Source organism: Hemitrygon akajei, chromosome 7, assembly GCF_048418815.1.
Source record: "Hemitrygon akajei chromosome 7, sHemAka1.3, whole genome shotgun sequence".
In the NCBI taxonomy this organism is placed as follows: domain Eukaryota; kingdom Metazoa; phylum Chordata; class Chondrichthyes; order Myliobatiformes; family Dasyatidae; genus Hemitrygon; species Hemitrygon akajei.
This window is the reverse complement of record NC_133130.1, coordinates 143,149,787-143,221,875: the sequence shown is the minus strand read 5'-3', so window position 1 is coordinate 143,221,875 and position 72,089 is coordinate 143,149,787. Positions and strand designations below refer to the sequence as shown.

Sequence of the window (72,089 nt, the reverse complement as noted above, 5' to 3'; positions counted from 1 at the left end):
AACTGCACCCTAGGATTCTGAAAGAGATAGCAGTAGAGATTGTGCAGGCATTAGAAATGAATCATTAGAGTCTGGCATAGTTCTGGAGGACTGGAAAATTGCAAATATCACTCCACTCTTTAAGAAAGGAGGGAGGTAGTAGAAAGGAGGTTATAGACCAGTTAGCCTGACCTCAGTGTTTGGCAAGATGTTGGTCAATTGTTAAGAATGATGTTATGGAGTACTGGTGATACAGGACAAGATAGGACAAAGCCAACTCAGTTTTCTTAAGGAAAAGTCTTGCCTGACAAACCTGTTGGAATTCTTTGAGGAGATTACAAGTAGGATGGATAAAGGGGATGCAGTGGATGTTGTATATTTGGATTTTCAGGCGGCCTTTGACCAGGTGCCACACCAAGGTGAGAGCCCATGGTATTACAGGAAAGTTTCAAGCGTGGTTAGAGCATTGGCTGATTGATAGGAGGCAGCGACTGGGAATAAAAGGATCCTTTTCTGGTTGGCTGCCAGTGACTAGTGGTGTTCCGCAGGAGTTAGTGTTGGGGGCTGCTTCTTTTTATGCTGTATATCAATGATTTAGATGATGGAATAAATGGCTTAATTGCCAAGTTTGCAGATGATATGAAGATTATTGGAGGGGCAGATAGTGTTAAAGAAATAGGAAGGCTGCAGAAGTACTTAGATTAGGAGAATGGACAGGAAAGAATCAAATGGAACACAATATTGGAAAATCCATGGTCATGCACTTTGGTAGAAGAAATAAATGTGCAAATTATTTTCTAAGTGGAAGGAAAACCCAAAAATCTGAAATGCAAAGAGACTTGGGAGTCCTTGTGCAAAACACCCTAAAGGTTAACTTGCAGTTACAGTCGATGGTGAGGAAGGCAAATGCAATGTTAGCATTCATTTCAAGAGTTCTAGAATACAAGAGCAGGGACGTGATTGGCACTGGTGAGGCCTCACCTTGAGTATTGTGAACAGTTTTGGGCTCCTCATCAAAGAAGAGATGTCCTAACATTGGAGAGGATTTCAGATGAGGTTCACAAGGATGATTCCAGGAATAAAAGGGTTATCATATGAGGAGCATTTAATGACTCTGGGCCTGTACTCACTGGAATTTAGAAGGATGAGGGGGATCTCATTGAAACCTTTTGAATGTTGAAAGGCTTAGACAGAGTAGATGTGGAAAGGATGTTTCCCATGGTGGATGAGTCTAAGACATGAGGGCACAGCCTCAGGATTGAGGGATATTCATTTAAAACAGAGATGTGGAGAATTTTCTTTGGCCAGGGGGTGGTGTCTTGGTGCAATTTGTTACCACAGGCAGCTGTGGAGGCCAGATCGTTGGGTGTACTTAAGGTGGAGATTGATAGGTTCTTTGACAGCATCAAAGGTTATTGGGAGAAGGCCGGGGAGTGAGACTGAGGAGGAGAAAAAAAAATCAGCCATGATTGAATGGTGGAGTAGACTTGATGGGCCACATTGCTCCTATGTCTTATGGTCTTATGGTACAATCTTCTAAAACATTGGTTAGACCACACCTGGAGCACTGTTAGCAGTTACAGTTGCCAATTTATAAGAAGAATGTGATTTCACAGGAGAGTGTACAAGAAATTCCCTAGGACATTGGATGATTTGTTTTCCTTGAAGCAAAGAATGGATGGACCCTAAAAGGGGAATGGATAATAGTAGTTAGCAGGAAACTCTTCCCCCACAACAGAGATGTCTAAAACTAAAGGGCAGAGGTTTACGATAATTGTAGTGGTTTAAAACGCTCTGAGAGACTTTATTTACTCAAAGGTTATTTGGAATTTGGAATATAGATGGTGTCAAAGGGAGGAACTATCACAATATTTAAGAAGTATCAACATGAGTATTTCAGTTGCCAAGGACAAAAGGTTACACTTCAAGTGCTGGTAAATGGGTCTAGTGTAAAGCTCAGCATAGACACGTGGGCTAAAAAGCCTATTTCTCGAATGATTCTTGATTCTGTGACGTTCATTCATTATTAACCCACCGTATTCCATCAGTATCTCAATTACACCTTCACCCACTCCACTTCCTGTAAGAACATTCCATTCTCTCATTTTCTCCATCTCCATTTAACTGTTTTGATGATGCTTTCCAAACCAATGTCCTAAAGCAGTTTTTCTTTTCTGTGACCATGCTTTTCCCTCTGCCATAACAGAACAGGGGGCTATCAATTGCACACTAGTAATCTTCCAATCTACTATATTGCTCTGATGCTTATGCAGTTTCCTTTACATTGATTCCTATCTATTTCTGTCTTCGCATTCTCAGTCTAGCTATTTATCCATCTTCTATTACCCCCTCTATTTTCTTAACCTCTCATTGTATCAGTCCCCATCTCTTAACATAGAATCTGTCACTCTCTATCCCTCTGAGCTCCCAGACCTACATTGGTGGACTTTTAGTTGATGAGCCTTGGGCTGTTGTATTTTGAAACTATGGTGTTTGAGTTGTTCGTTCTGGGCTAGTGGGCTCTCAGTTGAGTGAGATCCAGCTGGAGCGCCCAATACTCATGAAGCTGATGTTGAATGACACTGGGCAAGTGGGTTTTTGTAAATGAGGGATCAAAGCCATTGTGAAATTCCTCAAAACTTTTCTAGTATTATCAGATCTGGAAAATGAATTATACCCCAAGATCCCTCTCCCAATCACTGTATCCAGGGGTAGGCTACCACATTGCACAATGGTATCATACTCTTTTGCTGAGAGTTTCAGAGATCAGTTAACTATTATGAGTGAAAGCCAGGCTGGCATGGTGTGATGAGGAAGTTACCAATCTCCCTGTAGCTCACTGACTCAGTATGAGGATTATTGTGTCTCCACAATGTAGAATGTCTGATATCTGCACTCACAGTGCACATCAGACAAAGGCCCATGGATATATGGAAATCTCTCTTCCCAAAACAGGCTTGTGATATTGGAGTTGAGTATTTAAAGCCTGAGTGTCACATATTTTGTCGAAATGTTGAGGGATGTATAACTATTCAGGATAATTGTAACTATAGTTCTGATCAGCATTGATCTAATTAAATGATGTTCTGGGCTTGAAGAACTATTTGACCTTTCTGCAACACTAACTTCCAGCAGAAGGATTTCTCATAAACGTTCCAACCCTGTAACCATGGTGGAGCTCAGTGAATGAATGCAAAAGTGGAGATCTGTCTTGAAACTATCATCTAAATCCCAATTTTTGGCCTTTTGAGGAAGAGCATTTTGGATTTCTACTGCACATTGTGTGAAACATTACTTCCTGATTTGGCACTTGAAAGGTCCACATCTTCTCAGAAGGTAATACCCCCATGTTCTTAATTCCACCATCAAAGAAATAGATCCTTTATGTCGACTTTCCTTTAATATAAATAATGCTTCTGGAGCTCTGGAAAAAAATAGTGTAAATTCAAACAATCTGCACTCATAATTTGATAACTTAATCTCCAACTCAAAATTTAAGTCTGATATGTGGAGACATTTCTTCATTTCCAGAATAAGCAACATTTCAACCAGAGTCAAGGGGAAGGGAGATCAAAATAATCCTATAGGTATTGATAATGTTCTGGGATCTCAAAGAGCCAGCCATTTTCTTGTATAATTGTTTTTACTCCTCAGCCACCAGGCTCTTGAACGAGAGGGGATAATTTCTTTCAACTTCACTTACCCCAACACTGAATTGTTGTCACAATGTATGGACTCACTTTCAAGGACTCTCCATCTCATACTCTTGATATTTTTAGCTTATTTATTTATTATTATTATTATTTTTATTTTCACTTTTTTCTCAACTCAAGCGGAGAAAAAGCAAGATTTTGGTGAATGATGTTTGTCACTAGATTGTGCCTGTGTAAGTAATCAGATTGAGTTAAACTGCTGCAGGATCAGTAATGTGTTGGATTTTTTCTGGTTTCTCTTGGCACTTTATGCGTTTATTGTCTTGAATTTGTTGGTCTTTTATTATGTATTTTTGATCATTTGTTGTGTTAACCACCCGGTCCTGTATTGCCACAGGGAACCCAGCTGTGTTTGCAAAGAGGTCTCCAACTCTGAGCCATGTGTTTGATGCTTCCTTGTCGACATCTGGTTTGCTCAGATCATGGGAATATCTCCCATGGAGGGTCATGCTCTACCACTGTTTTCTTCTTCTGTAGTGATAATTTCTTAACTTTTCTGGGTTGTGTTTTTATTTAAGTTTAATGGTGTGTACTTCTTATGAGAATTGCAGAAACTCATGAGGAGTGCTGAATATTGTTTCCATTGATGAAACTGTATCCTTGGAAGTTTTATCTGAATGTTGTGTAAATTTTTTGTCTGTTATTCTTCCTCCTCCTATCCTACGTAATGTTAATCTAAGTGCGTTCAAGTATGCATAGTGTTTTCTAAAATTTATCATTTCAGTTCTTATTTTTCTTTGTAAAGTTTCAAGATTGGTTTCAGACCAAGATTTTATGCCAAAAGAATATGTTAATATGGGTATAGAAAAAGTGTTTATTGCTTTTGTTATATTTTTACTGTTGAGCTCTGTTTGGCAGATTTTCTTAAGCCTTAAAGTAAATTGTGTCGAAAGTTTTTCCTTGATTGTTATTATTATTTATATCTTCTCAGCTCAACCTGGTAAAACCTAAGGTACAATCAGGGCCAAGCACTCTAATTTCTCATTTGCTAAGAGCTTCCAGACTATTCTACTGGTATTTAGTATTGTAGCTTCCTGAGTAGCCCTAATTGTTTAATGCTATTGTGTAGTGACTTTGGGATAACAACAATTGTATATATTACTTTTGGGACAATGTATACCTTGTTTGTGTTCCAAAGTCTTTCAATTTCCTCTTTTAATTCAGCATATTCCTGGCATTTTTCACATGTTGATTTCTGTAAGTTGTGTGTGTTTGGAATGGCTATTCTATTAAATAAGTTGTTCTTGCTTGTTTATCCTGTATTATTGTATCTAGACGGTTATTATGGATTGTTCTGTAATAGTTGATCGGTCATAATATAATTTGTGGTATTCTGACTCTAAAACTGGATCTAGTTTGTATTTATAGTAGGGTGTGATTTCTTTTATGAGTTTGTAATATAAAGAAAGATTTTGGTAAAGGATATTTGCTGTTTCACTGTGCTAGTATAAGTGATCAAATTGAGTTAAAATGTTGCAGGATGTTGTTATTATAATTGTTATCTATTTTTGTATTTGCACAGTTTGTTGTTCATTGGTTGTTCGTTTGTCTTGTGTGTGAATTTTCATTGATTCTATCCTGTTCTTTTGAAATTTACTGTGAAAGCCTACAAGAAAATGAATCTCAGGTTTGTATATGTACTTTAACAATAATAAATTTACTTTACTAATTCCAGGTGAAATCAGGCCTTCCCTTGGAGGGAGCCAAATAGCAAAGGATAGATGTGCACTAGCTCAGAGACCATTTTCTGCTCCCCACCCCAAAGGCCCCGCACCTGTACTACAGAATCAAAATGTTACATCTGAAAAGAAAGCCATCTGGCCCATCATCCTTACACTGACTCTCTGAAAGGTAGTTGGTTGGATTCACTTTCTTGCTCTTTCTTCATATTTCAGTCATTTCCTTCTTTTCCAAATATGCTTCCAATTTGTTGTAGGCCAGAAAATACAGCTGGTCTGACGTTTTCATTTCACACCTTCACTGATACAGTTGTGTGGCTGGTAAAGCTCTGCCTTACAGTTTCAGCATTGCAGGTTCAATCCTGAGCACTGGGCTGTCTGTGAGGAGTTTGTGTGACTCTGTGGCTTTCCACCCAGATCGCAAAAATAGGTAGGTGAATGGGTTAACTGTAAATTGTCTCTAGAATGTATGGAGGTGAGTGGTAAGATCTGGGAAGGACTTGATGGGAATGTGGAGAGAACAAAGTGGGCTAGGGTAGGATTAGTGTTAAAATTGATAGTTGATGTTAAGTGCAGATTCAGTGGGTCAAAGGGACCATTTCAGTGTTGTATCTTTCTATAACGTTATCACATCTCATTGTGGAACCTCAGAGACAGGGAATCTTGACCTGGTTCTGTGCTCTGGCAAGCCAAGGAGAACAAACTTTGTTAGTATTGAGTTGTGATAAGGATTATGCTGTCCAAAAGGATGGTAAATGCCAATTAATAATCATTTTTCAAAAGGGAATTCATTACTTCATTTTATGAAAAATATTTATAGAGCAATGCAGAACATGATCTTAGAGAGATCATTATCTCCTTGTTTGATGGCATTAGTAAAGTTGCCACTCAGCTGGTCAAATAAAGTAATGCCAGATGATATCGTCAGATACACATATGGTATTAATGTTCTGTTTATTCCGATTGTGCAGGGATTAAAATTCTTTCTCACCACACTCTGATCTAACAAAGATCACATTGTTCCTTTACACAAGTATGATTATCAATGTATACATGAAGAATAAGCAAAGAACTAACTTGCCATAAGTCGCTCCACTGATGAGTATCACTATTGATATTTTAGATAGAGAAATAGAATCTCAGAGACTGAGGCTTCTGTCATCAGTGTATCTGAAACTATTTTCTCAAAAGGTCACAAATTCCCGAGACTTCAGTCATGGTGCTCTGTTTGAAGAAAAAAAAATCATCATCATCATTATGTACTGTGTCATCTCACTTGGGCGATCACGGTCCAGGAGCACAATTGTTCTTGGCAAATTTTTCTATAGAAGTGGTTTGCCATTGCCTTCTTCTGGGTAGTGCCTTTACAAGATTGGTGATCCCAGCCATTATCAGCACTCTCCAGAGGTTGCCTGCTGGCATATGTGGTTGCATAGCCAGGACTTGAGATATGCAACCCACCACCTGCTCCCATGGCTTCACATGACCCTGATCGGAGGGTGGTAAGAAGGTGCTACACCTTGCTCAAGGGTGACCTACAGGCTAATGGAGTGAGGGAGTGCCTTACACTTCCTTGCTAAAGACTAACTCTGCCTCACCACCCAAGAAGAAAAACTATTGCGAAGATTATTGCCTGGTGAGTATTTGTCCCTCAGCCAATATCAGTGAAAACTATTATCTGATTATTCTCCCACTGCTAACTGTGGACTGCCACATTTTCATATCTCAAGCAGACATGAGGAGAGCAGTATCAACTACTATCCTCTTTTTTGGATCTTTTTGAACCCTTTGACCCTGGCAACTGAGAAATGTTGTTGATAATCCTTCTGAAATTTGCTCCTTTGCGGAAGTCCTCAGTATTCTAGCTTTGCTCCACAATGACGCTTAAGCTGTGATCTATCTGCAGATCCAATCCCAGGTAAAACAAGGCTAACTTATTGCCATAAACTTCTGTTCAGTTTTCCTTGCCAAATTTAACTCAGCTCCAACACCAATGGAATCTCAATAACTGACTTGACAAGCAGAAATCTTTCTCACCTCCACTCCAGAACCATAGATATCCAGCCTCAGTCACTGATGTTCTGGACACGGATGATAGTTGTGTATGTTCATACTTGGAGGCCAAGCTCTAATTTACTGACGTTCACTGATGCTCATGAGAGGATTTGCCTTTCCTGAAATGTGTGTAAAATAAAGGTTCTCTTTCTACCTGCTCCCATTGCACAGCACCAACCTACCAATGACCTTGGAATATCTGGATCATGCTCCATATCTCAGGAGCCACCTCTCAGTAATGAAAGATTGATGATGAGATCTATCATTTCCTTTATGGAGTTACACAGCATTGAAACAGCCTTTCAGCCCATCTTGTCCATGCCGAATAAGTTGTCTGTGTGAGCTAGTTTGGTCCATTTTCCACCCAACTCTTCCAATTCATGAACTTGTCCAAATGCCTTTTAATTGTTGTAATTGTACCTGATCTACCACTTCCTCTGACATCTCCGTCCATATGACCACCTCTGTGTGGAAAACTCTGCGTCTTGGGTCCTCTTTAAATCTTTCCCTTCTCACAAATCTTTGCCCCCTAGCTTTAGACTCCCATACCCTTGGAAAAAGGCTGTGGCTTTCGCCTGATCTATGTACATCATGATTTTAAATACTTATATAATGTCACCTCTCAGCTTCCTTCACTCCAGGGGAAAAGAAAAATTCACAAATCCTTTTTTACTCAAGCCCCCTAGTCCCAAAATATCCTTGTAAATCTTTTCTACACCATTTAAATTTTAATGTTACCTTACCTATTACAACGTGACTAAAACTACATATAATACTCCATGTGTGACCTTATTAAAGTAAATTTATTACCTAAGTATGTATATCACATACAACTTCGAGATTCATCTACTTGCAGGCAGCCACAAAAAGAAGAAATGCAATAGAATCCCCAAAATACCCTTCACAACAAAGACCTTAAAACATCCCATGTGTGATAAAAGAACAAACCATGCAAACAATAAAAAAGTAAGAAAATAATACAGAAAACAAGAGTTGCAATGTTCTCGAAAGTGAGTCCACTGCCATAGAGCCACCAACATCCTTTACTGTTGTAATGTGACATTTCAGATCTTGTACTCGATGTCTTGGCTGATGAGGGCATGCTGAATGCCATTTTCACTATCTTGACCGACTGTGTAGTTAGTATCAGGAAATTTTCAGTGCATCATTACAGCCTTTGGCCAGCTGAGGGAAGGGGCTTTCAAATATCAGTACTTAAAACACAACTCATGGTTTACTGGTCTGTAAGAATTTCTGCCCTTCTGTACTCTTCAGAGATATGGAACCTTAACACTGTGCATCAATATCACTGCAAGATCCTTCAAATTCACTAGCAGAATAATTGAACAAAATATTAATGCCCTCTCCTGAGCCATTATCCCCAGAAATGAGGCTCTAATTCCATTCTATTAACTCTGAAAGCTGGAATTCACTGGCCAACACACCAGGCACCAGAAACAGATATTGTGTCCTGAGCTCTGTCACAGCAAGAGATTTTTGAGTGGACAGGGGAGATTCCAGAATTTTCTCAAAGCCTTCTTGAAAAACAATAACCTTTTCTTGGCAATTCCAGGCCCATGACCATTCAAAAAGCAGCAAGAGAACCCAGAAGATACTGAATGCAGATCCCTTGTGGACAGGGAGCACATGGAATCTGAGCACAAATAGCAGAGGAACTGATCCACCTCCCTAACTACTCACTCATTCACCCACTCCATCAGCACCCCCAGCCCCTTTGTTAAACCTTTCAGGAGCCAGAACTGGAGTGGAAGAAAGTGCTCCTCAATCGCTAGAGGCTGTCTAATTACAGTAGTGGCAATGTGCTAAAAATGCTAATTGATTGTGATGTACCAGAAGTCATGATAATGCAAATCGATTTCTTATCATAGATTACCGAGTTTATAGTTTTGTGACTTAATGGCCATTATTCGATTTTAAAACAAATATTTCTGGCTGGAAAAGAATGAAAATTGCCAGACAAGCAAAATGAGGTGGTTCGCTGGCTAGAGGAGTGACAGAGCTGTAGGTCAATATTAACCACAGAAACCATGGACAGTCAGATGGCTATGTCAACAGTGCTTTAGTCATTGCCACTAATCTCAATGGAACAAAATACTGTGCAGATAAATAGGCTTCACTTGTATGCATACTTAATAAATATTATCATCATGCAGTAGCTATGCAAATAAACCACTCAACTTTGCTTTCTGTTGGACTGACCCGGCATGAGTATTGTGGTCACATCAATGGAAACTATTACGGTTACTATCGTTTACATCCACATTATAGTCAAATATCCACTTAACCCCTTCTCTGTTAGTAATATATTAGAGGACACAGCTGTAGCATTTAGCTAACAATAACAGAGGAGTCAGTAAGCAAATGGCGGTGTCGAATTGTGCTGTGTTTTCTTTGGGCTTGCATATTTGCAAGGACAAAGGAAAGAGTAAAGAGCATCGTAGTACACAAATTATTCCTGTTCCATTCACTCACCCGCAAACACGTGTGCAAAACTCAGACATTGCAAACATGCTGCACGGAGGTGTGCGGAGGTTTAGTTGGAAGATGCAAATAATGAGCTCATCATCTTTTAGCATCTGCACAGCTGTAATATGACACTGGAGTTCTAATTTGATCCAGGTAGCTCTTGTACCCAGAGGTAAATGGCCCTGGAATTTGGAGAATGAAGTTTCATTCATGGCAGAACAGTTTTGGAACTAGCTCCCAGATACATTGGAAACAACATTGTATGTGGGAGGAGTAAACGGGAAAGACCAGGGCTTTCTCAGACTTCAAAGTACATAATGTTTTAAAACTGGTGCCACACAAAAAGTCCATCGAGGAACTGATTTTGAAAAAATCAAAATAGAATTAATGCCACATTTTCCAAGTTGTTTCCAGAATTAATCTTTATGGAATTTTTTAGATTGATTAAAAAGAGGAAATTTTGAATGTTAGAGAGTAATAATGTTAAGGAATTATAGCTAAGTATTGAAAATAGTTTTAAATACACAATTGTTTAAAACTGGAATTAATTTTCAGACTTTCCTACACACACACGGGCCATTCAGCCCATCAGGCACGTGCTATCCCCATTAATCACCCTTCATTTCCATGTAGCCCAGCAACTTATTCTCTGTCACGCCTTTTTGGTCATCTCTACACTTGAATGGATATATATGGATGCAAGACACCAGGATTTGTTGTTTTTGACATAGTTGTCCAGTATGTTGTAGCCTATGGTTTCCATTGTGGATTACGGATCCCTCGGTTGTATTACATTTACACAAGCCACATAGAGATCAGCCACAAATATAGCTTCAATCCTCGTGGGTCTCTCCATATTCTTACCAAGTGCTAATACATGCCACATTAATAGTCCCTCTTTCTGGGAGTGCCTGCAGCCATCAATCAATAACCAACATCAAAACTCAAAGCAGTATTTTAACAATGAGGTAGACATGTTTAGATATGACAGGTAGTTGAGTGACTACTTTATTTATTTATTGAGATACAGCGCAGTATAGGCCCTTCCAGCCCTTCAAGCTACCCAGCAATCCCCCGATTTAATTCTAACCTTATCACAGGACAGTTTACAATGGCCAATTAACCTACCAACTGGTGCATCTTTGGAACTTGGGAGCACCCGGTGGAAACCAAAGTGGTCATGGGGAGAATGTACAAACTCATTACAGGCAGCGGCAGGAATTGAACCCAGGTTGCCTGTACTCTAAAGCATTGAGCTAACATGGCGCCCCTGTGAGGATAGAAAGGCATGGGCAGATGATGCAGAGTTTGCCAGTGGCCATTCCCCTCAACGATAGGTATACCCCTTTGTATACTGCTGGTTATTGGGGATGACCTTCCAGGGCAGAGCAGCAGCAACCGGACTGGCGGCCTGGTGACCTGTTCTGAGGTTCAGTGAGGAAAGGAGGAGTCAGGTCAATAATTAGAGAAGATTCTTTAGTTAGGCAGACAAGTAGGAGATTCTGTGAATGCAAAGAGATGCCAGGATGGTGTGTTGCCTCCCAGATGCCAGGGTCAAGGATGCCTCAGACTGGCTACAGAGTATCCTCAAGGAGAGAGAACAGTCAGAAGTTGTGGTACACATTGGCACCAATGACATTGATAGAAAGAGGGATGAGGTCATGTGCAGTGTCCAGAAGGGAGGTGAACTTAGAGCAGGGGTTCAAACTTTCTTTAATGCCAAGGGCCTTTACCATTAACTGAGGGGATCCCAGGTTGGGAACCCTTGAGTATGGATCAATAGTCCAAGATAAATTAAGAAGAAGTGGTAATTGCAGAGGCTTGCCTGAGAGAAGGGCAGGACTGGATGCTCAATATTCCAGGGTTTTGATGTTATAGAGGAGATACAAAGAGAGGTAAAAGTAGTAAAAGAGAATTTTCATGATGAATCAGCAACATTATCACAGATGACTCAGAGGAGACAAAATGGGGGGGCTCATCCACGGAGTCCATATGAGTAGACCTCAAGGACAAGAAAGGTGGAATCACTGATGCGGTATGCTACAGACTCCCCACTGCCACAGCTATAGCCACTGGACAGGGAGGAGCAGGTAACAGATATGCAGGCAGTTTAGGGAAAGATGCAAAAACAATAGGGTTGTTGTAGTGTGTGGCTTCAACCTCCCCAATACAACTTGGGGCCTCCTTACTGTAAGAGAGCTAGATGAGATAGAATTTGTTAGGTACATCCAAGAGAGTTTCTTAAAACAGTATTTAGCAGGCCATGCTAGGCCTTGTAGTCAGAAATGAGTGTGCCCAGTGACTGACCTTTCAGTGGGGCAACATTGTGAGACAAAACAAGACAAGTCAACTTTTATTGTCATTTCGACCATAACTGCTGGTACAGTACATAGTAAAAATGAGACAACATTTTTTCAGGACCATGGTGTTACATGACACAGTACAAAAACTAGACTGAACTACGTAAAAAACAACACAGAAAAAAAAAACTAGACTACAGACCTACCCAGGACTGCATAAAGTGCACAAAACAGTGCAGGCAGTACAATAAATAATAAACAAGACAATAGGATAGTCAGGTGTCAGTCCAGGCTCTGGGTATTGAGGAGTCTGATAGCTTGGGGGAAGAAACTGTTACATAGTCTGGTCATGAGAGCCCAAATGCTTCGGTGCCTTTTCCCAGATGGCAGGAGGGAGAAGAGTTTGTATGAGGGGTGCGTAGGGTCCTTCATAATGCTGTTTGCTTTGCAGATGCAGCGTGTAGTGTAAATATCTGTGATGGTGGGAAGAGAGACCCCGATGATCTTCTCAGCTGACCTCACTATCCGTTGCAGGGTCTTGCGATCTGAGATGGTGCAATTTCTGAACCAGGCAGTGATGCAGCTGCTCAGGATGCTCTCAATACAACTCCTGTAGAATGTGGTGAGGATGAGGGGTGGGAGATGGACTTTCCTCAGCCTTCGCAGAAAGTAGAGACGCTGCTAGGCTTTCTTTGCTATGGAGCTGGTGTTGAGGGACCAGGTGAGATTCTCCGCCAGGTGAACACCAAGAAATGTGGTGCTCATAATGATCTCTACCGAAGAGCCGTCGATGTTCAGCGGGGAGTGGTCGCTCCATGCCTGCCTGAAGTCAACAACTATCTCTTTTGTTTTGTTCACATTAAGAGACAGGTTGTTGGCTCTGCACCAGTCCGTTAGCTGCTGCACCTCCTCTCTGTAAGCTGACTCGTCATTCTTGCTGATGAGACCCACCACGGTCGTGTCATTGGCGAACTTGATGATGTGGTCGAGCTGTGTATTGCAGCACAGTCATGGATCAGTAGAGTGAACAACTGTGGACTGAGCACACAGCTCTGGGGGGCCCCCGTGCTCAGTGTGATGGTGTTGGAGATATTGCTCCCGATCCAGACTGACTGAGGTCTCCCAGTCAGGAAGTCTAGGATCCAGTTGCAGAGGGAGGTGTTCTGGCCCAGTAGGCTCAGCTTTCTGACAAAGGGTCTCGGCCCAAAACGTCGACAGTGCTTCTCCTTATAGATGCTGCCTGGCCTGCTGTGTTCCACCAGTATTTTGTATGTGAGGCTCATCTTTCCAATCAGTTTCTGGGGGATGATTGTGTTGAATGCTAAACTGAAGTCTATGAACAGCATTCGAACATACAAATGATCATAACTCTTAAGTTTTAAGATGGGGAAAGGAATAGGCAATCAGAGAGCACTTGGCTCTTGTGACCAAAATTCTATTAGTTTTAAGAGTGTTGGAAAGGACAGGAGAGATCCTTTACAGGCCAGTCAGCCTGACATCTGTATCGGGGAAGTTATTGGAAAGGATTCTAAGGGATAGGAGACAGTCCTTACTAAAACTGTCAGCAACATTATGATGCCACTGATGCCAACAGGGTCTCAGGTCTAAGTCTCCTGAATCTAAGTACTACCTTCAGCACAATTGACCACAATATTCTCCTAGCTCACCTTGAGAACCAGGTAGGCCTCTTTGGTAATGCCCTTAATTGGTTTTACTCACATAGCTCAGAGGGAAGTTTTGCTAAGAGATATGATGTTCTTTTGGTGTTGTTCAGGGTAGCTGTCTTGGTCGCCTACTCTTCTCCTTATACATGTTCCCCATTAGAGAACATAAACCTGATTCCCACAGTTATGCAGATGACACACAGTTGTATATCCTGGTCAAGCCTGATGATGATAACACCCTATCTTCTCTGACTTCTCATATGGCTGCAATAAACAAATGGATGAGCAATCGTTACAAGTATTAACCCTCAATAATAATGATCAGTTAGGCACAGGGAGAATCTGTATTTCCTGACAAGTACCTTTATTGTCTCAATTAACAAACACATGAATTTACAAAACTAGATACTTGTGTGCACATCCACTAGATTTCCTTGACCCTCTATGAACAGTCAAAGAAGAGAAAAAGTAATACCCAGGAAAAGAAATCTACACTGGCCAGGCATTCTCCTTGATCCCGACATAATCTCCATATTTCTGATGTGGGCTATCCACTTCAGCGATGGTTGGTCCCCAATAGAGTTGTTGTTGCCTGTTCTCCTGTAATTCTCCATTCTTATTCTTTTCCTTATTAGATCAATCTATAATATATCAATTTTGTTTGCTCAAGCTCATTTGACATGTGGCCCAGTGATCCTCTGATTGAATGTGGCCCAAGGCTACAAGCAGTATTGCTTTATGGCTCCAGACATTTGCCCTAGGTCATGTCTTTGGTTCTTTCCAACACAGTCCAGTTCAACCAGTCCAACCAGGTCAGCCAAGCATTGAACGGAGATGACCAGATCACAGGTTGTTCCTTGTACAAGCTTGTTATGTACATAATAAATAGCTTCTTATCTGAAAATGGTCTGAGATTTAATAGATCATTAGCAGAAACTCGTTGTGTCCCCATTCAGTTGCTCCAATTCATCTGTCCCTGCCCAAGAACCAGTTCACCAGACAGTTCACAAAATGGCAGCTGCAAGGACAGTCTCACAAAATGGCTGCTTCCCTCACTGCAACCATATGGCAAGAACAAAGACTTATGCGTTGTCTGTTTCCACTGGCCTTGCCTTATTCCTATTTGCTGATTTGCAGATTCTAGTTCTTTCTGGCCAACACAATAACTTCTGAAAATCAAATGAAGTTAAAACTGAAATACCTTTAATTGGCCCTAAAGCCAAGAGGTAATTTCTTGATAAACTTGGGAACTTGGCTCCCCTTGTAAAAGCAGAAATAAGAAGCCTGGGTGTTATCCTTGAATCAAATTTAAATTTCAATACCAGATCAGCATTTCTACACAAGAAATATTGCAAAGGTATGTCTGTTTCTGTCATGTAATAACACTGAAAAATTAATTCATGCCTTTGTATCAAATAGACTACTGTAGACTCTGGAATGTTTTTATTGGCCTTCCAAAGCAATCTATTAATAAACCTCAACTCATTCAGAATACTGCTAAAGTCAGGATAAATTCTGTCCTAAGTACCCTACATTGGCTTCCTGTATCTCTTAGAATTTATTTTAAAGTTCTCTTATTTGCATTTAAAGCTATCAATGTTCTGGGACTAGAGTACATCACAAAAAACCTTTCGTTTTATAATCCTGCTCAAGATCTTTGGTCTTCTACCGCTCATCTCTTAAATTTGAACAATCTCCCTCAAAAGAAAATTGGCAGGTTATTTTGTTTTTTAACTATGCTCCTAAACTGTAAAACTCAATACCTAAAATGATCTGGAAGAGGTTTACCAAGATGCTGGCTGGATTTGAGGGCATGTGCAATAAAGAGAGGTTGAACAATCGTGAATTGTTTTCTCTGGAGTGAAAGAGGCAAAACAGACAGACAGACAGACTGACTTTATTGATCCCGAGGGAAATTGGGTTTCGTTACAGCCGCACCACCAAGAATAGTGAAGAAATATAGCAATATAAAACCATAAATAATTAAAAAATAAATAATTAATAATACAATACAATTAATAATTAATACTAGTTAATACAATTATGAGAGTCTTAGGCTGAGTAGACAGCTGGTATCTTTTACTCAGGGTTGAAATGTCCAATAACAGAGGGCATGAATTTAAGGTCAGAGGGGGTATGTTCAAAGGAGATGTATGGGGCAGGATTTCTTTAAACACAGGGAGTGATGGGTGCCTGACATGCATGTCAGGGGTGTTGGTAGAAACAGATATGATTCAAGAGCCTGTCATTTAAGAGGGACTTGGAAAGACACATGAATGTGCAGAGAATGGAGATGTATGGATCAAGATCAACCAGAAGGAATTAGTTTAATTATTTGTCATCAGCTTAATTAGTTCAGCATGAACTCTGGGGGATGCATCTATACCTTGTCACATTTAGCTTTTCAACAAATAACCATCAGAAACAGAGCTTTTATGTAGTTAAGCAAGAATCGAAACATAGACCTTTCAAAAGGGAGTTCCCCATGAGCACTGCATCCTACAATATCTTCTGTAAATCTTAGAAGAAGAGATTGTTATCTTGAAAAGTCATTCCTGTATATGTTTAGTTTTAGATTAGTACAGACTATTACAGTTGGGTAATCTGGGAACTTGATATTGATAAGCCTAACTACTGCATGTGCTGCCTCATCCAACATTGAAGTATCATAGGATCACAGAGCTGTACAGTGTCGAAATATGCCTTTTGGCCCAGCATTCATGCTGACTGTGATGACTATCTATGCAAATCCCATTTACGTGCTTTTGGCTTGTATCCAACTCTCTTCCTGACTAAGTGCCAGTTCAAATGCCTTGTAACACATACAAAGTACTGGAGGAACTCAGTAGTTCAGGCAGCTATGGAAATGTATGAACAGTCAATGTTTTGGGTTGAGACCCTTCTTCAGTTCTGGAAAGGAAGGGGGAAGATGCTGGAATAAAAAGATGAGTGAGGGGAAGGAGGGCTAGCTAGAATATGATAGTTGAAGCTAGGTGTATGGGAAGGTAAAGGGTGGAGAAGAAGAAATCTGTAAGAGAGGAGGGTGGACCATAGGAGAAAGGGAAGAAGGAGGGGCACCAGGGGGAGATGATAGACAGGTGAGGAGAAGAGGTAAGGAGCCAGACTGATGAATAGAAAAAGAGGAAAGGGGAAGGGGAAAAAATACTGGAAGGAGAAATCAATTTTCATGCCATCCAGTTGAGTATACTGAGACAGAAAATGAACTGTTGTTCCTCCACACTAGGAGTGGCCTCATTGTGGCAGAAGAAGAGGCTATGGACTGACACGTCAAGACAGGAATGGGATAGGAATTAAAATGGTTGGTCACTGAGAAATTCTACTTCTGGCAGATGGAGAGCTTACAATAAGTTGTAATTGTTATTGTCACTTCCACTGTCAGCTTATTACATATGAAATATACAGTATATCAGTTATTGTTTTCATCTATAGCTCTCACCAATGTAGCCAAATCTATCATTGACCACCCTTGCAAATCTTATTTGGTCTTATGGGCCAAGCACGGGCAACTGAGACTAGCTTGTGTAGGCACTTTGGTCAGTATAGACAAATTGGTCCGAAAGGCCTGTTCTGTGTTGTAGAGCCCAAAGGAAGCCTAGAAAACTTTGTGTGAGGCATTACATTACGAGGAAAAACCAGGGTAGGATTTACATAGTGAGCAGTAAGCTACTGAGGAGTGCAGTAGAACAGAGGGATCTCGGAATATGGATCCATAATTTCTTGAAAGTGGTGTCAAAGTAAATAGTGTCATAAAGAGAGTTTTTGGCACATTGACCATAAATCCAAGTATTAAGTATGGGAGTTAGGATGCTATGTTGCCGATGTATAAGACATTGTTGAGGCCTAATCTGGAGTATTGTGTGCAGTTCCAGTCACCTACCTATAAGAAAGGTATAAATAAGACTAAAAGCATGCAGAGAAAATTTACAAGGATGTCGCTAGGAGTTGAGGACCTGAGTTCTGGGGAAAGGTTATAGAGCTAAGGTGGAAGGTGAAATCTTTAAGGGGAACATTAGGGAGCCCTTCTTCACTCAGAGGGTGGTAAGAGTGTGGAATGAGCTGCCAGTGGAAGTGATAGATTTAGGTTTGATTTCGACATTTAAGAAAAATTTGGAAAGTACATGAATGGGAGAAACATGGGGGGGGGGGGGGACAGCTGTTGTCTGGGTGCAGGTTGGTGGGACTAGGCAGATTAATAGTTTGGCACATACCAGACTGTCCGGAGAGCCATTTCCTGTGATGTAGTGTTCTAGCATTCTAAATCCCCAATTTCCTTAAAACCTTACTGTCATTCTGGATATTTGTGGTGATTAGCAAATGACCTTAATGAGATGAACAATGAATAGAGAAGCTTTCAGATGGTATGGATTGATTCTGTTCCCTGAGGAAGCCTCGTCTGTGACCTGCTGCTTCTCTGAGTGCTTTAACAGTCTTGCTATTAAACCAAGAAACAAAAATTTCATTCAACTATTCGTCTTACTTATTTGCCATGTAACATAGGAGTTCAGCAGCATCACATTCCCAATAAATAAACTGAAGAAAGGTTAAGGTGGCAAGTTCACATTAATCAGATAATGGCAGCTGTTGTAGAAAGTTGATGATATTCACTTTGAAATATTGTTTTCAGCATTAGGATGTAGTATGTAGGAAAGTGTTTGCTTTGCAAAAGGCAAAGTAGAGATTTATTAATCTTTCACTTTGTGCATAAAATAGGGTTAATTGTTCAACTAGTAAATAAAAGTACAATCATAGAAACAGGAGCAAGAGTGGGCCACTCAGCCCTTTAGATCTGCTGCACCATTCAACACTATTATGGCTGATCACCCCATTCAGCCATCTGGTTCTGTTTTTAAGGGGTCACTTAAAGAGTTCTGTCCAAGCATTGCAACTCCTGTGATTCAGGTCATTGCGCAGGGTAATGTCATTGGGAGAAATGTACATAATTCGCAACCACTGACACTGAGCTGGGGCTTCAGTGGCTGGTCTGATGTGATGACGTTTTTACATAAAGAGTTTCAGCACACTTCTGTTGTGTGGGTTTTGGAGTTCAATAAAATGTGTTACATGTTTCATCCAGCCTCACTTTGTTTTATTTATAGAAACCTACAATTGGCAACTCCTCATTGGTTGTGGATTTAGTGATTTTTGCCACTTTAGTCTTGCCATTTTGGCATAATAACTAACTGCTTTGAATTATGTTCTTATTTAGATCTATGCATGATGCAAAAAGTTGACATCAACTTCCTGAAAAAGTAGGCATCTTTTATGTGTCATAGAACACTATCAGTAATTGTCTAAAGCAACATTGAAAGGCCCTAGAACAGCACTCTGCAATTCAAAGAACTTTTGCATAATCACACATACAAAAAGCCTTATTGTGTACAGAATAAGAAAAACTAACAATAACATTCATCGTAATCGTGGGGATTAGAACACTGACATTTGCAGTCCATTAGTTGAAATGGTCATTGCGTGCCTCAGGAATTAACTAACATGTGCTGATAACACTGACGTTACCAGAGCTATTGTGGTTGTGGGATGGTGATCTCTGATGTTTTCTGCAAGATTACACCTACTCTTTACTTACTATATATATATGTATTAAGTATTGTAATACCAGGTTTCTAAATACGCATATTATCCCATTCATTCTGCGTTCCCTCCCAATTTCTCCTCTCTATTATTCGAGATGCAGTATTGCCGAGTGTTATGGTGACATGGCAGTCATTAAACGTCACAGGACAGAGTGTTGCCATGATGGAAGATCATAAAGCTGCAGGACATAGGAGCAGAATTAGGCCATTCAGCCCATCGAGTCTGCTCCACCAGTCCATCATGGCTGATCCCGGATCCCGCTCCCCAACCCCAAACACCTTCATTCTCGCCATATCCTTTGATCCCCTGACCAATCAGGAAACTGTTAATTTTCCCTTTACATAGAACCATCGTCTTGGCAGAGCACTGCACTGCAGTCTGTGGCAGAGCATTCCACAGATTCACTACTCTTTGGCTTAGAAAAAGTCTTCCTTAACTTTGTTCTAAAGGGTCACCCCTCAACTTTGAGGCTGTGCCTTCTAGTTCTGGACACCCCCGCTATAGGAAACATCTTCTCCACATCCACCTTATATAGTCCTTTCAACATTCAGCAGTGTTGTAAGTAGCCCATTAATAATCTTCTACGATAATGACCAGAGAATGTGACATGATGTACTTTATTTTAATAAAGAAAAGCTGCAGGGTAGATCATAAAAGAGTATACAAAATGTTTTTCATGCATTGTGTACTATGTGCTATATATACAGAGGAGGTGGAGGAGCAAGCAACTCTGGGTTTTCTGATACAATGACGAAAACTGGAAAGGCAAGATATATTGAGAATGTTATGACTGCAAAGCAATACAGTATAGATGGATTGAGTGAGTGGGCCAGAACTTGGCAAATAGAGTTTAACAATTTAATGCACTTCTGTAAGAGGAATCAAAATGTGGATTATATCAAAATGGAAAGAAACTACAAAAGGGTGATTCAGAACCAGGTTTAATATCGCCGGCAGCAATACATTGCAAAACAGAGCAATTAAAATACCATAAAAGTCAAAGTGAAATATATTATCAGAGTACATATACGTCACCATTTTCAACCCTGAGATTCTTTTCCTGCAGGCATACTCAGCAAATCTATAGAATAGTAACTGTGAACAGGATCACTGAAAGAGCAAGAGCAAGGAAGACAACAAAATGTGCAAATGCAAGTATAAATAAATAGCAATAAATAATGAGAGCATGAAATAACAAGATGTAGAGTCTATAAAGTGAGATCATTGGGTGTGGGAACATCTCAATAGATGTGCATAATTATCCTCCTTTTTTTCAAGAGTCTGAAATTACAGTAAGTATATATATATATAATATTAAATTAAATCAATGCAAAAAGGGACAAACAGAAATAGTGAGTTTTGCATTCAGAAAACTGATAGCCATGGGGGGAAAGCTGTTCCTTAACCGTTAGAATGTGTACTTCTTCCTTGATGGTAGAAATGCGATGAGGTGATGGGGTCCTTATTGATGGATGCTTCCTTTTTGAGGCATCACCTCTTAAGTATGTTCTTAATGCTGGGGAGGTTAGTGTCCATGATGGAGTTTGCAACTTTCTGCAGCTTTTTCTGATTCTGTGGAGTGGCCCCTCCATACCAGGTGGTGATGCAACCAGTTAGAATGTTTCTCCATGGAAATTTGCAAGTGTGTTTGGTGGTCAATCAAGCCTCCTCAAATCCTTAATGAAATATAGCCACTGTCATTCTTTTTTTGTAACTGCATCAATATGTTGGGCTCAGGATAGATCTTCAAAGATATTGATACCCAGGAACTTGAAGCTGCTCACCCTTTCCACAGCTGATCCCTCAATTAGGACTGGTGTGTGTTCCCTTGACTTTTTGCTTTTTGAGTTAGTGATTTAGATGCATATCATATTATTACTGAGTTAAGTATTGTATGTAATGAGTTTTTGCTACAACAAGTGTATGGGACATTGGAAAAAATGTTGAATTTCCCCATGGGGATGAATAAAGTATCTATCTATCTATCTATCTATCTATCTATCTTCCTGCAGTCCACAATCAATTCCTTGGCCTTACAGATGTTGAGTGCAAGGTTGATATTGCAACACCACTCAACAGATGATCTATCTCTAATGTTATGACAGTGGCAAATTTATAGATGACATTTGACTTGTGCCTAGTTACACAGTCATGGGTGCAGAGAGGATAGAACAGTGGGCTAGGCATGCATCCTTGATATACGCCAGTGTTGATAGTCAGCGAGGAGATGTTATTTCCAGTCCACACAGAGTGTGGTCTCCTGGTCAAGGATCCAGTTGCAGGGGGGTGTCACAAGCTTTAGAGTTTGTTGATCAGAACTGTGAGTATGATTGTGTTGAACGCTGAGCTGTAATCAATAAACAGCAGCCCTGATGTAGGTATGCTATCGTCCAGGTGATCTAAAGCTGAGTGGACAGCAGGTGAGATTGCATCTGCTGTAGACCTATAGTGGGGATAGGCAAATTGCAGCGGGTTCAGATCCTTGCTTAAGCAGGAGTTGATTCTGGTCATGACCAACCTCTTAAAACACTTCTTCACAGTATGTAGATGTGAGTGCCACTGGAAGGCAGTTACTGAGGCAGCTCACCCGGCTCTCCTTGGGCACTGATATGATTGTCACCCTTCTGAAGCAGGTGGGAACCTCCGACTGCAGCGGTGAGAGATTGAAGATGCTCTTGTACACTCCCAACAATTGGCTGGTGCAGCATTTCAGAGCCTTACCGGGTACACCATCAGGGCCTGACGCCTTGTGAGGGTTCACCCTCTTGAAAGATGTTTTATGTTGGCCTCTGAGACCTAGGTCACAGGGTCACCAGGTGCTGCAGCAATGAGCACAGCTGTAGTTTTATCCCCCCTTTCAAAGCGAGCATAAGAGGTGTTGAGCTCATCTGGGAGTGAAGTATCACAGCCACTCATGATGTTAGGTTTTGCCTTGGAGGAAGTAATGGTCTGCAAACCCTGCCAGAGCTGACGTGCATCCTATTCTGTCTTTAACCTCAATTGGAATTGCTTTTTCACTCTTAAAATAGCCTTTTGTAGGTCATACCTGGATTGCTTGTATAGTTCTGCAACACTGGTCTTGAATGTCACATATCTGGCCTTCAGCAGACTATGAACCTCCTGGTTCATCCCATCCCTGGCTTTTGATTTGGTATGTTCTTGAAGGTACACACTTATCCATACAGGTCCTGATGAAGTTGGTGACAACTGTGGCGTATACATTCAGATTTGAAGATGAATTCCTGAACATTGCTCAATCCGCCAACTCAAAGTAGTCCTGTGAGCACTCCTCCACACCATATCTTCTTGGTCTTCACCGCTGATGCTGCAGTCCTTAGTCTCGGCCTATACGCTGGGAGTTGAAGTACAGCCAGGTGACTGGACTTTCCGAAGTGTTGGAGTCGAATGGCATGGTAAGACTTCTTGATGGTGGTATAACAGTGGTCAAGTGTGTTGGCTTCTCTGGTTCCACGGGTAGTTGTTGTTGTTCAGGTTCAAGCTGGCCTGGTTGAAGTCCCTGCAATGATAGGGAAAGCATCAGGGTTATTGTTTCATGCCTGCTGATTATGATGCTCAGCTGCTCCAAGGTCTGCCTGACATTAACCTGAGGTGGAATGTCTACTAGCACCAGGATGATGGTGGAAAACTCCCTCAGCAGATAAAAAAGGATGAAATTGGACTGCCAGAATTTCCAGGTCTGGTGAGCAGGGCTGAGATGGAACTGCCATATCAAGAGGGCAAAAAGGAGGCATGAGGTTGTGCTAGCAGAGAATGTGAAGCAAAATCCTAAGGACTTCTACAGATATGTAAAGAGAAAAAGGATTGTAAGGGATAGAGTTGTGCACAGTTCTGGTTACCATGCTTTATGAAGGATAGGATTCCACCGGAGAGGGTACAGAGGGATGGCACCAGGACGTTGTCTGGGATGGAAGGTTTCATTTATGAAAATAGGCTGGGTTTGCTTTTCATAGAGTGGAATAGGCTGGGGGGACCTAATAGAGGTGAACAATATTATGAGGTGTATAGGTCAGGTAGATAGTAGGTTCAGATTTCAGGTGAATTGATGGCTCTGTCTGAACTTGTCATTCATGACCTTACGTCAGCTTGTCTCTTTTCCTTTCCCTGGGAGTGGAGGACCAGCCAAACCAACCTGCTGAGCATTGCTTCTGGCTCTGCATTTCATAACTTATACTTTCTTCTGTTTACGTACTCACGCTCTAACTGCTCCCATTCACCCACTGACCAAATACACTTACTTTTAGTTCAGAATCAGGTTTAATATCACTGGCACATGTTGTGAAATGTGTTATCTTTGTAGCAGCAGTGCAATGTAATACATAGTAATAGAGCAAAAAACCTGAACTACATTAAGTATATATATTTTAAATAGTTAAATTAAATAAGTAGTGTAAAACATTTTAAAAGTAGTGAGGTAGTATTCATGGGTTCAATGTTTTTTTCAGAAATTGGATGGCAGGGGCGAAGAAGTTGTTCCTGAATCATTAAGTGTTGAGTGTTTAACTCCATAATAACCCTGGTTTCCCCACTTTCAGGTAACCTGCTCCCCGCTGTCCATTTCCTTCCTGATCTACCCAATTCTTCCATTCCCTCCCCAGCCCCCAAATACCCTGTTTCTTTCCTCTTCCTATTAATCCATCCACCCATGAGCTGCATTTCCCCCACTGTTTGCTTTTCCTCACCCAACCTCCCTTATTTGGTTCCATGCTCCACCTTCCAACAGCTGGTTGTTGCCTCCACCTGTCACCTCGCAGCGTCAGGTGAAATTTCCACACTTCCTTCCTCCATCTGGCTATTCCCCTCCTCACCTGGATCCACCTATTGTTTGCCAGATCATGCCTCATCCTTTTCCCCTCACTTCTTTATGCAAGCAACCTTCCTTCTTTCAGTCCAGTTGGAGGGCTTCACATGTCCATTTTCCTCCACAGATCCAGCCAAACCCACTGAGTTCCTCCAGCAGTTTGATTTCCAGATTCCAGCATCTGCAGTCTCTTGTGTCACCCTGGTTTTAACTTATCAGAGACATTCTTCTCCCCACCCTCCATGAATCAGTAGGCTTTGTGACTTGAAAGCATTGTAGAAAAGAACATCACCCACACATACTGGGATGTGGTAACCAAGGTTTGGAGCTGCCACCAAGCAGGATAGAACCAGACTACAGCGCACAGTGAGGACTGCTGAGCGCATCATTGGAGCCTCCCTGCCTTCTATTGTGGACCTGTACTCTTCCAGGTTGAAGAAGAGGGCGGGGAACATCATAAAGGACTCCTCCCATTCTGCGCACGGACTGTTTGATCTGCTTCCGTCTGGTAGGCGCTTCAGATCCCTCCAGACTAAGACTAATAGGCACTGGAGAAGTTTTTTCCCTACTGCGGTCACTTTGCTGAACAGTTAACTGCCGGTTAACTGTTGGCTAACTATTACTTGGATTGCACTACCTGTATGTATAATCTATATTTTCATTTATATTTATCATTATTATTGTTATGAGCAGAGAGACAACATCTGCCGGAAGTAAATTCCTTGTATGTGCACAGGTACTTGGCGATTAAAGTCTGATTCTGATTCTGATTCTGATAAGCACAAGGCTCAGTCTGCAGCAGGTAGCAAGTGCATTAACATGAGGGGCAAACCTACCTGGCCTCATCCTCACCAACCCACCTGTAGCAGATGCACCTGTCCATGCTAAGCTTGGTAGAAGCGATCACCACACAGTCCATATGAGGACCTGTGCTTTCCCCTCTTCCATTCCCACCATCCATGGACCCAATCCCTGATTCCAGGTGAAGCAGCGATCAGGTGACCAGCTGCAGTATTCACGGTGAGGCCTCCCTCCTCGCTGGAGAAACCAAATTCAGGTTGGATGACCGTTTTGCAGATCACCTCTGCTCAGTTCACAAGAATGATCTTAAACTCCCGCTCATGTGTAACCTTAATTCTCTGCTCCACACCCACTTCAGGCTCTGTGTTCAATCTCCTTCATTGCTGCACTGATTCTCATTGTTAGCTTGACGAACAGCACCTTATCTTGTTGTAGCTCCAGGCTTGGTATTAAATTCAGTGATTTCAAGTAGCGCCCTCTTTTCTTCCTACACATGTTGCTAGTTGTATCAATTTCAATTTGTCTCTTGCTTTCTATTGCATCTCTAATTACCCACTGTTCTGATAACAACATTGATCCCTAATCCATCACAGTCTTTCCCTTTGTTCTTGTCATCACTTGCCCTTTCTGAAACTTGAGCATGTTTCTTTTTGCACTTTTTCAAGCCTGGTGAAGGATCCTTCATCCAAAACATGTTCTGGTTAGTCAGTTAGTTGGTTATGGTAAATTGTCCCGTGTTGATGCTAGGGTTAATTAGATGGGTTGCTGTGTAGTGTGTCTCATGTGCTGGGAAGACCTGATCAGCATTGTGTCTTTGGATCGGCAGTTATTTGGGGATCTGTATGGTCTGAGTAAAGGCACTAAAAGAGGGACCATTACTTGAAGATATCCTGTTTGGTGAGTGAAGTGGGCAAGTTAGTGGAGTAGAAACCAATGATTTACACCCTTAAGCAAGAGGCATTTGGTGGAAACTAAATTCAGGAAATTCAGAAACTCTGGGATAAAATTAACAAGCAGGTCTCAGTAACCATAACCATGAAGCCATAAGATTGTTGTGAAATCTCATCTGGTTCATTCATTTCTTTCAGTCAAGGAAACTTACTCAGTCCTGACCCACCAACATAGTTCATTATTAATGCTCTTCTCGATTTAGGTGCAGTTAAGGATGGAGAAAAAGTACTGACGTTGTCTCTGATGTTCTCATCCTGAGAATGAATGGATTTGAAAATGAGGTTCACTGAGTTGGATACTCGGAATGGACCTTTGGCATCAGAAGTGAAGAACGTGATGTGTGCACATCTCTGTAGGCTAAGGATCAGAAGGGGCCTCTAAATGCAAGGTGCCTTGTGAACCCCAAACAAAGGTGGCTGGTGATCTTCTCGTGATTAAGGGCTGAGCTGACATATGGTGATGTCTTATTTATTTTTAACAACATTCTGGAAGCAGGCAGCCTTGGTGGAACCAAGACCCACAAGGTGAAAGCTCAGTTTGCCAGATATGTTACTCCAGGTTCATTGTAAAAAAAAAGTAACAGCACGCATTTGCTGTCAATCTTTGCAAGTTGAGGTAAAATGGTAATTGACTCCTACGGCTTGAGCATCACGTTGCTCCCTTGATCAGTGAAGTGGGTAAGTTAGTGGAGTAGAAACCGATGACTTACACCTTTAAGCAAGAGACACTTGGAGGAAACTAAATTCAGGAAATTCAGCAACTCTGGGATAAAAGGGAGAGTAAAACAGGCAGAAGAGGCCTGCACACTGACCAAGCTCAGGCTCTGGAGCACTGGTGTGAGGCCTCCCTCCCACCTTAGCCCAGGGAATGATGAACCACTAAGCATAAACAACAACTGCAGGGTTGCTGGTCTAATGTTCCAGCGGAAGTAAGCAGAGACAAGGGAGGAGAAACAAGACTTTACTGCTATAACAAGAACTGAAAGGAGATGCCCCCCTTCAGGTACATCATTTGGTCAGAATTCAACCATGACAGCATGAAAGATGGTGGAATGTGAGAATAATGACATGACCTCAAGCCCAGGAGTTGATGTATCAACCAAGCATTTCACAGATGTAAAATCTCTCTGCATTTATGTTGTCAGTTTGGAAGTTTGTATGGAGATCGAATGCTGTCAATATCAATTATGTTATTACATTGTTTAAACTGCATTTAAACTGCTTATAGAATGAAACAGACCCTTTGGCCCAATTCATACAATCAACCAATATGTCCATACAAACTAGTGCCATCTGCCGGTGTTTGGCCAACATCCATCTACCTACCTATTCATATGTCTTTTAAACACTGTAATTGTGCATTCCTCTGAAAGCTTTTCCACAGACCCACCACCCTCTGTGTACAAAAATTGCCCCCCCTTTTAAATCTTTCTCGTCACACTTAAGTCTATGGCCTCTAGTTTTAGACTCCACTACTCTGGGGAAAAAGATTGTGTCTATCCATGGAAGGAAAAAAGAAATTAACCTATCAACACCCTTTAAAATTTTATATACCTGTATAAGATCACCCCTCAGCCTCTTACGCTCCAAGGAAAAAAAAATGTCCCAGCCTATTCAGCCTCTGATTATAACTTAAGCACTCCGGTCCCAGTAACATCCCTGTGAATCTTTTTTCACCCTTTCCTGCTTAATCTCATCTTTTGCTATTGCTGGATGACCAGGAATGTTCACAACACTCACCAAGGACTTGTACAGCTTCTGTCTTCAATGTCCTGCCCAATGAAGGCAGGAGTGCCAAACTCTTCTTCACTACCCTGTGACACCACTACCAAGAAATTAGATACCTGTACTCCCAGGTCCCCCTGCTCTTCAGAGTCTTGCCACTTACCACTTGTCTGAGTTAAATTCTATCTGCCATTTCATAGCTCACTTTCTCAGTTAATTTAGATCCTGTAGTATTCTTAGATAACCTTAATTTCACTATACCACCAATTTTGGTGTCATCCACAAACTGACTGACCACGTTTATGCTAAAAAGGTCTACTACAACACAATGCCATGTAATAAGACTGTAAGATATAGGAGCAGAATTAGGCCATTTGGCCCATCAAGTCTGCTCTGCCATTTCACCATGGCTGATCTATTCCCTCTCGGCTTCAATCTCCCGCTTTCTCCCTGTATTCCTTCATTGCCCTGACTAGTTAAGAACCTATCAAACTCCACCTTAAATATACCCAATAACTTGGCCTCCACAGCTGCCTTTGGCAACAAATTCCACAGATTCACCATTCTCTGGCTAAAGAAATTCCTCCTCATCTCTGTTCTAAAAGGACGTCTCTCTATTCTGAAGCTGTATCCTCTGGTCTTAGACTCCTCCACCATAGGAAACATCCTCTCCAAATCAACTCTACTGAGGCCTTTCAACATTCAATTCAATGAGATCCCCCCTCCCCCCGCTTATTCTTCTAAATTCCACGGAGCACAGGCCCAGAGCAGTAGTAGTTCCAGTCTAGAAGGTGTTTCCAAGATGTGGATAACCACATTGTAGACTGGTGAATTTCTCACAGATAGTCCTATAGCATGCATGACTCAGTGAAAACAAGAATATAAAAGTGAGTAATCTATTTAAAAAAAAATCAACTCTGCAGTGAAGATAAGGCAAGTAATTGACTCAGACTTGGGTACACCCTCCACCCCCATAAGGTCTAATCCGTGTGAGTTTCAGAGTTGTGTTGTTTTGAGATCACTTTACAATCCAGCCCAGCTGCTGGGAATGAGACTGGAAGTAATGCATGTTGCTTTGCCTTCTGAATTATTCTGCACAGAGCACATCATTCGAACCAACTCGCTTTAGAACAGTTATTTAGACCAGGAGATCAGGTTAACCACAGAGTAATAAGCTTTCACCACACTATTTCCATGGAAGGAAAGAAGAAATTAAGCTAGAAATATCAGACCTAGTATAGTCCTACTAGAATGGATGATCCTGCCACCCAGTCTGATACTCACTGACTTGTCTTACCATTATAATCCAGGCAAATGCTCACTTTGATTTTTTTCGCATTGCTCCCCCCCTTATTATCACAGCCTCAAGGATGAGGGTCAATAATCTATTAGTAGTATTTCGTTACTCTTTGTAAAGAATCATATTAACAATTTTAATATTACACCACTTCTTACTGGACAGGATCTCTGAGGCATCAAAAAGGCATTATCAAACAAGTATTGACACTGAACCAAGTTCAGGAGAAATGAGGAAGAGGAAGCATGCAGTAAATGGAGGGAGAGGTGGAGGGCAGAGGGGAACAGTGGGGAGGGCAGAGATGGAGAGGGTGGGGGTGGGAAAAGAGACATGGTGATGGAGACAAGGAGATCTGGAGGAGAACGACAGAGGAGGAGCAGGTTCCAGAAATTTGAGAACTTATTGCTCGTGCTGCTAGGTTGATGGTTACACAGGATGAGGAGGTGCTCTTGCTCGAGGAGGCTGAAGGCGACACATATTGGTGCGGGAATGGGGAGAAGTAAAGTGATGGGCAACACAGAGACTTAGGCAGTTTTGATGGACCAAGGAGAAGTGCTCAGTGAAACAGTCTCCCAATCTGCATCTGGCCTCATTGATTCACAAGAGACCATGACAGGAGCACTGGGCGCAATAAACAGCTCCAGGGGAACTGCATGTGAAAGACTGCTTCGCCTGGAAGGGCTGTCCTGGCCTGCCCTGGATAGTGGTGAGGGAGGAAGTGTAGGGCAGGGTGTTACACCACATGCTGTCACAGAGTTCCCAGGGAGGGGAGAGGGGAGAAACGAGCGGACCAGGGAGTCACAGAGTGAGTGATCCTCGCAGAGAGTGGAGTTGGTGCTGGGATCCTGTTGTACGTGGTGGAAGACACAAAGATCTGCTGGGGTGACAGGTGAGGGCAAAGGAAGCCCTATCCCTGTACTTCCTGAGGCGTTGGTGCTGGACCTAGAAAATAGAGATTTGGGTGACAGCAACATCAACAGTAGTGGAGAGAGGCATGTTGGCTGAGAAAAGGAGAACACGACAGATGATGTCCTTGAGGGGATGCCTCATCTTGAAATCAGATGGGACGGACACAGAGAATAAGGGACAGCGTCCTTGTCAGTGGTAAGGTGAGAGAGGTGTAGTCAAGGTAGCTGTGGGAGTTGAGGAGCAGTGCAGAATGTTAGTTTTTATTAACTTCATCTCAGAAACCTAAGGACCCTCACTCACTGAGAATTGCTAACTGTTTGGACATGCATGGAATTGGGTGATGCGACCTGCAGGGAAGCTTAGAGAAGCAGGATCCACCGTAATTTTATCATATGGCATACCACGCTTAAGGCAGGAAGGCTTCAGTTCTCTGTTCTAGTTGTTAATGTTTGTCAAACCCAGAACTCAGTAGCCAGTGCCTCAAGGAACGGTGAAAGGACTGGGCTGGTGTTCATCTGATATGGGGAAAGTGCAGGTTAAAAAAAAATTCACCCTCCTTTTTACCTATTTTTAACATGTTTAGGCAGCTGTCAGCTAACAATTCCCACCCTTTTACTCCACAAATCTGCCTGGGACTGCATCACAAAGCACAATGAAAACGAAACTTCTCTGATGTTGGCCTCACCCTGAATGTAAAGAGTTTTATTGTCTCTCTTCTCCCACATCAGACACGCTATGGTTACTGGGTGTAAATTCCATTCATGGGTGTACCATCTGATATTTTAGTCACTGTGCCACCCAACACCACATTCTGTTACTTTGCTGCATCTCAAACCTCTCTGGACTAAAATCCATTCGCCACTTTTTCCCCAACTGAGCTGATTGCCTCTAAGTTCTTGCGGTCATCTGTACATTCCTGCAGTCTAAAATTTCTCTCCTCTGACACAGCCTAGAGTCACAGACTAACACTGCACAGAACCAGGCCTTTCGGCATGATGGTCCATGCTAGTCCCAGTTGCCTGTGTTTGGTCCCTATCCTTCCAACCCCCCTCCCCTTCCAAATACCTATCCAAAAGCCGCAAAATTGCTGCAATGGTACCCACTTCCTCTGGCAGCTTCTTCTAGATATTCACAACCCTCTGTGTGAAGTTACCTCTCAGGCTTCTCTTGTATCTGTGCTCTCTCGTTTTGAACTCATCAACCCCAGGGAAAAGTCTATGATGATCACCTTATCTATTTCCGTCATAATTTTATAAACTCCTGTGCGATTGCCCCTCATTCTTCTGTTCTTCAGGGGTTAATAATCCAGGGTGGCCAACCTCTCCCTCTAACTCAGGCCTTATAGTCTGGGCAGCATCCCTGTAAATCTCTTCTGCACCCTCTCCAGCCTGGGTGACCAAAAACTGTACACTGTAGTTTGAATGCAGCCTCACCAGCACTAACTGATGAAGGCCAGCATGCTAAACCCCTTCTTCATCACCCTGTCTTCTTACACGGCCACATTCACCAAACTGTGCACTTGTACACCTGGGTTCCTCTCTTCCACAACACCTATCATAACCTGCCGTTTACTGTATAGGTCCAACCCTGATTTGACTGTCCAAAATGCATCACCTCACACTTATCTAAGGTGAAATCAATCTTCCATTCCTCAGCTCATCTCCCTAACTGACCAAGATCTCTTCACAATTCACTGTAACTTGCTTCACTCTCAACAAGACCCCCTTATTTAGTACCACCAGCAAGCTTGCTGATCATGCCATGCACATTCATATTCAAATCATTTATGCAACCAATGAACAACAGAGGTCCCAACACTGACCCCTCTAGCACCTCGCTACTCACAGGCCTCAGTCAGACAACTGACCTTCAACCATCATCCTCTGCTTCCTATTGCTGAGCCAATTCTGAATCCACCATGTTAGCTTACCCTCACCATGTTAGCTTACCTGACTTGTCAGCCAGGCTTCCCTGAACCTGTTATCTTGTTGTCATGGTCCAGTCCGGGGTCTGCGTTCCGGTTCGCGGTCCACGGGCTCCGGACTCCGGGTCCTCTGGCTGTCCCTTGTTTCGGTTGGACTAAACCATAAATGCCTGATGCTCATCTTGTTGGCCGGGAATATAAGTGGCCCTGGGATTGAGTGTGGTTGAGGGGGGGGTTGTCTTGTCAAGCCTCCCTGGTGAGTTTCTCATGGAGCAAATGGCTGGTGGAAGGCTGGTGCGGCCACTTGCCATCTTTAGGCTGCGTTGGAGTACCATTGCTTCTTGGAGCCTTACTGTCCGTAGTCCAAGCTGTCATTGCGTTATGGATTCGGCCATTTCCCGGGCCAGCTGGGTGGCCGTCATCCACTCCGAGCTAGGTAGGGATCTGGTTGTTTCTGTAGCCAGCCAAGGTTGACGGCTACTTGGAGCAGCCCCGATGCAGAGATGGAACTGTCTGTCGTTCTTCGGTGTTTGTCTCTTCCTGTCCTCGCCCCGTGGGGTAAGTCAGGCCGTTCTGCCATTGCCCTGCGAGGGGAATCTGTCTTGTCTTGTTCTCGCCCCGTGGGGTAAGTCAGGCCATTCTGCCATTGCCCTGCGAGGGGAAATCTGTCTTGCCTTGTCCTCGCCTCCGTGGAGTAAGTCAGGCCGTTCTGCCATTACCCGATGGACGGTCCTGCCCCACCTTGGTGTGGAGTGAAAGCTGAGTCCCGGCTTGTCGAAGGATAAGTCACGGCTCTATGTCTATGTACTACCCAGTCTCATGTTAGTGTCTTGTTAAAGATGAGTCCTGGCTTGTTGAAGGAGAATTCCCAGCTCTATGCCTATGTACTACCCAGTCTCATGTTAGTGTCTTGTTAAAGAGGAGTCCTGGCTTGTTGAAGGATAAGTCCTGGCTCTATGTTGATGTACAGTTCCTAGTCTGCCTCCAAGCTCCAGCCAAGCCTCGATCCCAGCCTCGCCTCCAGCCAAGCCTCGACCCTAGCCTCAAGCCTCCAGCCAAGCCTCGATCCCAGCCTCAAGCCTCCAGCCAAGCCTCGACCCTAGCCTCAAGCCTCCAGCCAAGCCTCAATCCCAGCCTTGCCTCCAGCCAAGCCTCGATCCCAGCCTCGTCTCCAGCCAAGCCTCGACCCCAGCCTCAAGCCTCCAGCCAAGCCTCAATCCCAGCCTCGCCTCCAGCCAAGCCTCGACCCCAGCCTCAAGCCTCCAGCCAAGCCTCAATCCCAGCCTCAAGCCTCCAGCCAAGCCTCAATCCCAGCCTCAAGCCTCCAGCCAAGCCTCGATCCCAGCCTCCAGCCAGGCCTCAAGAGCCCAAATCTCTAGCCAAGCCTCACCTGGGTTTGGGGGTCCAAGCCCGAGGCAAGACCCAGGTTCTGGGTCCTTGTCCAGTCTCGGGCTTAGAGTCCACCCCAGGCTCCTTGTTCCCAGTCCGTCGTCCTGCCCTGTTTCTAGCACTACAATGTCTGCGTCCTGCATTTGGATCCTGATACAACACCCCCGTATGACACGTATGATTTGCTATCTTTTTTTTATAAACCCTACATAAATCATTAACGTATGCAGTGGATTCCGATTAATTGGCCATCAGAACATTGTCCAAAAATTTATTTGGGACAACTCTTAAAGAATGAAAACTAACTGGGAAAATAGCCGGGATTTGCTTCATTTACTTGGGACACTGAGTCAGGAGACTGTTGCTGATCAGTCTAACTAGCGTCAATCTCATGTGTTTGTGTGGTTGCTAGACACTACACCATGCTGAAAGCTTTTTAAATAGTGTGTGTTCGTGTTCAAAAAATCAGTGAGTTTTGTCACTGATAGTTGACAAAAAATAAGCAGTAAGACAATTCAAACTATTTTGTTCACTGCAGTTTCAAACATTCAGGCTTGGAAATGTCAGAAACAGACGGGAGTGAAAATGAAATGATTTCACTACTTTAACAAGCTGGGAACTACGAAGTATTTGAAAGTATCGACGATTATCTTGAACGTTACTTGTGGTCCCCACCGGACACTCAGCTTTTACCTGTGGTTCCAAGTAGCTGTCTGCATACAACAGCAGCCATACCTGCTTCGAGAGGTTGGCTAAAACAGGTGAGGGTAGCCGGCAGGTCTCATATCCTGGTGAGATAAGGACATGGCTGTCTTATGACCAGGAAGGTGGTTCTGCAATGCTCTGTGGAGAGCAAAGGGCACGACGAGATACAGAAGAAGTTGCGGTCATCCACTGCAAACAGGGAAGACCCAGATGTGATGTGTACTCACACCACTGGACCTGGACTTCCGAGGTCAAGAGAGCGGAACTGCCCCAGTACAACGGCTTTCCCACTTTAAAACTCTCCCACACAGTTTCCTGTCATAGTCGGATGTGATGGACAACCACCAATAATATTGATAGTGTTCTCATTTGTTCTATATTTCATTTAAATGAATAATTTGTTACTCAGTTAAATGATAGTTCGTCTTTTTAATACCTTTTAAACTATTTCCATGAAACTTTTTGGGGCAGCCGCCAAAATGTACTGGTCCCCATGTTCCAACTACTGGAATCCAGTGTATATTACAAAGGACCCCAGACCATCTGGTCTTAGAACACACGTCCATCATAAACCTTTGCTTGCCACTAGGAAGCCAATTTTAAATTCAATACAAGAAAATCAAGAATATGCGGACAATGGTAATCTGAATAAAAAATAGGAAATGCTGGAAATTATAAACACAAGATTCCACAGATGCTGGAAATCTGGATTGGCACATATGAAATGCTGGAGGGACTCAGTAGGACAGGCAACATCTATGGAGAGGAATAAACAGTTGATGTTTCAAGTCTCAGCCTGAGAGGTTGACTGTTTATTCCTTTTCATAGATGCTGCCTGAGTTCCTCCAGCATTCCGTGTGGGTTACTTAAGTAATGCTGGAAAGTCTCAGTAGGTCAGGTAGCATCTGTAGGAAAGAGACAGTTTATATTTCAACTCAGGACCCTTCATCTGAACTTGGGAAAAAACAGATTTGCTTTCAGTGATAGAGATAATGGGGAAGGGATGGGTAGAAAAGGACACTATCTCGGATAGGGTGAGATCAAATGGGCTAAGGAGGGCAGTTACCAGCGTATTGAGCTGGAAAGTCAGTATAATGTGTTGAATTGGTAAGGGTATGGGGTATGCCTAACAGGCTAGACCAGTAATTCCTAAAGTGGGGTGATTATGTATCCTAAGGAGGTATTAGGGGTAATAGAAGTCATTGGGGGCATGTAAGGTTCCTGGTGAGAGGGGATGGTAAGCAGCACCTTAACCTGATGCACGAGACCTGACTGACCGTGTCTACTCGCTGTTATCATCAACATCCGATAGGCATCCCCAGTTTGTGTTGATTTTTTTATTTTAATTTAGCCCCGTTAATGATGGATAAATGCAAACAATCTCTATGAGTCTGAAGGTGGTGAAGCCTTGAATTCTAATCATGCTAAGCAACAGAAACTGCAGAAAGTGCGTCAATACGACGTTACACACCTAGAGTATGGTCTTATTCCATTTCTGTCTGATCAACGACGCCCCATGTGGCTTATTTGTAATATTGTACTGTCTAATGAAGATTGTAGGAACACTTCTGTAAAAGGCTGCTTATGGTATTACTCAGTTCCAGAAGATGAAAGAAGCATTTGAAAAACATTGTACACTCAAGTCATTTGCCAAGAAAGCTAAAAATGACCATAGTGGTCTCATTGCTTCTTATAACATTTCCAAGATGATAGCAAAGTGTGGAAAATCTCATACAATTGGTGAAAGGTTCTGCATCAGAAGTGCTCACCGTTGGAAATTTGGTGATTGGAAATTTGTACTCAAAACTCCCTTGTTTCTGTTAATGGTTTAGGATATATTTCACCTGACCTGGCAAAGCAACCATATGCAAACATGCTAAGCACTCCCCAGCACTTCCTCTTTAAGTGGTTTGTGATCCGAGGTCTAACAATACTCTTTTGTGAACTCAGTCCCAATGCTTTGATGAAAAACCTGACAAAGTATATGCCTTCAGGCACAGGTAACGCAGGTTACTGTTTAGGTCCTGAATTCCCCTATTATTTCATTGTTATAGTCTTCCTTTTTCTCTGACATAGGAGGCCATTTGGTCCATTGAGTCTGTGCAAATTCTCAGAACAGTCCTATCAAATCCATTCTTCCGGTTTTTTCCCTGTGATCGAAACTGCCTCACTGGGGCAATGAGGAAGCTACAGCGCACTGTAGCATCCATTTAGAACAGAGGAGGCCACTTGGCCCAGTGGATCTTCCCCTGTGGAATGGGCTCGCTATGAGTCACCTTCACACTCTGCTTCCCCTCACAGTATCAGCAATTCCACCGATCACACCACACCACACTCCCCCTCAACCCTCATCTCACTACGCCGGTGATTATTGCCTTGGACAAGCCCCATGAGATCAAAGTTCTAATCTCTAGCTGGATAAAAAGCCTTCTCAGGTTATTTCTGAAGCAATCTTCACTTTAGTCTCCGCATGGATAAAGGTTGTGTGTCTGCAGCCCCTCTTATTAGAAATGAAGAACACCAGTCTCTTCAATCCTTCCTGACAGTTATAGACCCCGCTTGATCAAGCTTCTTTGCAGATTCTGTGGTGTTCTTTTTTATCATTTTCCATAAACATATGATAGAAGATCTCTTTCAAATTCTATGAAGGTTTGATAGATATTGAGGAGATCTCTGCTTTTCAATGCCATCCCTCTTCAATGAATCCTTCCACCCTACTGGCTCTGTCGATCCATCTGCCACCATAGGCCAGTTGTGTAACTTATATGCCCCGTCCATTTGCTACACTGTTTAGATTCTTACTTTCCAAGAAGTGGTTTTCTCACCTCCTATGATATGATGCAATTCATAATTTTCCACTTCAGTTCATTTACGATCACCAACTCATTCTGAAAGATTATCAAGGCCATCTGTTACTATAGCAAGAGCGCAAAACCATTTCGTGTATTCTACATATCACCTTCTGAATTCCAAGTACTTATTAACATGAGAAATGAACAGTAATGCTAAATATAAATTTTAAAATGTCTCTGAAAGACAAACTTAAGTCACCAGAAATGCTTGGAAATTTAGGCAGCATATGTGAAAAGAGAAACAAATTCAACCTCTCACCAGAACAGGGAAAGAGGGAAAACAAGGCAGTCTCAAGCTGACAGAGGGATGGTCAGGGCAAAGAAAATATCTTCAATAGCCAGGGCTAGGGCCAGGGCTAGGGCCAGCGTGGGTATTGCCAATGAACTTAGACCATGATACCATAAGACATATGAGCAGAGTTAAGCCATTTGGCCCATCGAATCTACTCTGCCATTCAATCATGGCTGATCCTTCCTTTTCCTCCCCCCTCTTCAAACCCACTCCCTACCCTTCTCCCTCTAACTTTTGATGCTGTGTCCAATCAAGAACTGATCAAGCTCTGCCTTAAATACACCCAACGACCTGGCCTCCGCAGCGGCCTATGGTAATAAACTCCACAAATTCATTGACTTATTAACTTATTGGTTAATGAGTCAATGAGATGAGTTAGAGAGAAAGCACAAGCAATGGAATATAAAGGCTGTGAGGTGCAGAGTAGTTGCTGATACTAAGCAGGTTGTGTTAATGGAGAGAGGAAATCCAGGCCAACACTACCGATGGAGAATCTGAGGCAGGAATGGTCAGCTCTGACACAAATTGAGAAATCAAACCGCCCCAACACTGCCCAGTCCAACAATAATGGGACCCAGGAAGAAGATGAGATGTGCTCCCCAACCCCAGGCCTCAATAGGAAGCCGCAGAAGATGGATAGCATTAGAAAGATGGAGAATCAATGAGGCAGGAAAAAGGCTTTTTAAACACTTTAGGATTTGTTTGATTTTGTTTGCCTCTCAGTTTTTCCTTCATTTCGGTTTCTTTGTTTCCATTTTAATTTAATCTCTAGTGGGCCTGTATGCTAATAATAGATTAAGCTCAGAGAGTCACACATAAGAGTCCTTTTTTTGTCCTTGGTTCTCTAAATCCGCTCGCAGTGGGGAGCTCCAAATATGACTTGCTATTACTGGCCTCATGGATAGCACGTGGGGATGGAGGAGGGTCCATGGTGGTGTGGGAGGGTGATGAGGAAGGGGTGGAGAGGGATGGGACTGCATTGGCAATGTTGTATTGGGTGTGAAAGTGTCAGGAGGCTGGGAATTGGAGGAGGTGCAAAGACCAGAGGCCCAAAGATGAGATAGGGTGTGGCCTGGAGATCAGGAGGTGTGTGGGAGGGTGGAGGCTGGTTTTAATGCAGGGGAGGGTACCAGGCAGTTAGTCAAATACAGTACATGCCCGTGGGCGGCCTAGGTTGGTTTTCAGGAGCTAACCATGCAAGGTCAGGCACTGCTCTTCAAGCAGTGTGGTTCAGTTTGCCCAAAGAATATTCAAAAGATTGCCTGGTGAATAATGTCATCTCACACTATCCTGAGGCAACAGATGGAAGGAAGTGATTTTCTAAGAGACTCAAAGTTGTGCTCTACCCATAAAAAGAATCAGTTTCTGAAAGCAGTGTTGTGTACCTGACATTCCAGTCTTGTATTAACAATGGGTTGTCGAAACCCACAACACATAACCAGGCCTTTCAGCCCACAACCTCCATACTGGTCAGCATGAGGAGTAAAAATCTTTATGTTACGTCTCTGTCTAAATGTGCAATGTGCAATTTATAGTCATTTATAATAAATAGTATGTACAACAGGACAGTCAATATAACATCAAAATACAGTTACATCAGCATGAATTAACCAGTCTGATGGCCAAGTGGAAGAAGCTGTCCCGGAGTCCTGACTTTTATGCTGTGGTACCATTTCCTGGAAGGTAGCTGCTGGAACAGTTTGTGGTTGGGGTGACTCGGGTTCCCAATGATCCTTTGGGTGCTTTTCACACACCTGTCTTTGTAAATGTCCTGAATAGTGGGAACAGATGTGCTGGGCTGTCCGCTTCGCTCTCTACAGAGCCCTGCGATTGAGGGAAGTACAGTTTCCATACCAGGCAGTGATGCAGCCAGTCAGGATGCTCTCAATTGTGCCCCTGTAGAAAGTTCTCAGGATTTGGGGGCCCATACCAAACTTCTACAACTGTCCAAGGTGAAAGGGGCGCTGTTGTGCCTTTTTCACCACACAGCTGGTGTGTACAGACCACGTGAGGTCCTTGGTGATGTTTATGCCGAGGAACTTAAAGCTTTAAACATTGTAACCCCCTGTTCATTTACCCTTTACCTCTAAACCTGTTCCCTCTCACTCCAGGCACACTGTCTCAGGGAAATGTTTCCTACTATCTGTACTCTCTATGCCCTCAGCATTTTGTTTATTAGATCAGTTCCTGAGATTAAGCTATTTGAACTCAAATATTGGCATCTAGGCTAGCACTTAATATCTCCTATAACACCAAAAGGTGAAAAGTGTGAAGAATTTTCACTAGAAGAGGAAGGGTTAATTTGGGAAATCCGATTATGTGAAACAGGCACAACAAATAGCACACACACACACACACACACACACACACACACACACACACACACACACACACACACACACACACACACACACACACACACACACACACACACACACACACACACACACACTGCTGGAGGAGCTCAGCAGGGCAGGCAGCATCTACAGAAATGAATAAACAGTTGATGTTTTGGACCAAAATCCCTCATCAGGACTTGAAAGGAAGGGGGAAAACATTCAAGTTAAAAGATGGGAGGAGGACGAGAAGGACAAGCTAAAAGGTGATGGGTGAAGCCAGATGAGCGGAAAAGGTCAAAGGCTGGAGAAGAAGGAATCTGATAGGACAGCAGAGTGGACCATAGGAGAAAGGGAAGGAGGGGCACCTGGGAAGATGAAAGGCTGGTGAGAAGAGGTAAGAAGCGAGAGTGGAGAATAGAAAAAGAGGGAAAAGGGTGGGGAGAAGAAAAGAGAGAGAGAGAAAGTACCGGAAGGAGAAATCAATGTTCATATCCATTAGTTTGGAGCCTATCTAGATGGAATATGAGATGTTGCCCCTCCTCCCTCAGAGTGATCTCATTGTGGCAGAGGAGGAGGTCATGGACCGACATGTTGGAAAAGGAATGGGGTTAGTAATTAAAATGGTTGACCACCAGGAAATTCCATTTTTGGTGGATGGAGCAGAGGAGCTCGACAAAACAGTCGCCCAATTTGCAATGGGTCTCATCGATGTAGAGGGGGCCATATCGGGAATACAGGGTACAATAGGCAACCCCAACAGATTTGCAGGTGAAGTGTTACCTCACCTGGAAAGACTGTTTGGGGCTCTGAATAGAAGTGAGGGAGGAAGTGAATGGGCAGATGTAGCATTTCTCTCTCTTGCAGGGATACGTACCGGGAGAGAGATTAATGAGGAGGGACAAATGGACAAGTGAATCACAGAGGGAGTGATCCCTGTGAAAAGTGGAGTGTGTCGGGGGTGGGAAGGGAATAAAGATATGTTTGGTGGTAGGATCCCATTGAAAATGCAGAAGTTGGAGAGAATGATGTGCTGGATGCAGAGGCTCAGGATGGTATGTGAGGACATGAGGAACTCCATCTCTGTTAAGCTTCACTGGATGACATGGATCATAATGTGTGAGTACAGTGTCTGATGTCACCATTTTCTTTGCCTCTTGGAAAACCACTTCACACTGCTTTGCCCATTGCCACTTGCCAATCTGTCATAATGAATTCAAGGGGTGGAGCACAGTAGGCAGGTTTGGCAGTAATTGGCAAATCGTAAGAAGGACCGCAACCATGATATGTTCTTTGGCCTTTGTGTATCCACCACTGCTTCAAATTTTCAGCACACTTGTATAATGCTTGTGCGTCAATGGTGTGATCACAGTAAGTGATGCTTGGTTTAAACAATTCGCATGTTGTGTTGTGCTCTGAGCCCATAATCTTCTAATCTTTTTAAACAATGTCTTGAAATTTTGGAGTTGTTCCTTGTTGTCCTGACCAGTAACAATGATGTCATCCAGGTAACACCGAATGCCTGCGTAGCCCTGCAGTATCTGGTCCATAGTTTTCTGCCAGGTGCAGATGCAGATGCAACTCCAAAAATAAGACTATTATGCCGATAAAGCCCTTTGTGAATGTTGAGAAACATCCTGGGCTCTTCCATCTGTCTTTTGGTAGACCTCAGCTAAGACCACTATGCTGAAGGGTTTTCCTCCAGAAAGGTTTGCAGAGATAACCTCTATCCTGGGCAGGGGGTATTGAACTACTTTCAGTATTGGGTTGATGGCGGCCTTAATTTCACCACCAATTCTGACAGACCCATTCATCCCAGCTACTGTGACCCCTGTCATTGTCCATGGGCTCCACTCCATGTAAATGAGTTCACTGGCTAATTTATTACAGATATTATAAGGAATTAGGCAAGCTTTGTAAAACCTGGGTGTGGTATTTTAATTTAACACGTTTTTATCCTTGATAACTTTGAGTTTTCCAATGCCATCCTTAAATATTTTTGTGGCATCATCCAGTACATTTCTTAATTCACTTTCAGTTGACTCTTTTGCAGGGGATGTGGCATGCAAATGGTGGATGGATCTCCAATCAAGTTGTAATTGTCTCAGCCATTCATGCCTCTATGATGCTGAACCTCCTGTTTTTACCACACATAAGCTGAATGTGGCTTGTTGGATTTTGTATTTCACCATTTCTAATGTCATTCCCACAGTAAGATCTTTTCTCCAGTATAAGTTCTTAGTTGGATATCCATAGGTTTCAATTTGGTGTTTTTGAAATGCTGTTGAAACTCATTTTGTGGAATGACTGAAACAGCTAAGCCAGTGCCCAATTCCATTTTAATTAATTTGTTGCTCTCTTCTGATGTAAGCCAAGTTGTTTGTCTGTTGTTAATTTTCACTTTGCAAATCTCAAGGCTTCTCAGTTCTGTCACTCTCATCATCATTGTCAGACTTTTCATCGACAGCATACAGATTAGTGTTCTGTTTGAAACTGCAACAGATTTTAATTTTACCCCTTCTCTGTGCAGTCCATTTATTCTTGTCTGCTTGACATGCTCTTTGTATGTGTCCTACTTTGTTGCATTTTCTGCAAATTTCACCTTTTGTCTGCATTGCACTGGTGTATGTGAAGCCTTGACACAACGGTAACATAACTTGTTTGGTCAGACAGGTTTATGTTTAGACATTGCAGTTTTGTTCACGCCCACTTTCGTTCCTGACTGCAACTCAGTTGTGTCTCGCTCTGCTGTTTCCATTGATACAGCTATTTCAACTGATCTTTTAAATGTAAGTTGTGCTCAGTTAGGAGCCATTTTTGAACGTTTTCTTGTAAGATTACACAAACTAAATGATCTCTCAGTACAACATTAAGCCCATCACTGAACTGACAATGTTGAGAGAAGTTCTTCAGTTAAGCTATGCACACTGAAATGACTTCCCCTTCCATTTGATTCCACTTATGAAAACTAAAGCATTCCATAATCAACAATGAATTTGGTTCTAAATGTTCCTACATTACTTTCATGATATCAGCAAAGCTCGTTTTGGCTGGTTTGGTTGGAGCAGCCAAACATCGAAGTAAGCTGTGTTCTTTACACTCAATGTATTAGGCAAAATTGGCATTTGCTTTTCATTTGCTTCAAAATGCTGCTCAGTTAGCTAAGTATACATGAACCAGTTGTCCTTTGAGCAACAAAACATGTCAGTGTTTCTGATGTAGCTAGCAAATTCTACATTTTAAAAATTTATGATTATTTTCACCCTGTACTCACTGTTTATGTAACCACGAATTTTTGTTTTCTGCTTTTTTAAAACTCAACGGTTTCTGTCCCTCCGAAATAAGCATGTGCTGTGCTTTTTTTTTTACTCAGCTGTTTCTCGCTTGCTTTTTTTAACTCAAGCGTTAAGATGCGCTTCAACAGGTAGGTAGTCGCCTCAGGTTTACTTAAAACTTCCTCGTCATCACTATTTTGTTTTGTAAATCCAAAACATTTAAAAATGAATTGGAAGAAAAACAAGGGAGCCAAAATATGTGAGTTATAGTTTGTTTTTATTTCAAGTGAGGTACACACATACCATGTTGTAGCATGCTGACGTATGTCATTTATGCACTTTTACTAATAATCCACAATACATAAGAGTGCTTAATCAAACAATATATTAATAATATTACTCAAGTATTGCAGCTATAAATACACAAACCTCATCCTTGGAACATATGCGGTGGAGATGAAGGAACTGAGAAAAGGGAATAGCTTCCTACCTTCCCCCTCGCCTATTAGCTGCCAGCTTCTACTCCTCCCCTCTCCCCTCACCTTCTTACACTGCTCCCTTGCTTTCTAGTCATGCTGAAGGAGCTTGGTCTGAAACGTTGACTGTTTATTCCCCTGCATTGATGCTGCCTGACCTGCTCAGTTCCTCCAGCATTTTGTGTGTGTGTGTGTGTGTGTGTGTGTGTGTGTTGCTCAAGAGTTGCTCAGGTGTCCTTCAACAGCTTGTTTCTCACTCGGGATTGCAACGTCTGCAGTCTCTGGTTTCCCTAGTTGTTGTTGTTGGCTGCTTCAGCATTCTCTGAATAATGGTGCATGTCTGAAACGTGTCTCTCTACTCTTCATCAGGATCAGTGCAGCAACACACTGTTCGGATGCAGCCAGTGTTGCTAAGCAACAGTGGGTCCCTGCCTCTCTCTGTGACGTATTGTCAGATAATTATACTTCACAAAGCAGTGGGTCATTTAGTGATGTCTTCACAACTCCTTAACTCTTTAGCACCAATTCAGGTTACCAGGAATTCCCTGATTCTGGACTTCTCATTCCCTGGAAGCAGTTCGCAGGTAAATACCAAGAGCTGAGGAAAAGTGGGGCTGAGGACAGAGTGAGAACGAAGGGTTGAAAAGTACAGCAGGGCAGATAGATTGTGTTCCATTTATTAATGGAATTAATCTGTAAAAATGATGATATCCCTCAGCCTGACAGCCCATGACTGAAGCACAGTTTTGATGCACTGACTGATGTAGTCAGATCACACTGTGTGATGCGTTTGGCTGCTGTCTCTCACTGTCTGATAAGCTTTTCTCAGGCAGTATTCTATTTTTGGAGTAAACTGGTAGCAGGACAGAGAACCCCCTAAAGACAGGATGAACCAATGTGGGGGTCAGGACTGAATATATCTTGTTTTCCATGAACTAGCAGCCGTACCCACCCATTGGCCAGTATGCATGGTGGAGGTGAGGCAGAGAGAGAATGACAGTGAGTCCAGGAGTACAGAATGGCAGCAAATATAAAAGTAATGTTTCTAAGAGTTACTCTGGAATATTTAAGACAGAATGAAATGAAAGCAGACTTACTGAAATGCCTATGCTGAAGATACAAGTAGCTGAGAGTGTACGTTTGCATTTCTCTCTATGGTCCTATTTCTCCAGAATGCACTTGAGGGACAAGCACTGAGGAGGAGCACAGCTCTGTAAAAGAGGAACATGGTACCAAATTGAGAGAGGGTCACAACACACATAGGGTGTGTGAGAGGGTGACCACTGGCCCATTCTAGTATTGAGAAATATACCTGATATAATCATTATATATACCTGAACTATAATCACTATGTATTAGCTATTTACTATACTATGTAATCACTTCTAGGTACTGAATATTAATATGTATTATTTTACTAGGCACATTTTGTTATGTGTTGTTTTCACTAGATACTTTGTACTCTCTTAGCTGCATATTATGGCACTTACAGTACACCTGCTTGTTTTGCAACACCATTAGCTGCGATGTATCCCATGTATTACACTCAGCCTTTGTTTAGTACGAGATAACGGTGGCGGACAGGATGCTGCGAGCAGGAATGTACTGTGAGGGAGGTTGTCTGAAAAACATAATCTTGGCCACGAATAAGGCCCCAACGCGAACGGGTGAAAAACAATGGTGACGTACCGCGGGCTAGGCAAGAGCAATTAATTAATTCATATATAGATGATATGCAACTAAAAATTGATTGGGTATGCTAATAAAACTGAAATGTAACTGAGATAAGAAATTACTATAAAGAATGCTGTACACCTGAGCTCGGTGGGCTTTCGGTGACAAGTTCATTGATTGCCTCAGCCTTTGTTTGCAAATAAAGGTTTAATTTTCTTGAAGAATTGTCTGTGTCTCCAAGTCATTTCAAGTAACCACGACAAAATTGGCGACCGCGAGCAGGGTCGGAAAGAGACCCGCAGAAAAGAAACGGCAGATTGGGGACGTTTCCCAGTCCTCTAGGGACCCCCATAAGGCTAACAGAATTAAGGGTGCACCCAAACAAAAGGTAAGCGCTTTTTGCGACAATTTGAACTAAGAATTCTGTTGGCTTTGGGGAGGTCTTGGAGTCTCAGAAGTGTGGAACCACTGCCGAAGGGTCTCTCCAGTCCAAAGAATCTGGCAGAATTGGGGGTTAACAGAGGAGGCTCAGAGGATTGATCAAGAACACTGCAGTGAGGGTAAGTACAAATAAGTTAATAAGAAGTTAAGAAAAATTCCACGTGGTGTTGGTAAATCCCTGTGGATACCGCTTTGCACAGAGCGAAGGGCTGCACGGGCAGGGTAAGGAAAAGTAGAGTAAATCCCTGTGGATACCGCTTCGCACAGAGCGAAGGGCTGAACGGGCAGGGTAAGGAAAAATAGAATAGAATTAGAGTAGAAAATCCTCGTGGTTACCACCTTAAGAGATAAGGGTCTGAACAGACGAGGTGCAAAGAGCAAGTTCTGTGGGTACCGCTCTGAATAGAGGTCTGCACAGGCAGAACAGAATAGACTAGGTATAGAATTAGAGTAAATAATATTATCCAGTAAACAAACTGTGAATCTCTGAAATACCTTAAAAAGAGAGAATAACATGACAGGTGAAGGAACGGCAGTAGAGATTCTGAGCAAAAAATTCCCGTTAATTAAATATGAGATCACAAAAACTTCAGAAAAATGGGAAAAAAGAACCAAAAACCTGGTCACAAAGTGGCCAAGAGAAGGAACGTTTGATGTAAGTTTGTGCGAAGAAATGGAGGGACTAATTAAAAAATTACAAACCAAAAGATAAATCTAAGAAAAGAGGACAAAAAAGAGAACGAGAAATGGAAGTGCTAAAACTCTTCAGAACGGAGGGAGAAAGGCTGAGGAGGACAGGTAGAATATTGATTACAAATGAGGAAGACACTAAGGTGCTGGAAAAACAGCCTGTTAGAGAGAGAGGAGGGTACGGTGAGAAGCTGGCTTCAGCTCCGTACCCGGATGCGAAAGAAACAGAAAAGCCCCCTCCCTATAATGAGGAAGGAACCCCTAAGCAGTGCCCCCTGCTGACAGGAACAGTAAACATGCAGGGAGAAATCCAAGTTTGGGATAATGAGGAGGAAAAAAAACAATACGAGAAGGAAAAAACCGGCGATATAGAACGAGATAGAGGGAGAAAAGATAAAGGTAGAACAGGAAAGAAGGGAGATGGAAAGAGAAGTGGAAAGGCTACAGCAGCTGAGAGAGAAGAGGGATTATGAGGAGTATCGGTTACACTGTAGAGACAGACAGACTAGAAGAGAACAGGAATCATCTAGACAGCAAGAATGGAGTGAGTTGAGAGGAAGTTGGAGGAAGGTAGGAGACGAGAGTTTGGAGGAAATATGAGAGAGGACGGAGAAGCAGATATTGGAGATGGAAGAGGGGACTAGAGTGGAGAAGGAGCAAGGAAGAAGGTATACCCCAGGAAGGTATGAGTGGCAGCCAGTAGTACTAGGGCCAGCAATAGATGAAGAACCAAGTGAGGAAGGAAGCTTGATTACATGGAACGGGGAGAAGGAAATGCTGCCACTGCTGGTAAAGGGATCAGGACAAGTACAGTATATCCCTTGGGGATCCCAGGACCTGGAAGGGCTGAAAAATACTCTGCCTAGTCTGCACGAGGGGGCAGGAAAGTGGATTAGAGCCTTTGAAGAAGAAACAATGGGACGATTGTTGGCTATGGGAGATTTGAAGGCACTGCTGATAAGATTGATGGGAACTTCCAAGTTGAAAGAACTGATGGAGATGGCTGGCTTACAGAATGTGGACAGTCCACAGACTGATGGGGCCAATTTTGATCCAGTGAGACAGAGGGTATGGCAGGCCCTCAGGAAGCTTTATCCACCCAGAGTAGACCTCAAAGCCTTAAAGGGGGAACTACTGGGAGACACTGAAAACCCAGCAGCCTATGTAGAAAACCAGTTGAAAAAGTGGAGACTGGAGACTGAGCAAGAGGTGGAAAATAACTTGTTTCTGAACTCACTGTTCCGACAGAGCATTTTGGATGCAATGCCTCTGCAGGTCAAGTCTAAATTGGAGGAAGTGGTTGGGCTGTCGTCACTGACCTCACAAGCATTCAGTGATCACGTAGTCCACGCAGTGGAGAAATATCGGAGAGACAAACGAAAGCTGGCTGAGCAGCAAAAAGAGGTGCAGCGAAAGCTATTGCAAATGCAGCTCGAAGAACTGAAAAAGAAGGACAAAGACAAAAGCAAGAAGATGCTGCCAGCCACCACTAGTGTGAGTACAGCCATTACACCATTAGATGGAGGAACCGGTCATTCTGTCAGTCAAGGGCCAGAAAACCCCATGCCAATAATGAATGTCTTCGGCAGAGCATTTCCACAGATGCCCTATTGGGGACAGAGTAGAGTTAAGCAACAGCCCAGACAGGACTGTAAGTCCCAAGGGGGGGGGGGGGGGGCAGAGGAGTTATGGGCAAAGAGGATTAGAGAAGAGACAGGGGGAAAGAGAGATAGAAAGATTGTGCTGGGGATGCAACCAGCCTGGACACATGAAGAAAGACTGCCCATTTAAACCATGGCCTGTCTCGTATCAGCAGGAGCCGATGGCAAGGGAGCCACAGTTTGGCCACATGCCGGCTCCTGGGGGTCCGAGCGGACCTGTAAACCCCTATGCAAGGTATTAGGGGTGCCCCGAGAACTCGAGTGGGAAGGGACATTACCCAATGATAATGAGGGAGGCAGAGGAGGAACCCATTGTTCAGGTTATGTTAGAAGGGCAACTGACACCAATGATGATAGATACTGGAGCCACGTACACTTGTGTACAGCCACAGTATACCCTTCACCTTCCCATGTCAGGAAAGTTTATTAAGACGGTAGGGTTCTCGGGGAAAACACAGTTAACACAGTGCATGGATCCAGTGCATTTGAAAATGGGAAATAAAGGAATTGTCTTACCAGTACTAGTATCTAAAGGAACTCCGATTAATGTGTTAGGCAGAGATGCTTTATTGAAACTGGAATTAAAATTAGAATGCACCAGAAATGGGTTAAGTGTGGAAAGAGCAGGGGCTCAATTGATAGTGCGAGAAGATAAAGGAGCCAATGTTTTTTGGATAGGGGACATAGAAGACCAGATCTGGGATACCTGGGAAAAGTGGAAACAGGGCGTGCAGGCCATATTACCTGAGGCTGTAGCGCCCAAATCTGAGTTACATTGTACTGTAATTTTCGATGAGGCTCAGCATAAGGAGGTAGAGAGGAGATGGAACATGAGGACAGATATTCGACAACACCTAAAAGGGGAAGCCATTGTAATTGGGAAGCAGGGGGCAGCCCTGCAAGTCAGGTGGAATACCTTCTTGAAAGAATGGTACAGGATACCGGAAGCTGTACGCCACATAACCCTGCTGGTAAATGAGGGATACCAGTCTAAAGACCTAGGACCCCTGGTAAAGCAGGTAAGCACCGTAACGGTTTGGAGAAAGGTTATGCCTGAGGTATGGATATCCGGAGTCAACAAATACATTAAAATAGGGGTAAACATAGATGTGACAGGAACTATGAAGGAAGTTGAAGTAACTCCTCAGCCACACTTGCCGTTGTTGGGGCAGGCAAGGGGTCGGCAGAAAAATAAAATATTGGACAAGTTGCCATCTATTCTGTGATCGCAACATGACACGGACGTGGGGAAAATAGAAACAGCCAGTCTGGTGGAGGTAAGGTTAAAGAAAGGAGCAGTTCCACCTAGGAGACCACAATATCCCTTAAGACCGGAAGCAGAGGAAGGTATAGCACCAACAATACAGGGACTGTTAGCGGCAGGAGTGCTTAAGAGAGTAAACAGCCCCTGTAATACTCCGCTGTTGCCTGTCCCAAAAGCGGACAGGTCTAAATGGAGACTGGTGCATGACTTATGAGCAGTGAATGAGGTAGTGGAGGATTTCGCAGCAGTGGTCCCGAATCCACACACACTGCTGACTAATATCCCGCCAGAAGCAAGCTACTTTTCAGTAATTGATTTGTGTTCCGCTTTCTTCAGCATTCCCCTAGCCGAACAGTGTCAGTATTTGTTTGCATTTACATACAGAGGCAACCAGTACACCTACACTAGAATGCCACAAGGATTTAAGCATTCACCACATGTTTTTAATAAAGTATTGAAGGAAGATTTGGATGGCATTTCACTGGAAAGTACACTGATACAGTATGTGGATGATTTGTTGATTTGCTCTGAAAGAGAAGAGCAGTGTGAATGGGATACTGTGATACTTTTAGAGAAACTGGCGTATGGAGGGCATAAAGTATCTAAGAAAAAGCTGCAATTTTGTAAGCAGCAGGTGGAATATTTAGGAAGGATGGTATCTAAAGGCGTAAAGGCAGTAGCGCCGAGTCAGATTGAGGTGATAACGAAGGCTCCAAAGCCCCAAACAGTAGGACAGATGATGACGTTTTTGGGAATGACAGGATATAGCTCATATTGGATAGGAGAATATGCTGAGATTGTGGCACCTTTGAGAAAGATAATGAAGGAAGCAGGCCATACCAATTTGAGAACTAGCCTGCAGTGGAATGGAGAGGCGGAGTTAGCTTTCAATACCATTAAGCAGGAATTGCAGTCAGCACCAGCTTTGCCTGACTACGAGAAGGTTTTTCATTTGTATGTATCCAACCGAGAGGAGGGTTATGTCACAGCGGTTCTAACACAAGAGACAGGCACAGGAAAAGCAAAGCAGCCAGGAAAGCATCTGGGTGTTCATCAGTTATTATTGCACCCCAGGTAAGCCTAGAGCCGGAACCCATGATAGAGGACCTGGTTGAAATGCAAGGTAGGGCAACGTTGGCAGAACAGACAATGTGGAGGCGACAGGGGGGCCAAGCAGAACTTAGAAGGCCTGTGGAGCACAGAGGATGGTTTGTGGGTAGCTCCTACTCCTTTGTTGACTATCCTAATTTCAGAAGCACATGGAGTGGACCATTGTGCAAGGGGGGAAGTAATAAGGAAAATAAAAAAGGATGGTTTCTGGTCGCCTTATTTACAGGCTTTGGTAGACTATATTTTAGCACAGTGTGAGGTTTGTGCACAGAATAATGTTCGAAGGGGGATTGCAATCCCAATAGGTCACATACCCGTGCCTGAAGGACCATTTCGACATCTGGTGATCGACTACGTAGATATGATAAAGACGGTAAGAGGGAAAAGATACATTCTGGTGGTAATTGACAGGTTCAGCAGGTGGGTAGAGGCAATACCCTCGAAGGATCAAGGGGCAGAAACAGTGGTAAAGTTCCTGACAAATGAAGTGATCCCAAGGTTTGGAATACCTTCGGAGATTAGCTCGGACAACGGTTCGGCCTTCATCCAAAAGGTGGTCAAATTGGTATTACAAATACTGAGAATAAAACAAAGGTTTGGATGTGTGTACCACCCACAGTCACAGGGCATGGTGGAAAGAATCAATGGCACTCTGAAGGCCAAACTAAACAAAATTTGTGCAGACACTAAACTTAATTGGGTCGATGTTTTACCGTTAGCATTGATGAGTTACCACATGCAAACTAATCGAGTGACATGCCTGACACCGCATGAGATGCTCACTGGGAAGCTATCATACCTGTGATAGGGGTAAGCAAAAATGTTGAATGGATAAATTATATATACTACAATCAACAGAGGTTCATCCACTACACTGATGATGCGCTGGAGGCCTTAGGGCAACAGCTGGATGCAACTAGCAGGATGGCGTGGCAAAACAGACAGGTACTGGATTGGCTTTTGGCAGAAAAAGGGGGTGTGTGTGTGATGTTTGGAGATCAATGCCGCACTTTCATACCGAACAATACTAGCCCAGAAGGGTCTTTCACCAGAGCAATGAATAAATTAAAGGATCTGCGGAAGGAGGTCAAACAGAATGCAGGATTTGGGCATCAGTGGTTTGACTGGTTAGAAAGCAAACTAGGGGGATGGGGTGCGTGGCTGATTAAATTGGCAATGACTGCAGGCATTGTGCTGATAAGTTGTGCATTTATTCTGTGCTGTTTTTTTCCATGTCTCAAGACTTTGATAATGTGTGCGACAGCAAAACAATTCCCGATGCTCCTGGAAATTGTTGAATCTGACCCTAGACAAGGAGAAAAGCCGATGATGTACTGTTACAGTCTGCGCGATGCATCAGATGGACTGGAGGGTGTTAATAATGTGGACACTAGTCTGAGTCTTTTTTCCTGTCTCAGCTACAGAGGGACAGGTTTTTGGCTCAATAGCCTAGGATAACAGAGAGAGATCATTTTGAGCTCTGAGTATGGAAATTGTAGTTGACCCAAATTTGGGATTAAAATGCTGGACTTTATTTTGGCTTTGGTGCACGGCCTCTGAGTGTTCTCTTTCTGTGTGAGACCCTGTGGGTCTCAAAGGGGGGATTATATTGAGAAATATACCTGATATAATCATTATATATACCTGAACTATAATCACTATGTATTAGCTATTTACTATACTATGTAATCACTTCTAGGTACCGAATATTAATATGTATTATTTTACTAGGCACATTTTGTTATGTGTTGTTTTCACTAGATACTTTGTACTCTCTTAGCTGCATATTATGGCACTTACAGTACACCTGTTTGTTTTGCAACACCATTAGCTGCGATGTATCCCATGTATTACACTCAGCCTTTGTTTAGTACGAGATAACGGTGGCGGACAGGATGCTGCGAGCAGGAATGTAATGTGAGGGAGGTTGTCTGAAAAACATAATCTTGGCCACGAATAAGGCCCCAATGCGAACGGGTGAAAAACAATGGTGACGTACCGCGGGCTAGGCAAGAGCGATTAATTAATTCATATATAGTTGATATGCAACTAAAAATTGATTGGGTATGCTGGTGAAACCGAAATGTAACTGAGATAAGAAATTACTATAAAGAACGCTGTACACCAGAGCTCGGTGGGCTTTCGGTGACAAGTTCATTGATTGCCTCAGCCTTTGTTTGCAAATAAAGGTTTAATTTTCTTGAAGGATTGTCTGTGTCTCCAAGTCATTTCAAGTAACCACGACACTAGCTACTTCTCACATCCCCTTTTCCTATTGTTGGTGTCACTGCAATCATCATTTCTTGCAAACACATGTCTTATGCAAGTATTTAGCGGACAGAAGGTAAATGTGTATAATAAGTATTTAAGTGTAATTATACTTATGCAACAGCTGCTCAAGGTCAGCATTCTCATTCACTGAATATCAGCTAATACTTTTTTCTGAAATTTCTCTCTCTGATTAAGTGGCTATCCAATGGGAGAAATATTGTTCCTTCTTGTGTGTCTGGGAGCTGGGCTTTTCCTGGTCTTTTGTCGAGGAGAGATGAAGAGGGAAGATGCGTGTGGAGAGAGCTGGCAGACCACTGGATGGAGTGGACTGGGATCTGAGGGTCCTGTTACGAATGAGGAGCAACTCTGATGGGCAGAAGGGTGCAAGGTCGCCCCCCCCCCTTTTTGAGAATCGCAAAATCGCTACTATTTCGGGTCTGATACCCAGGAAATGAGAGAGATAACAGCAAAGACAGTTGTTATTGATAAACAGCTCATGTCAGTTAATGAGAGAGAGACAACTCAGAGATACACAACGTGGAATGTCTTCTCCTAACAAAAGTGGAACGGAACCACTGATTACTGCTATTGTCTCTTGAAGAAGGATTGTTTATTGAGTACTGTTCTATTCATTGAAACCCCTCGGGGCAACCAGAGTGGTCTGGTTGATGGGTTGCATCATCCCAACCTGATTGACACCTGAGACCCCGTGAGTGGGGATAAAAGTAGGGTCTGGGGCAACACCCCTCAGACGCACCAGGAGAGACGCTACGAGACTGGTGGGGGCTTGTGTGTGTGTCCACCCTTGCCTGGGTGACGAGTCCACCATGGAACGGTCTAACTAAAGGACGGAGCGGTCATACGTGAATGGCCACAACAACAACGCATCGACGGATCAAGATCGTAAAGGGAAGTCGGCAAGTCAATAGCTGTTACTGTTCTCTCTCTCTCTCTCTCTCTCTCCAACAATTGCAACACAGCGGCCAACAACTACCGCAGCCTGCATGAACTGAACTGAACTTTATATTTCCATCGGACAATTCATTATCCCCTAGACAACGATAGAGCTTATTTCTTATTGATTATTATTATACCCGCACTTTTAGGTTTAGTATTGATGACGTATATTATCTGTATATTTGCATTGATATTATTTTTGTGTATTTTTACTAATAAATACTGTTAAAAATAGTATCACCAGACTCCAACGGATACTCCTATCTTTGCTGGTAAGACACCCAGTTACGGGGTTCGTAACAGTCCGAAGGTCAGCGATGCTCGGGGGAGACCGATGGTGGAAGAATGACTACTGAGTGAGCTCCGATGAGGACTGGGCCCTTTTTTTTGTTGGTTTATTTTCATTACTAACCCCATATTCAGATTAAGATTCATAAAGTCTATCATTTAATTGCATATGGTGTACTATCTGATATTTTGTGTTCTGGGTTTGTAACTGGGCGGTACATTACACAGTGTCCACACAAACGTGATTACCCAGTCTGGCGGGGCTGAAGGCTGATTCCCCTAGACGGACGCGAGCTGGGTGAGCCTGAGGGTTACATATGTTTCAATCCACTCCATTGTATGTACTAAGCACATTCTGCTTATCCCACTAACAAAATGCCGGAGGAACTCAGCAGGACAGACAACATCTATGGATAGGAATAAACCTTGGTCTTGGCCCGAGACATCGACTGTCTATTCCTTTCCATAGATGCTGCCTGACCTGCTGAGCTCCTCTAACTTATTGCCGGTGTTGCTCTGGATTTCCAACATCTATAGAATCTCTTGTGTTTACTGTTTCCCCCACTTATTGGGGACCTGATGAATCTGTTACACCTTGGGTTGGAAAGGCCTGTAGAGAGAGGTATTGCTATTTTCCTCCATCAGACAAGTCGCCTAACCCAGGTACCTCGACGTGGACCTGGTTGCTTGGAGGCTGAATCTACTGTTCTCTTGGAGTGCAAACACCCTCTTCCAGAGTTCTAGTGCCGCTGACTCTTATCTATAGCCATACTCAGTGTGCCTTGAGCTTTTTGTTTTTGCAACTCATCAGACTGAGATTCTTGGACCATCAGTGCTGTAGGTTATAAAGGTTCTTAACACTAACAGACCCTTTGGCTGGTGGGAGTCCCTTTGGGATTACCACCGTGGGGAAGATTTTATGCTTCTTTTGCGAATTGCTTTGGGATAATGTGTGGCAGGCTTCATAAAGAATCATCTGATCTACCCAGCAGTTCCCATGGGTTGTTGTCAATCTCTTCACAGAGATGCCCAATTTTGGGAGGGGCGCTCTGAAATGCAATGTTGAGGCCTGTGTCCATACAGATGGCAGAAAATGTTCATCAGGTCAGGCAGCGTCATGAGAGAGAGAAACAGGCTTACATTTTCAGGCTGCTCCTTATGGGGAGTTTTCTATCAACAATGGTTCTTTCATCAGCAAATTTATAGATGGTATTTGAGCTATGCCTAGCCACACAGTCGTTTGCCAGCACGCAGTGTGACAGAGAGATGGGTTGCAGAGAGAGAGAGCAGATGAGAGAGAAAAAATGGCAAGTGAGGGAAAAAAAGGCATGGCATGCTGGTAAAACTTAGCAGATCAGGAAACGACTATGGGGAGAGGAAGACAGAGTTAATGTCACCAGGTGGATGAACTCACAGCAGAACTGTCAGTTCAGACATATTTTGAAGAAGTAGGTGATCTGAAATAGATGGACTCAATGTTGAATCCCAAGGGTTGACAAAGAGCTTCCAGGAACTGTGAGCAGCCTTGTGACTGGAACAGAACAATTTAGTCAGGTATTTTTTCTGTGAACTTCACTTTAATACTGTATTATTAAATTCACATGGACCTCCATTCACCACCACCTCACCCCTGCAATGTATAATACACCACAGATTGGGAACCACCCTCTAAAAGGTGAAGACGCTAAACAATAGTTTTTGTATACTTTTCACAATAAATTCCAACATTTTCCCTTCCGTTGGCATCAGGCTAAATTTCAAATTTCTAGCATCTGGAGTTGCATGCCTTTTATTTTCATGTTGCCAGGGAAGCCGCAGTCAACTATTTATAGACCTATATAAATGAATTAGAAAAGCTGATGGAATGCATAGTACTCAAGTTTGCTGGTAATTCAGAGCTGGTTGAGTACAAGTATATGGACACAAATGCCTAAAAATATATATAAAGTATAAATTCCAACATTTTCCCTTCCACTGGCATAAGGCTAACTGGTCTATAGTTCCCTATGTTTTTCTCACTCCCCACATAAGCAGTGGAATGGAAATTGCTGACTTCCAATTTACAGGAGCTATTCTACGATCTATGGAACTCTGAAAGAGCATCTCCATAGGCACCTCCCTCAAAACTGTAGGTTACAGATCATCAGGTGTCTGGGATTTATCAGTTTTCAGTGCCATTAATTTCTGCAGTACTAATCATTATGAAAATCTAATTAAGTTGCGAGAGTTTACTGCTGTACTTCGAAAGGAATGTTGCATACAATGAGATAAGATCTCCTGTACCCCTGATTTAGAAACTGCATTGGCTGCACAGAGGTGACTGACGTCAGGGTGTGCTGTGATATCTCTGCAGAGATGATGCAACCCAGAAATAGTCGTCATGTGTTTCGAAAGACAAAGCAGACATTTTTCATTTGTGCGTCAAAGAAATTTCAATGCCAGTGCATGTGGAATGGTTATCTACAATTAGGGTTTATGGGAGTTCATTAATGTGCATAGAGGAATGATTAAAGGAGAAAGAACATGCTGGGAGGAAAACTGAATAATTGTTTTTAAAAGCATATTATGTCAAAGCTGACTTGTGATGGAAGGTCTATGCTGAGTGTTATTTTCAAATTTCTAGCATCTGGAGTTGCATGCCTTTTATTTTCATGTTGCCAGGGAAGCCGCAGTCAACTATTTATAGACCTATATAAATGAATTAGAAAAGCTGATGGAATGCATAGTACTCAAGTTTGCTGGTAATTCAGAGCTGGTTGAGTACAAATATATGGACACAAATGCCTAAAAATATACTTAGCCAGTTTTGGTGCAATTAATGGTCGCTATCTTTTGTCTTGGTGTTAAATCAGGCTCACCAAAAGAATGGCAAAGTTGGATGTGCTTTTAAATATTTAGCACTGTTCTTTTCATTTGGAAACCGCCAAGTCAATTGAGCAAGGGGTTGCCATGTTATTCACTACAGTTAACATGGAAATGAGTATAAAATGGAGGGGATGGATGTTGGGAGGTGGGGGTAACTAGGTAACGGAACAGATAATGTTATACAGGTCTCCAGACTGAGACCAACTCTGGCACACGGAGCTTCATTTACAGGAACCCCTTGGACAGAAGCCAATGGAGCCACTGTGACCTGTTGATATCAGAACCCAACAGTTTCCATCTGCACTTGGTGCAGCCATCAATTTTTTAAATAAAATAAAATGATTGGGTTCAGGAGACTGATAAAGTATACAAACAATCTGAGATTAGGTAGGGTTTTAGATATTAAGGCAATCAAGGAATTGTGCAGAAAAGTAATGCTGAGCTGAAAGAACAGCTGGGATTCTATTGACTGGGGGAAGCAGCTACAAAGGACTGTATGGTCTTTGCCAGCTTTTATTTCATATGTTTCTATGCTCCCAAGAGTACGCGTTTGATGTGTGACTGTCAGGGAGGCGTAGTATGCTTGTTTTATTGAGAGTTTAAAAAAATAATCTGTATGTAGGTTATGAATGTTGATAATTAACGGCATCCAATGGTCCAATGCATTGTGATGACAGAATAACATGCACAACAAATGGCGGTGGGTGGGGTGGATGGAGGGGGGGTGTGGTGGTTAGCAATTGCATTCAGAGAGGAAATGCCTGGTATGATTTCCTGGTTAGCAATAAATGGGAGCAAGCAGGCAAAGCTGGAATAAAGTATTGTTTCTCTCCATAATCCACCCATAAAAATGGAGCAAACGGCTCCAATTTCTAGCCAAAGTTCCCTGTTAATTTGAAACATCTAGGTGAATGAAGGCAAAACTCAAAGTTTTAAAGTATGTAAGAAAACATAAGGTTATTTGCCATTGTCAGCAGAACAAAACTGGAGGGTAAGCACAGGTCAAATGGCGTTTTCAGGTTTGCTGATGACAGTACTTTCACTGGCCAAATCAAAAGTGGTGATGAATCAGCATGTAGGAGGGAGATTAAAAATCTGGCTGGGTGGTGGTGCGGCGTGTGGCCAAGTGGTTAAGGCGTTGGACTAGCGATCTGAAGGCTGTGAGTTCGAGCATACTGAACAATTCAGTCAGGTAATTTTTTCTGTGAACTTCACTTTAATACTGTATTATTAAAATCACATGGACCTCCATTCACCACCACCTCACCCCTGCAATGTATAATACACCACACGTTGGGAACCACCCTCTAAAAGGTGAAGACACTTAACAATAGTTTTTGTATACTTTTCACAATAAATTCCAACATTTTCCCTTCCACTGGCATAAGGCTAACTGGTCTATAGTTCGGTATGTTTTTCTCACTCCCCACATAAGCAGTGGAATGGAAATTGCTGCTTTCCAATTTACAGGAGCTATTCTACGATCTATGGAACTCTGGAAGAGCATCTCCATAGGCACCTCCCTCAAAACTGTAGGTTACAGATCATCAGGTGTCTGGGATTTATCAGTTTTCAGTGCCATTAATTTCTGCAGTACTAATCATTATGAAAATCTAATTAAGTTGCGACAGTTTACTGCTGTACTTCGAAAGGAATGTTGCATACAATGAGATAAGATCTCCTGTACCCCTGATTTAGAAACTGCATTGGCTGCACAGAGGTGACTTACGTCAAGGTGTGCTGTGATATCTCTGCAGAGATGAAGCAACCCAGAAATAGTCGTCATTGTGTTTCGAAAGACAAAGCAGACGTTTTCCAGTTGTGCGTCAAAGAAATTTCAATGCCAGTGCACGTGGAATGGTTATCTACAATTAGGGTTTATGGGAGTTCATTAATGTACATAGAGGAATGATTAAAGGAGAAAGAACATGCTGGGAGGAAAACTGAATGATTGTTTTTAAAAGCATATTATGTCAAAGCTGACTTGTGATGGAAGGTCTATGCTGAGTGTTATTTTCAAATTTCTAGCATCTGGAGTTGCATGCCTTTTATTTTCATGTTGCCAGGGAAGCCGCAGTCAACTATTTATAGACCTATATAAATGAATTAGAAAAGCTGATGGAATGCATAGTACTCAAGTTTGCTGCTAATTCAGAGCTGGTTGCGAGTACAAATTTATGGACACAAATGTCTAAAAATATATTTAGCCAGTTTTGGTGCAATTAACGGTCGCTATCTTTTGTCTTGGTGTTTAATCAGGCTCACCAAAAGAATGGCAAAGTTGGATGTGCTTTTAAATATTTAGCACTGTTCTTTTCATTTGGAAATCGCCAAGTCAATTGAGCAGGGGGTTGCCATGTTATTCACTACAGTTAACATGGAAATGAGTATAAAATGGAGGGGATGGATGTTGGGAGTTGGGGGTAACTAGGTAACGGAACAGATAATGTTATACAGGTCTCCAGACTGAGACCAACTCTGGCACACGGAGCTTCATTTACAGGAACCCCTTGGACAGAAGCCAATGGAGCCACTGTGACCTGTTGATATCAGGACCCAACAGTTTCCATCTGCACTCGGTGCAGCCATCAATTTTTTAAATAAAATAAAATGATTGGGTTCAGGAGAATGATAAAGTATACAAACAATCTGAGATTAGGTAGGATTTTAGATATTAAGGCAATCAAGCAATTGAGCAGAAAAGTAATGCTGAGCTGAAAGAACAGCTGGGATTCTATTGACAGGGGGAAGCAGCTACAAAGGACTGTATGGCCTTTGCCAGCTTTTATTTCATATGTTTCTGTGCTCCCAAGAGTACTCGTTTGATGAGTGACTGTCAGGGAGGCGTAGTATGCTTGTTTTATTGAGAGTTAAAAAAAATAATCTATATGTAGGTTATGAATGTTGATAATTAAAGGCATCCAATGGTCCAATGCATTGTGATGACAGAATAACATGCACAACAAATGGCAGTAGGTGGGGTGGATGGAGGGGGGGTTGTGGTGGTTAGCAATTGCATTCAGAGAGGAAATGCCCGGTATGATTTCCTGGTTAGCAGTAAATGGGAGCAAGCAGGCAAAGCTGTGTAACACTTACCCACAAAGGCTAGTATATGTCTAGGTGAAAAGGAGATCCAGCCACACTCCAACCCACCTACCGTACACGCAGGTGCTGTGAGAATCGAGTTTATGCCTCGCGCCGCTCACCGTATCAACTTCACACCAAATACCGTTATGAAATACACTTTATAGAATTTACTAACATTAACTAAAGAAGTATTAGGCAATACAATATATATATACAAGGAAAGAAAAAAACAAAAGGCGCCAACTTATCGAAGTTCAGTCAGTGTAGTGCACATTGTAGGAGCTCAATCAACGAATAATCCGACAGCCACGTCGTCACACCTGGGACCACCCCGGTGGTCTTACGAGCTGTCCAGTGCCAGTCGCGGTGGTCCTATGAGCTGTCCAGCGCCCGTCCACCTTCCTCGTCCGTCTCTCCTCCCGACTCTCCTCACACCCCAAGCCCGCGCAACCCCTCCCCCAAGTTCCCAGACACACAAACACAATAACATTCCCCATTGATTAACAAATGAATACAATTATCATATCAGCCATTCTAAAGCGAAACAACAGCGAGAGAAACTTTTAACAGTCAAAGAAGCATTCCTACTCGTAACAAACCAAAGAAGCCCTTTTTAGTATATACACAGGACATTGTACAGCTGGAATAAAGTATTGTTTCTCTCCATAATCCACCCATAAAAATGGAGCAAACGGCTCCAATTTCTAGCCAAAGTTCCCTGTTAATTTGAAACATCTAGGTGAATGAAGGCAAAACTCAAAGTTTTAAAGTATGTAAGAAAACATAAGGTTATTTGCCATTATCAGCAGAACAAAACTGGAGGGTAAGTACAGGTCAAATGGCGTATTCAGGTTTGCTGATGACAGTACTTTCACTGGCCAAATCAAAAGTGGTGATGAATCGGCATGTAGGAGGGAGATTAAAAATCTGGCTGGGCGGTGGTGCGGCGCGTGGCCAAGTGGTTAAGGCATTGGACTAGCGATCTGAAGGCTGTGAGTTCGAGCATACTGAACAATTCAGTCAGGTATTTTTAATGTGAACTTCACTTTAATACTGTATTATTAAAATCACATGGACCTCCATTCACCACCACCTCACCCCTGCAATGTATAATACACCACACGTTGGGAACCACCCTCTAAAAGGTGAAGACACTTAACAATAGTTTTTGTATACTTTTCACAATAAATTCCAACATTTTCCCTTCCACTGGCATAAGGCTAACTGGTCTATAGTTCGGTATGTTTTTCTCACTCCCCACATAAGCAGTGGAATGGAAATTGCTGCTTTCCAATTTACAGGAGCTATTCTACGATCTATGGAACTCTGGAAGAGCATCTCCATAGGCACCTCCCTCAAAACTGTAGGTTACAGATCATCAGGTGTCTGGGATTTATCAGTTTTCAGTGCCATTAATTTCTGCAGTACTAATCATTATGAAAATCTAATTAAGTTGCGACAGTTTACTGCTGTACTTCGAAAGGAATGTTGCATACAATGAGATAAGATCTCCTGTACCCCTGATTTAGAAACTGCATTGGCTGCACAGAGGTGACTTACGTCAAGGTGTGCTGTGATATCTCTGCAGAGATGAAGCAACCCAGAAATAGTCGTCATTGTGTTTCGAAAGACAAAGCAGACGTTTTCCAGTTGTGCGTCAAAGAAATTTCAATGCCAGTGCACGTGGAATGGTTATCTACAATTAGGGTTTATGGGAGTTCATTAATGTACATAGAGGAATGATTAAAGGAGAAAGAACATGCTGGGAGGAAAACTGAATGATTGTTTTTAAAAGCATATTATGTCAAAGCTGACTTGTGATGGAAGGTCTATGCTGAGTGTTATTTTCAAATTTCTAGCATCTGGAGTTGCATGCCTTTTATTTTCATGTTGCCAGGGAAGCCGCAGTCAACTATTTATAGACCTATATAAATGAATTAGAAAAGCTGATGGAATGCATAGTACTCAAGTTTGCTGCTAATTCAGAGCTGGTTGTGAGTACAAATTTATGGACACAAATGCCTAAAAATATATTTAGCCAGTTTTGGTGCAATTAACGGTCGCTATCTTTTGTCTTGGTGTTTAATCAGGCTCACCAAAAGAATGGCAAAGTTGGATGTGCTTTTAAATATTTAGCACTGTTCTTTTCATTTGGAAACCGCCAAGTCAATTGAGCAGGGGGTTGCCATGTTATTCACTACAGTTAACATGGAAATGAGTATAAAATGGAGGGGATGGATGTTGGGAGTTGGGGGTAACTAGGTAATGGAACAGATAATGTTATACAGGTCTCCAGACTGAGACCAACTCTGGCACACGGAGCTTCATTTACAGGAACCCCTTGGACAGAAGCCAGTGGAGCCACTGTGACCTGTTGATATCAGGACCCAACAGTTTCCATCTGCACTCGGTGCAGCCATCAATTTTTTAAATAAAATAAAATGATTGGGTTCAGGAGAATGATAAAGTATACAAACAATCTGAGATTAGGTGGGGTTTTAGATATTAAGGCAATCAAGGAATTGTGCAGAAAAGTAATGCTGAGCTGAAAGAACAACTGGGATTCTATTGACGGGGGGAAGCAGCTTCAAAGGATTGTATGGCCTTTGCCAGCTTTTATTTCAAATGTTTCTGTGCTCCCAAGAGTACGCGTTTGATGAGTGACTGTCAGGGGGGCATAGTATGGTTGTTTTATTGAGAGTTTAAAAAAATAAATATCCTTAAAATGATGAGGGACTAGGAAATGTGATGTACAAATCAGTACACATGAAAATGTAAAACACAATGGACTAAAAAACCCAAAGTATCTTGGTCTTTATATAGGTGGGAAGGTGGGGGGGAGGGTTGTTGGATTACAAGAAAGAATACATAGTTCCCTGTTACAAACACATAGCACCATGATGGTAATGCAAGTGGATAGGGTAAAGAGGAGATGTTTGGTGTTATTGTTTTCATACTCTGAGGCATCGAGTGTAAAAGCTGGGTGTCTTGTTGCAGCCATACGAAGGATTGGTTAGGCTGCCGTTAGAGCATTATGTACAGTTCTGGTCAGCACCCTACAGGGAGGATGGGATAGCACTCAGGAGGGTGTAGAAGAGATATGCCAGCGTGTTGCCTGGAATGGAAGGCTATAGGTATAAGGGGAGATCGGATAGGCTGGATGTATTCTCATCAAGACATAGTAGGTTGCGGGATGACCTTATAAAGTTTATAAAATTAAGAGAAGCATAAATAGGGTATAATCTGAATTTGTCTTTCAAGGCTCAAGTGTCCAGAAATGGAAGGCACAGGTTGTAAGTGAAAGGTGATCCAGGTGTAATTTTGCAAACAGAGGTTAATGAATATCTGGAGCAAGCTGCCAGAGGAGGTGATGGAGGCAGATACAAATGCAATGTTTAGCAAGCACTTGGGAAGATTTCTTGGATAGGAATGACTGTGAAAAACCTTGCATTATTACAGATAGGCTTCATGGTTGGCATGGATGAAATAGGACAAGGTGGAAACTTTTCCTCCCCTCAGTTTGAAATGACTTGCCCTTATCCTGAGATTCTTTACATTATCCTAGGTCCTGAGTTGGGGAACACCTACCCTGCATTCAATCTGTCAGTCCCTGTAAGAATTTTGTGTGCCTTGAAGAAATCTCTTATCATTCTTCTAAGATTTGAAGAACATTGTCCCAGTTACTCATTCTCTCCCTATAGAACATAACCATTTTCCTTGGAACTAGTGTGGTGAACCTTTGGTGTACGCCCACCATGATAAACATGTCCTTTTATGTAAAGAAAGCATAAACGTCCGCAGTCCTCTTGGTACAGTCCTACCAAACCCTTGTACAATGTCCACAGTCCTCTAGGTACAGTCCTACCAAAGCCTTGTACAATGTCCACAGTCCTCTAGGTACAGTCCTACCAAAGCCTTGTACAATGTCCACAGTCCTCTAGGTACAGTCCTACCAAACCCTTGTACAATGTCCACAGTCCTCTTGGTACAGTCCTACCAAACCCTTGTACAATGTCCACAGTCCTCTAGGTACAGTCCTACCAAACCCTTGTACAATGTCCACAGTCCTCTAGGTACAGTCCTACCAAACCCTTGTACAATGTCCACAGTCCTCTAGGTACAGTCCTACCAAACCCTTGTACAATGTCCACAGTCCTCTAGGTACTGTCCAAACAAAGTCTTGTACAATGTCCACAGTCTTCTTGGTACAGTCCTACCAAAGCCTTGTACAATGTCCCCAGTACTCTAGGTACTGTCCTAACAAAGTCTTGTACAATGTCCACAGTCTTCTTGGTACTGTCCTAACAAAGTCTTGTACAATGTCCACAGTCTTCTTGGTACAGTCCTACCAAAGCCTTGTACAATGTCCCCAGTACTCTAGGTACAGTCCTACCAAAGCCTTGTACAATGTCCCCAGTACTCTAGGTACAGTCCTACCAAAGCCTTGTACAATGTCCCCAGTACTCTAGGTACAGTCCTACCAAAGCCTTGTACAATGTCCCCAGTACTCTAGGTACAGTCCTACCAAAGCCTTGTACGATGTCCACAGTCCTCTTGTACAATGCAATAAGTCTTCCTTATTTCTAAATCAAAGGTTTGAACTGAAAAAGACTGAGTATTCTTTAAGTGTCCTAATAAAGGGTCTCGGACTGAAACTTCAATGCTTACTCTTTTCCAAAGATGCTTCTTGGCCTGCTGAGTCCCTCCAGCATTTTGTGTGTGTTGCTCTGAGTCTTTGGCTTCCCTCTCCTACTTCTCAATCGCAAAAATGAGTGCCAAAGGTACGTCTTCAGCATATCGAGATGAATATAACTACCTTGTATTCTAAGTGACCGCTAAATGTTCAAAAATCTTGCTCTTCTCCAAGTGAAGAAATATATTTAAGTCAAGGGTCTAACGGAAATTGTTCTGAGATTCTGCTGCTGTGTTCTGAAGTCTCCAGCCTGTGGAGCAGCCTTCCAAGCCCTTCTAATCCCTCTCGGAATTTCAATAATTCCCATCCTTCTGGATGGGAATGAGTTGAAGACTTCCCTTGCGGATAACCCTCACTCCAGAAGTGAGTCAAATGAATCAATGCTGTACTGTTTCTTTAGAGAAGAAGAGCCAAACTCTACACAGTGCTTTGGAGTCATAAGGTTACAAAGCACAGAACCGTATTTTGCTTTGCATGTTCTATTATAGTATAATGAATTTTTCGATGAGCCCTGTTAAGTTCAAAGCGGGCAGGAAATGGATCCCATCAAGTTTCAATTGGTCAAACCAAGCTGAAACTTACAAGCGTCCCAGATATAGCCCTGACTCCTAGCTTTCCCGACCCCAAACTTGATCTTGAATCCTGCAACTTACACGTTCTGCAGTTCAAACCCCAGGCTCCTCAACCTTCAGAGTCCAGGCTCACAATGTAGACTAATGAGTGATCCTGATTCCAAATCATTAGTAATTTTGAACAATTAAGGACTAGGATTTTGGAGTTTACTGTATCTTGATATCATATAGAGTACAAGGAACAAAACCACAATAATGCAGTAACTATGGAGAGGAATAAACAGTTGACTTTTTGGGCAGAGATCTTTCAACAGGGACTCAGCCCAAACGCCGATTCTTTATTCCCCTTCGTATTTGCTGCCTGGCTTGCTGAGTTCGCCCAGCATTTTGTGTGTCTTGCTCAAGATCTCCAACATCTGTGGAATCGCATGTGTTACAGAATGTAAGGAGTATGGAGTAATTTGAGGAAGTGAATGTAGCTATTGGGATGCAGAATTACTTCACTGACAAATTCACTGGCTTTAAAAGAAGATTTTAAACCAAGGTTCCTTCTGCCCTCTGAGGTGGTTGGAATGGAACTCCAGATACGATTGGAAGAAGAGTAGCGGAGGTTTCCTCAGTCAACGTTTATCCCTCAGTTGACATCATGAGACAGATTGTAAGGCCATAAGATCATAAGACATGAGAGCAGAACCGTGCAAGCACGCCTGCTTGCCATTTGATCATGGCTGACTATTTTCCATCTCCACCTCATTCTCTTGCCTCCCCCTGCAATCTTTGACACCCTTACTAATCAAGAACTTATCAACCTCTGCTTTAAATATACTAATAACATAGCTTCCACAGCTATTTGTGACAATGAACTCCATAGATTTACCGCCTGGCAAAAAAATTCCTCCTCATCTTTGCCCTTCTATCTGAGGTTGTGCCGTCTGGTCCTAGATTCACCCACCTCTGAAAATATCCTCTCCACATCAACTCTATCTAGGCCTTTTATTATTCAGTATATTTCAATGATACTCCCCTGCTCCATTCTTCTAAACTCCAGTGAGTACAGGCCCACCCTGTCTCTTCCTCACCTCTCTCTCTCTCTCTCTCTCTCTTCCTCCCCCTCTCTCTTTTTCCTCTCTCTCTCTTCCTCCCCTCTCTCTCCCTTCCTCTTCCCCCTCCTCTCTCTCTCCCTTCCCCCTCTCCCTTCCTCTCCCCCCTCTCTCCCTTCCTCTCCCCCCCTCTCTCTTCCTCTTCCCCATCCCTTAATCTTCTCTCCCCCCCCTTCCTCTTCCCCCACCTTCTCTTTTCCCAGCTGGGAATGTTTCTCCAATAACCCCTGACGATGATATTTACTAGCTTCACTTTGGAGTTTGCAGAGTGTTAGGTTAGTGCTCACTCTGCTACACTGACATATGCGACAGTGAACAGGAGAATGCCTGCAGACTCCACAGTACTGTCCAAACATCCTGCTGGAGAGTATGTGGCTCACAAGTTAGTGAGGTAACTGGCGAGGATGTGTCGGGAGACAGTTGTGAGTGTCCTCATTTGCAGCCTGTGATGGAGTCTTGGCCTGATATCACAGCAGCTTTCAGTTGGAGAGACTGGAAAACATCCCAGGCTTTGAACCATTTGGCACAGCCACAGCATCCTGTCTCCATACAGCTCTGTCAGAGTGACACAGTCCAGTATGAGACCAGACACATAAACAACCAACCATTGTGCAATCCAAGACTGGATTAGCAAAGTCATTTCACAAACTTGGTCTCCAATCAACTTGATGAGACAATGCCTCTATTTTTTTGAAGCACATGACCAACATTGGCAATCCAATGTGCAGTGCACAGCGGGTTGTCAGCCTAGCTGTAGAGGATCCTGTTCCCATGTTGGTAGAGGCTAGTAGGCTCTTGATTAGTAGCCACGTCAAAGGTTACTTGAAAAAAGCAGGAGAATGGTGTTGAGAGGGTAAATTAATCGAATGGCAGATCAGACATGATGGGCTGAATGGCCCAATCTGCTGCTATGCCTTATGGTTTTATTATAATGGCAGATTCACTTCCCCACAGAAGTTGTATGCACAGGATGAGTTTTCCCTGCTGTCCAGCAGATCTACCTCAGCACAGCCTTGAACTTTAGTTGCCTACTTGAACTGTACAATGTCTGTCACTGTAACACTCGACTCTGCATTCTATTAGCTTTCTCTTTTGCTCTACCTCAGTGTATTTACTTCAGCAATGGTCTGCCAGATAGAATGCAAATCAAAGCTTTTCATTGTATCTCAGGACAAGCGACCAAAATAAACAACATCAAATTGCAGTTTTTATAATTCAGGTCCCAGATTTATTCAACAGTGCCAGGAGCAGCAAGGGTCCTGTCACTGAACTTCAGGGATTTCCATGGCAAGCACTCAATGGCTATACCTTGCTTTCTACCCCTCGGCTAATTAGGGATCCACCTTGGTTCCCGTGGACTTTTACTATCATCAATAGTGACTTTCTCAAACCCCACTGCCTCAACTGTATCAAATAATTCACTTCCCCTGTTGGTTCCACAAAATATTTATTCAAGTTAATCTAAAGTGAACATTCTCAAACAAATCCATGTGACATGTTCTTAATTAGACCACCTTTCTAAATGCAATATCTTCAAGCAGTGTTTATTCAATTAAAATTAGAGCACATGAGGTTGGGGCTGATGTGCAGTCGTCATGTTGACTGGTGATTAACTGATGGAGAGGAGGAAGAAAAGGGTTATTCTTGGGATGGGAGCTGTGACCTGTGATTTGGCCCAGGTTTCTGTGCTGGGGCCCCAGTTGTTTACAACCTAAATGAGGGAATGGAGAGTAAAATATCTAAGTCTGATGATGAAACGTGGCTGGCTGTTAATGTGAATTGTAAGAAGATTGCAGAGAGCCTCTGGAGATTGTGAACAGACCAAATGCTTGGATGAAGTCATGGAAAATTGAGTACAACATGGAAAGTGTGAAACTATTCAGTGTGATGGTGAAAATTGAATGGCAGATTATCTTTAAGTGGTGAGGTAATGAAAGGTGCTGGTGACCGGGAGTCACCAACATGCAGGTACAGCAACACACACAAAATGCTGGAGAAACTCAGGGCAGTGCAGGCAGCATCTATGGAAATAAATAACCAGTCGACATTTTGGGCTGAGACGGTTATTTGGGACTGAAGGGCAAACAGTATGTTGGCCTATTCTGTGAGAGGATTGAATATAAGAGTAACAACGTCTTTCGAGCATTGCATAGCGTCTGGCGAAACTAGATGTTGTTATAAGAGTGGGGTCTCTATCCCTGACAAGTGCTTTATTGCAGGTAGAGGGAGTGCAATAACAGTTCATCAGTTGAGTCCTGGGTCAGGGATGCCTTTGTCATATGGAGACAGATTAACAAACTGGGTATATAATATCTAGAGGTCGGATCAATGAGTGTTGATCAGCTTAAAAATGTGCAAACTTCTTAAAGGACTTGAGAGGGTAAGTGCAAGGATGATGCTCGCTCTGGACAAAACCAGATGCTGCCATCTCAAAACGAATGCTTGTTCACTCAGGACAGAGGTAAATTCATCGAGAAGATGGTAAATCTTCAGGACCATCTTCCCAAGGGCACAACCTGGATTATAGTCAAAAGGAAGACCGATAAGTTTTTAGAAATTGAATAATTAAGATATGCGTGGCTTAGTGCAGGAAGCAGTTGCTCACCTTGAATAACAAAACAGGCTTGAGGGACTAAATGACCTACTTCAGCTTTATATGTTTTTGTACATTTTCACTGCTCCCCCAGAATGTTTTTTCTGATTATTTGCCAGTGATGATACTGCACTGACCAACCTATAAACGATAAGACAACCCCTCTTATCGTCAAGAACAGCCTAGTCTTCTGGGAAGCAGCTTTTTGTTTCTGCTTAAGTCCAGGTGTGGTTCATGATGTGTAACCATCCCAAGTCATCCAATTAGAGCTCAAACAAGAAAAAATCTGCAGATGCTGGAAATACCAGCAACACACACAAAATGCCGGAGGAACTAGGCAGGCCAGGCAGCATCTATGGAAAAGAGTGTAGTCAACGTTTCGAGCTGAGGCCCTTCAGCAGGATACATCCAATCAGAGAGAAGCTCATAAAAATGTAAGGTACCATTAGGTTATTTGTTTGGATCTCTACACTGGGACAGTCCAGCCCATAGAAAATCAGTATCAGATCAGACACACTGTCAGGGTTGGGTCTGTTGAAAAATGACGTCTATCTGAATTCTGGGCCTATAATAAGTACTGGGCATTTAGAACCATAGAACATTACAGCACAGAAACAGGCCTTTTGGCCCTTCTTGGCTCTGCCAAACCATTTTTCTGCCTAGTCCCACTGACCTCCTGCACCCGGCCCATATCCCTCCATACTCCTCTCATCCATGTTCCTGTCCAAGTTTTTCTTAAATGTTAAAAGTAAGCCCGCATTTACTACTTCATCTGGCAGCTCATTCCACACGCCCACCACTCTCTGTGTGAAGAAGCCCCCCCCCTCCATGTTTCCTTTAAACTTTTCCCCCTTCATCCTTAACTCATGTCCTGTTTTTTTTCTCCCCTAGCCTCAGTGGAAAAAGCCTGCTTGCATTCACTCTATCTATACCCATCATAATTTTATATACCTCTATCAAATCTCCCCTCATTCTTCTATACTCCAGGGAATAAAGTCCTAACCTATTCAACCTTTCTCTGTAACTCAGTTTCTTAAGTCCCGGCAACATCCTTGTAAACCTTCTCTGCGCTCTTTCAATCTTATTAATATCCTTCCTGTAATTCGGTGACCAAAACTGAACACAATACTACAAATTTGGCCTCACCAATGTCTTATACAACCTCACCATAATATTCCAGCTCATACTCAATACTTTGATTTATAAAGGCCAATGTACCAAAAGCTCTCTTTATGACCCTATCTACCTGTGACGCCACTCTTAGGGAATTTTGTATCTATATTCTAAGATCCCTCTGTTCTACTGCACTCCTCAGTGCCCTACCATTTACCCTGTATGTTCTACCTTGGTTTGCCCTTCCAAAGTGTAATACCTCACACTTGTCTGTATTAAACTCCATCCGCCATTTTTTAGCCCATTTTTTCAGCTGGTCCAAATCCCTCTGCAAGTTTTGAAAACCTTTCTCACTGTCCACTACACCTCCAATCTTTGTATCATCAGCAAATTTGATGATCGAATTTACCACATTATCATCCAGATCATTGATACAGATGACAAATAACAATGGACCCAGCACTGATCCCTGTGGCACACCGCTAGTCACAGGCCTCCACTCAGAGAAGCAATCCTCCACTACTACTCTCTGACTTCTCCCATTGAGCGAATGTCTAATCCAATTTACTACCTCACCATGTATACTTAGCGATTGAATCTTCCTAACTAACCTCCCATGCAGACCTTGTCAAAGGCCTTACTGAAGTCCACGTAGACAACATCCACTGCTTTCCCTTCATCCACTTTCCTGGTAACCTGCTTGAAAAGCTCTAATAGATTTTTTAAACATGACCTACCATGCACAAAGCCATGTTGACTCTCCCTAATAAGTCCCTGTCTATCCAAATACCTATAGATCCTATCTCTTAGTACTCCTTCCAATAATTTACCTACCACCGACGTCAAACTTACTGGCCTATAACTTCCTGAATTACTTTTAGAGCCTTTTTTAAACAATGGAACAACATGAGCTATCCTCCAATCCTCCAGCACCTCACCCGTAGATACCAACATTTTAAATATATCTGCCAGGGCCCCTGCAATTTCAACATTAGTCTCCTTCAAGGTCCGAAGGAATACCCTGTCAGGTCCTGGGGATTTATCTACTCTGATTTGCCTCAAGATAGCAAGCACCTCCTCCTCTTCAATCTGTATAGTTTCCATGACCTCACTACTTGTTTGCCTTATTTCCATTGACTCCATGCCAGTTTCCTTAGTAAATACACGTGCAAAAAAAACCATTTAAGATCTCCCCCACTTCTTTTGGTCCCATACATAGCCGACCACTCTGATCTTCAGGAGGACCAATTTTATCCCTTACTACCCCTTTGCTCTTAATATACCTGTAGAAGCTCTTTGGATTAGCCTTCACCTTGGCTGCCGAAGCTACCTCATGTCTTCTTTTAGTGCTCCTGATTTCTTTCTTAACTATTTTTTTGCACTTTTTATACACCTCAAGCACCTTATTTGCTCCCTGTTTCCTATATATGTCATACATCTCTCTCTTCTTTATCAGAGTTCCAATATCCTTCAAGAACCAAGGTTCCTTATTTTTATTCACTTTGCCTTTAATCCTGACAGGAACATACAAACTCTGCACTCTCAAAATTTCTCCTTTGAAAGCCTCCCACTTACCAATCACATCCTTGCCAGAGAGCAACCTGTCCCAATCCGTGCTTTTTAGATTCTTTCTCATTTCTTCAAATTTGGCCTTTTTCCAGTTTAGAATCTCAACCCGAGGACCAGATCTATCTTTATCCATGATCAAGTTGAAACTAATGGTGTTATGATCACTGGAACCAAAGTGTTCCCCTACACACACTTCTGTCACCTGTCCTAACTCGTTTCGTAATAGGAGATCTAATATTGCATCCTCTCTAGTCGGTACCTCTATACACTGATTTAGAAAACTTTCCTGAACACATTTTACAAACTCTAACCTGTCTAGACCTTTAACAGTATGGGAGTCCAAATCAATACGTGGAAAATTAAAATCCCCTACTATCACAACTTCATGTTTCCTGAAGTAGTCTGCTATCTCTCTGCAGATTTGCTCCTCCAATTCTCGCTGACTATTGGGTGGTTTATAATACAACCCCATTAATGTGGTTGTACCTTTCCTGTTTCTCAGCTCCACCCATATGGCCTTGATAGACAAGCCCTCTAATCTGTCCTGCTTCAGCACTGATGTAACATTTTCCCTGACTAGCAATGCCACTCCCCCAACCTTAATCCCTCTGCCTCCATCACGTCTGAAACATTGGAACTCTGGAACATTAAACTGCCAGTCCTGCCCCTCCTGTAGGCAAGTTTCATTAATCGCTACAATGTCATAATTCCACATGTCAATCCAAGCCCCCAGCTTGTCAGCCTTCCCCACAATACTCTCGCATTGAAATAGACACACCTCAGAAGATTATTACCACCACACACAACCCTTCTATTTGTGACTTTGCATGAACCTTTAACATCATTTTTTTTCACCCCCGCTCCACTATCTGCTCTGGCACTCTGGTTCCCATCCCCTAGC

The 72,089-nt window shown here is 42.7% G+C and overlaps 1 protein-coding gene across 1 annotated transcript; it reads left to right on the top strand.

Moving 5' to 3' along the window:
- The first annotated feature begins 45,624 nt into the window (after window positions 1–45,624).
- LOC140730156 (uncharacterized) lies at window positions 45,625–51,538 on the top strand. Its single transcript, XM_073050285.1, has 2 exons — window positions 45,625–47,539; window positions 51,323–51,538. Exons 1-2 carry the CDS (start codon window positions 46,673–46,675, stop codon window positions 51,536–51,538), a joined length of 1,083 nt encoding a protein of 360 aa, XP_072906386.1. The 5' UTR covers window positions 45,625–46,672.
- Window positions 51,539–72,089: the final 20,551 nt, after the last annotated feature.

Coding starts and splice junctions, on each gene's coding strand:
- LOC140730156 (XM_073050285.1), top strand. CDS start 46,673: ATGGAAGAGGGGACTAGAGTGGAGAAGGAGCAAGGAAGAAGGTATACC. Junction 47,540..51,322: donor TGCTGCCAGCCACCACTAGT/GTGAGTACAGCC, acceptor CCATGTCTCAAG/ACTTTGATAATGTGTGCGAC.